This window comes from Eupeodes corollae, chromosome 1, assembly GCF_945859685.1.
Source record: "Eupeodes corollae chromosome 1, idEupCoro1.1, whole genome shotgun sequence".
Lineage (NCBI taxonomy): Eukaryota > Metazoa > Arthropoda > Insecta > Diptera > Syrphidae > Eupeodes > Eupeodes corollae.
The window spans coordinates 258,805,727-258,877,815 of record NC_079147.1 but is presented as its reverse complement, the minus strand read 5'-3'; the positions used below and the strand labels follow the sequence as shown (position 1 = coordinate 258,877,815).

The 72,089-nt window shown below is 31.3% G+C and overlaps 6 protein-coding genes and 2 long non-coding RNA genes across 8 annotated transcripts; 3 read left to right on the top strand and 5 right to left on the bottom strand.

The window, feature by feature from the left end:
• Positions 1-20,879: 20,879 nt before the first annotated feature.
• On the bottom strand, positions 20,880-21,553 carry LOC129938798 (uncharacterized). The gene is made up of 2 exons (XM_056046563.1): positions 21,395-21,553; positions 20,880-21,245 (listed from the first exon to the last, which is right to left on the bottom strand). Exons 1-2 carry the CDS (start codon positions 21,470-21,472, stop codon positions 20,895-20,897), a joined length of 429 nt encoding a protein of 142 aa, XP_055902538.1. The 5' UTR covers positions 21,473-21,553; the 3' UTR covers positions 20,880-20,894.
• A 4,468-nt stretch (positions 21,554-26,021) lies between these two features.
• Positions 26,022-26,986, bottom strand: LOC129939790 (general odorant-binding protein 56d-like). The gene is made up of 2 exons (XM_056047932.1): positions 26,603-26,986; positions 26,022-26,536 (listed from the first exon to the last, which is right to left on the bottom strand). Exons 1-2 carry the CDS (start codon positions 26,654-26,656, stop codon positions 26,186-26,188), a joined length of 405 nt encoding a protein of 134 aa, XP_055903907.1. The 5' UTR covers positions 26,657-26,986; the 3' UTR covers positions 26,022-26,185.
• Positions 26,987-27,571: 585 nt separating this feature from the next.
• Positions 27,572-28,271, top strand: LOC129940488 (uncharacterized). The gene is made up of 2 exons (XM_056048842.1): positions 27,572-27,729; positions 27,815-28,271. The coding sequence occupies exons 1-2, from the start codon at positions 27,679-27,681 to the stop codon at positions 28,202-28,204; spliced, it is 441 nt and encodes a 146-aa protein (XP_055904817.1). The 5' UTR covers positions 27,572-27,678; the 3' UTR covers positions 28,205-28,271.
• Positions 28,272-33,189: 4,918 nt separating this feature from the next.
• Positions 33,190-34,235, top strand: LOC129940880 (uncharacterized). The gene is made up of 2 exons (XR_008780780.1): positions 33,190-33,347; positions 33,417-34,235. It is a non-coding gene; the product is annotated as an uncharacterized LOC129940880 (long non-coding RNA).
• Positions 34,236-41,388: 7,153 nt separating this feature from the next.
• On the top strand, positions 41,389-42,002 carry LOC129939091 (uncharacterized). Its single transcript, XR_008780506.1, has 2 exons — positions 41,389-41,540; positions 41,604-42,002. It is a non-coding gene; the product is annotated as an uncharacterized LOC129939091 (long non-coding RNA).
• An 896-nt stretch (positions 42,003-42,898) lies between these two features.
• On the bottom strand, positions 42,899-43,765 carry LOC129939090 (general odorant-binding protein 56h-like). Its single transcript, XM_056046962.1, has 2 exons — positions 43,660-43,765; positions 42,899-43,591 (listed from the first exon to the last, which is right to left on the bottom strand). Exons 1-2 carry the CDS (start codon positions 43,720-43,722, stop codon positions 43,112-43,114), a joined length of 543 nt encoding a protein of 180 aa, XP_055902937.1. The 5' UTR covers positions 43,723-43,765; the 3' UTR covers positions 42,899-43,111.
• An 8,484-nt stretch (positions 43,766-52,249) lies between these two features.
• Positions 52,250-52,944, bottom strand: LOC129939419 (uncharacterized). Its single transcript, XM_056047421.1, has 2 exons — positions 52,788-52,944; positions 52,250-52,722 (listed from the first exon to the last, which is right to left on the bottom strand). Exons 1-2 carry the CDS (start codon positions 52,836-52,838, stop codon positions 52,366-52,368), a joined length of 408 nt encoding a protein of 135 aa, XP_055903396.1. The 5' UTR covers positions 52,839-52,944; the 3' UTR covers positions 52,250-52,365.
• An 11,958-nt stretch (positions 52,945-64,902) lies between these two features.
• On the bottom strand, positions 64,903-65,582 carry LOC129943267 (general odorant-binding protein 56h-like). The gene is made up of 2 exons (XM_056052574.1): positions 65,425-65,582; positions 64,903-65,353 (listed from the first exon to the last, which is right to left on the bottom strand). Exons 1-2 carry the CDS (start codon positions 65,473-65,475, stop codon positions 65,000-65,002), a joined length of 405 nt encoding a protein of 134 aa, XP_055908549.1. The 5' UTR covers positions 65,476-65,582; the 3' UTR covers positions 64,903-64,999.
• Positions 65,583-72,089: the final 6,507 nt, after the last annotated feature.

Here is a 72,089-nt window from a genome sequence, read left to right as displayed (position 1 = left end):
TGAAATTTAATTGAAGGTGATGTTTTGACTTGTGGATAGGATACAAAATAGTTTTCAAATTTTGGGAAGCAACCCAAATCTAACATAAAAAAAGAGGCTGGGATGCTACCCACACTGATAACTTCCCATCCCCGTCTTGCTTAAAAGTTTGTCTATATGTACTCGTATAAATTTTTACCAAATTTGCGTACTATTTTTTGTAGATTTTATATTATATGAAAAAATATACTGTTGGATTTTTATATAAAAATTACTGAATATCGAAAACAATATTTTCTGCAAAATAATATAAGTTTGAAGCCAATATTTTTAATTTTTGAAATATTCAATTTTTACCAACTTTGAGTAATGTTTTCTGCTATTTTTTATAAAAAAAACTGTTAATTTGATTTTGCTCAAAATTTTATCAGATGTCAAAAACATTATTTTTCGTTGCACAAAAGTTGTTTTTGAGATGAAATCATATTTTAGTAGTAAAATTTTGGAGGTGACAAATTTAGTTTTCAGTTTTTTTGATTAATAAAAGAAACCGTGAAATAGATTTTTTCAAAAAATATACTTCTTTGATATCACGTAACAATATATTATATTAAATTTAATTCAAGTCTCTAGCATTTTTGGTTCGTAAGATATTTAGGGTTAACCAAAATTTTCACCTTTTTTTCAAACTGCTATGGTAAAAAAAACGCAATTTTCTTGAGAGCCCTTTCTGCATCATTCTGCCTTTTTATCTGTATAACAAAATTTATTTAAAGTCGATATCTCTTCTGGTTCTTGAGCTATGGAAGACGAAAAAAATGTCGCGAACGTACGGACGTACGAACGTACGTACACACGCACGCACAGACATCTTTCTAAAAATCTTTTATTTTGACTCTAGGGACCTTGAAACGTCGAGAAATGCCAATATTTTCAATTTGACAAATCGGACCCATTACAATAACTTCCTATGGGAAGTTAATAAAATGAATAGAATGTGCAGACTGGTTGCTTCAACGTTGCCTAGCTCTTAAATTACGGAATAATTTTCGCAGCTTTCTCTCAAGTTTCAACACTAGAAAAAATATTCTAACTCTATTGAACATGAGTTGAGAAAAAGATTATTGGAATTTCAAATTGAAATCAAAACCATAAAGTAGAAAGTGATGCCTCAAAAATGAAGTTCCTATTTTTACACCTTTTTGTTATTTTTATAGTTTTTTAATAAAGTTTAAAATTAAGTACTTTATATTGTTTCCTTTTCAGTTGCAACATTTCCTAAGATTTCAAAGCTTACCAAAATATTTATTTATATTTCGAGTTTTGGAATTGCACTGTCTGATGAAGTTCGGTTTTGAAAATTATGAGCGGATGTCATTTGGCCTAAGTTAATTGCATTATGAAGGCCTGGATCAAAATCTACGCTTTCGGGAGGTTCTAACGACGATCAAATTTTTCTCAATATGCAAAAGGCATGTGGGGGTAATATTAATAAAAGTTGTTTTCAATTGAAAGCGACAATCGTACGCCAGTACATTACCCATCCGGGATACGGGGGCTGAGTAATGCTGACTTTAAAAAGGTTTTTCGCAGGTATGCGGAATCACCTGCGATTAATTAAAGTAAAAACTAAATAGTCAAATCATATAAAGTACATAACTAAAATAACGAAATTTTTAGAATCTCGACTTTTTATCTTCGCTCATATTCTGCTAGCATTAAAAATTGTTTCACCATAAGCTGAACCAGGCCACCTTGCAACCACGTTGATAAACAACATTTTTGCAGTAAATTGCACATTTATCGCAAAATTACTTTTTCTATGCCACCCGTCTAGTCGAGTCCTCTTAAGAAAAAGATGCTATTTAAAAAAAAAAAATTTTTAACTTGCAACAGTTTTAACTGTGAACTAGGAAACTGAATACATATATATTTTCTGTTAAGCTTTTCAATTTCTGTTGCAATAATATAATATTAAAAAAAGGCCAGTTGATCGAAGCTAAAAAAAATGTTCATTCCTATCGTAAAGTTAAGAAGACGCTTTAACTTCAATCCATTCGATAATTTGAACGTCTATCAACATCAAATTCATATTTTTTAGTTTTACTTTAATGTCAATAAAAAAATAAGTTTCAAATCAAAGGACATAAGCTTACAAATTCCATTATTCTTTGCTCTACCATTTCTTCCCCATAAAATAAGTTTTGATTAGTGTCATTAATGACGAACTTTAAGTTCCGTGCAAATCATTAAGTAGGACGTAGTTAATTATGTAGAACTTAAATAGTTATGCCTAGTATTAGCAAACGGGCCTAAGTCATCTTATAAAATATGAGATTATCCGAAAACTATAACAGACATATCGATTATGTCCGAAAACTATAACAGACATATAAAAATGATATACAATGTAATTATCTTAAAATATGGATTTGTGTTGAAGAAAAATAAATTTCTAGTAAAAATTATGTTTTATTTAACTCTAGGCTCACGCACATCGTATGGTTTTTTTAAACATTTTTAAAGAGGCATATTTCAATAATCCGAACTTTTTTTGTTTTTTATTTTAAGGTTTTATTTAAATTCAGGATAAAAAGAAGCATCATTTATTGGGCATTGAAATTTCAAATCTACACAGCAGTTCAATTGATTTATTGGCTTAAGATTTAAGCAATACAAACCTTTTAAGCAAAAATAATGCCAAATAACGTTTCTAGTGGAGCATAACAATTTTCAAATCAATTGACAACTTGTATTATTTAGATAACGATTTAATCATTTAAGCTAACCTGTAGACAAAATATTGTTACGAACATTTCTCAAAAATTTAAAAACTTGGCTTCATCACCTTAACCGGTACCATATTTGGTAGAGTTAAACTGATGATGTAAATATTTCATCAAAAATTATTAAAACCGCCATAAAAACAAATATTCAGAATTTCTGAGACGAATCAAAAAATCTATTTGATTGAAATGTTTTGTGTGTATTTCATTTACAACAATCTCTTTGCGGTTACTTTCGATATAAGGTTATCTGTGATAAAATGCAAACTTTTTAATAGTTTAAAAACAAATAAAATTTTCTGAATAACAAGCAATTATTTTTAGATACAAAAATTTTAATGAATTGAAGTGCAAAATGTTTTTCAAAAAAGTGTACTACTGGATCAAAAGAACTTGTTTATGTATTGTCTGTTTAAAAATATTGTATGTTTTTTTCTTTTTTTAATTCACAAGCACTCAAGGGGTTATTAGTACCCTTAATATGTTTATATTTAAACACAGTGCGAGCATTAGGAAAATAGGGAAGGATTTAAAACGAGATACCGGTGCACATTGGTCTTGAAGTTCTAAACATCAAAATGGGAGGGAAAAATAGAGATGGCCAAAGCATTCCACAATCTCGATGTGCGATTTAAGAAAGAATCTCTATACTTGACAATACGCCCGAAATTGAGATCAAGGGTAAACTGATGAGCATTCTAAGAAGTGCGAGTATTACGTCTGAATTGTTTAAGGGATGGAATGCAACTGGCTAATTCGACAGAACATTGTTTATAAAAATATCTATAAAACAACGAAAGGCATGAAACATTGCGGCGGGGTTCTAGCGATGTAAATGTTTCGATTATAGTTCAGTCGCCTATCATTTTTAAAGCCCTTTTTTTGAATTCTATCCATGAGATTTAAACTTGTTTTGGGGGCACCTAATTTCGTTTCCGATTCTTTATTTGAATAAAAAAAGTGTATTTTTGTGATCGCAGAAGATGACAATCAACAATTAAATAAAACGCATTCATGTATTTTGAACTTAATATTATTTATTAAATCAAAGCTTCAGATCCCTTACCACTGGTGGGGGGAAATCTTAGGCTATACGTAGAATGACAAACTGTGAACTCCAAATGAATTGATCGATGAAACCCTTTTTATACTTATAAAATGTTTACTAAGCAAATCTATCTTCGACTGAAGATCGTTTGCTTTCCTTTGTCTTTTAAAATTGCTGACACAAGAATTCTTTTAGAATTATTTAAGATGCTTTGGGCACACAAGTTACTGACGGCCAAATGTGCTGATATGATATTTATTATATCGGATATCATCATCCGCTATGAGATGAAATTATGAATCAATGTGTGAGCATTACATTTTGTTTATATAAAGATACTTTGTATCTTTCTTCATTATTATAGGGTGTTTAATAATTTTACAAAGTGATGTGAGGGTGTTCTGATAATATATCCACCTGCCCAGATGGGCAGCTTTGGACGGATGAAGGCTTTGTAAATTACAGCCAGATCAGAAGTTGTGAAAAATTTCTTGCACCGTCGGAGAAATCCTAAGCACCTGGCAGCATTTTTGGCGATATCGAATATATGATTATTCCATAAAAGGTGATCTGTGATACACATACCAAGTAGGTACTGACAGTTGAAGCATTAAATTCTACACGGTTTTTGATTCCCCATTGGACAATGCTGTCAAGATCAGAATTTAATGAGCTTATCATACGCTGCCGTTGAAGTTCCACATCCGAGGGTTAAGGATGTGAATCTAAAAACGAATATGAAAAGCTGAGGGTACTGTCGTCGGCGAAACAGTTTAATGGATTAGAATCGTTTATGAATATAAGGAAGAGAGTCGAAGACAAAACGCAGCCCTGGGGGACACCAGCATTTATTTTATGAATATCAGACTTGAAACCATCTAATACAACTTGTATTGAACGGTTAGAAAGGTAGTTTCTAATCAAACGAAGAAGGGATTCATCAATACCAAATATACGCATTTTAGATAAGAGAGCTTGATGCAAAACTCTATCAAATGCTTTTCAAATATCAAGTGCAATAATATTACTTTCTATAAAACGATGTTAAGATTTGTTCCACTGTTTGGTGAGATGAAGCATGAGATCACCAGTGGACCTATTGCTACGAAAGCCATACTGTCGGTCATTAAGGAGCTTCCTTTCTTCAAGATATATCTTTAGCTGACAATTGTTCAGCGTTTCCATTACCTTCGAAAGAAGGGATGTAAGTGCAATTGGATGATAGTTTGAGGGGGAGGAGGAGGAGTTGTCCATCCACTCGGGAAAAGACCTGTAGAATAGGACAGATGGAAAAGCTTACGTAGTGGTTTTGCCAGCGTTGAAGAACACCTCTTCAGAAAAATAGGGGAATACTATCCGGGACAGCCGATTTGTTTACGAGTATGTCAAGGTCTTGCAGTAATCTTGCGACTCAACGAGTGCGAATGAAGATTCTTCCCATAGAATCATTTACGCTCTCAAGAACAGGAGGACTCATGACACTATCCGGGAGCGTAGAATTTACAGCAAAATGTGCTCCAAGAAAATTGGCTTTATCAATCGAGCTTACATATGGAGTGTCATTTTGGACGAGCGTTGAAACCGAGGATGACGTGGTGTTTCGTACGTATTTTACAAATGACCAGAAATGATTACTGCCTTTGGGACATTGTAGTAATTTTTGCCTTAATTTCAAAGCATGCACAAATTTGGTTCGTCGAATATGACCATTACAGGTCCTTTAAAATTTAAAACGTCTTTTAAATTACATATATGCAGTTATGTAGAACTTATTAATGCATTTCACTATCGTACAAAAATAACAACCTGTTTCCGATAAATCGAAAATTGAAAAAAAAGAATATTGGACAGTTTTGCTCATCAAATATTACTGTGACATTATAAAAGCTTCTACCACCAAAATTTATTGAAATCGGTTGATTAATTCTTGAGAAAACTTTAAATCTAAATAACGTTTTTTTTTTAGTTCGAGAATTTTTGCGAAGGCAATACGTGCCATTCTCTTTTTCAAATCTCTTTAAGCTAGAGACTAGAATTAAATTTTATATAATGTTTGGTACAAAACATATATATTTTTGGAAAAAAATCCAAGTAAGGGTTTTTGTTTATAAATGCAAAAATGAAAGAAACATTTCTTACCTCGAAAATTGTACGAACAAAAAATGATTTTATGTCCAAAACAATTTTGTACAATGAAGAATAACGTTTTCAACTGACTGTCTCTTTTATAAAAAATAAAAACCTAACAAAAATATTGCTCAATGTTGGTAAAAATTGATTTTCGACTCAAACATTTTAGAGTATGGCTTGAAACTAATTTTATTCATTAAAAAATATTGTTCTTAACATTCATTAAAATTGAAATTGACATTGACAAACAAAAATAAAAAACAAAAAAAAAAAAAAACAATACTAAAACTTGGAAATAAATTACTTTTTTAAAAATGTTAAATATTGGCTCCAACTAATTTCTCCCAAAAAATATTGTCTTAGATATTTTTGTTGATATATATTTATGTGTATTTGTTTATATAAGAAATAAAAACTTTTAAGAAATTCTACTATTATTGGTAAAAATTATGTTTCGACTAAAAATCTCGTTTAAAAAAAATAAATTTTGAAATCAAACATTTTTATTATATGCAAAATATTGTTGGTAATTTTTGACAACTATTTTTTACAAAAAACAAAAACCTACAAACCTTTTAAGCTAGACAAATCGACAGACGGGATGAATGTTATTATTGTGGGTGGCATCCTAGCCTCTTTTTATTTGTAGTAACCAAGATACCAAAATTAGTAAGTTCATGAATTGGTATACCACTATGTTCAGTTAGGACCATCTTTTATGGGATAACGCGTTTATTTCAGTTGAATTAATAGAATATTTATAAACATGCCTACAAATTTAATTTAGAACACCTTAACCTTTCAAAGGAAAGGCTTTTTTGCCTTCGTGAATTGCATCTGCTGTTTGAGGTATAGGGAATATTTTATCAGAATCTTTAATCGTACCAATGTTTTGCCAGTTTATATGATTTCTGATGATTTTTGTGTATTTCTGATGGGAAAGAACAAATTATTTAATTTTTTTTTTCATTTCCTGGCTAGCAGCTAATTAAAAAAAAAAAATCGGTGTCAAATATTGGACACTGGCGAATAAACAATAAAAGATAAATGAACAAAAAAAAATACTGAAACTCAGGATCAGAAATCAAACTCTTTTTAACGGTTCTTTTGTTTTGCCCAATGATTTTGTTTTCAGTTTTGTTATACATAATACTTTGTTTTCACTTTTAATCACTTGCATTTTTGTCAAATTTGCTTGTAATTTTAAACCTTTTCTCAAACATGTATACCTATGGATGTTGTGTACAAACATATTAATAAACAACTTAGAAAAAAAATTAAAATGCAAATTTTAATTCATCATATTTTTTTAAAATAAAATAAGATACAATTGTAACGTACATACCTATGGGAACCAAAATTACAGCCACTGGCTTATTCCCTGGTATTGAATGCTGTATTTTTAATTTTATAAAATCCAATCTTGAAAATATCCCTGTATCAGGTAACTTAAATAAAGGAAATTTGACGACATTCCAGGGTCGCTAGAATCAAAATCCATGGTTTTTGGGTAGATTAAGTTCAAAGTTAGGACTTAAGTTTGAAGCGGATTCGCGTTAGAAGCTTATTTCGTATTTGTCTAAAGACTAATAACCACAGCAGAATATGGAAATGTTGTCAGTCGCTGAAATGGCAAACCAACTTAAAACAATTCACTTGACAGTTGACAAAATGGGCGCCAGATATAGTATTGCCAACTTAAAGATCTTAATTATCTGGAATTAAAGCTTATACAACTACATACAAAATACGTTTTTGGGACCACATCATCATAAATTTTATATCTTAGTATTTTACAAACTTACCATTTTAACAGATAACATCGAAAATATCTACCGCATCAAAACAAAAAAAATATTCAAAGTAAGTTTTCAACTTCACTTACATTTTTGTCTCTTCAACCTTGACCTAATAAAATATCGGCTACCGAAATTGTTATTATTACGCTTATAAAAATGTACCCAAAATCAACAGTGTATACTTTACGTTTAATAAAGAATTGTTATTGGTAAAACCGAAGCTAATATAGGTACTCGACTATTAAAAGTTCGAAGAATTTTATCTGTAAAGCCATCGATTTAAAGTTAACATCGTGCCTTCCATAACAAATGAGCTCCAGAGACAATACTCTACTCCCTCTGTCTTCGAGCTATGTATATACCTTTTTACCAAAATATATACAATTTTAACCCTTTATCCCTGTGAGAGAAAAGAAAAATCGATGTATCTTCTTATTCGTACTGATGATGGTCAAATCAATTCACGATTTCACTTTATATATTTCCTTAAATTTTGTCGACGAAATAAATTCTTACGCAGAAATGCTTTTAATACCGAAAAATCCAAATTCGCAGAAAATTACAGATAATTGCGGGAGAGATTAAACTAACCCCTCTTACCATCCCCCAACAGCCATATTATCATCACAAGGATCCTTTATCCTCCGCCCCCAAAAAAGTTATTGCTAAATGATTCGAATGATGAGAACACCATGGATGGAGTTGGAGATTTGGGTATGGTATGGAGGCACATGGACTTTAAGGGGTCAGCTGTCGGGATGTAAGTTAGTACTTTATCCTTATCTGTAAGTCCAGGCACGTTTCAAACAAATAAATTGTTTTAAATTCAACACACCCAGCATCATCAACGCTTTACCTTTTAAATCGTTTTTTGTTTGTTTGTTTTTTTTTTTTTTTTTTTATTGTATCTTGTGTGTGTTCGCTTTTCAATTTGGTGGGAAGAAGAATCGGTAGCGGTACGGAGGAAGACTTCGTCGGTGGCGGGCACACGGTGGTAAGCCAAAACGTGATCCCGCGAAGGGGTTGGACATAGGTAGGTATATGCACCATAACCAACTCCATACGTGGAGTGAGCTTTAAATTGAAAAATTCACGTCTGCAAATTAATTTCAAATTCAGTTGCAGAATGAATCACAATCCCAAAGCGAGCATCCAGATCCCGGGTCCAGAGATCCCTATTTTTGATTCCCATATCACAACGATGAGGCGTTCGCCGTTCTCCAGGACGGTTGGGAGAGGTGGAGAGCGGAAGTACGCCGGAGCTGAGTTGTTTGGCAATTTGTTTGCTTTTCGATTTGCAACAATTAACATCAAACAAATTCATGTGTGGTATGAGAAGTAGGAGCTGAGGATGTAGGTTTACCTTTTTTAAGCACCTCATATGAATACGTTTGGGTAAATATGTGTTTCTTTTTTTTAAGTGGACGGATGAAAAATGAAGCGCATATATTTTTGAAACTCTCTGATGCCAACTCGTCGTATAGTTATGTATTTATTTTATAATAAGCAATGTTCACCCTTTAGAGACCAAAAATGTTGTTGTTATTTAAGGAGTTAAGCTTAAATACACAAGCGACATGCATTGCATATGCCATCAGGAAAGAATTAAAAAGTTATTAAGTCCAACGGGAACGACTCCTTGTTGATGAGCTTTATTTATTTCTATCGTTTTGAGACATTAGTTTTCCATTTAGGTTGTGAACAAATATGATAATTTATCATACAGTTTGATACCAAGAATATATAACAACAATATTGTCTGCTGATTAAGATAAACAATTGTCTGGTCATTGTATTTTAAGGGTTATTGCTCGTCGAAAGATCTATGGAGTTCGATTTAAGTTTTCATATCAAGAAAAATAGGTATTTAGTAGTTTTAATGGTTCTATGTTTAAATACAGGAAGGAAAACATAACACATTTTCTTAAAAGGGTATTTTTTTTGTTTTTCAAAGAAACGACTTTTACCGAAAACTTACACAATGTAAAAACATATAGTATTTTCTTGAGTGTTGAAATTTGTTGATAATATTGTTTTGACTGAATTTTTCAAAATTAATATCTTTGGATTCAAATAGAATTTATTAACTTTCCATAGGAAGTTATTGTAAAGCGTTCAATTTGTTTAATTGAAAATTTTGACATTTCCCGACGTTTCAATACGGAAAGAAGTGTAGAGGATTTATGACAATGCTAGTATTTTTTTTAAATATTTATAAACATTTTTTGTCAATGTTTGTCAATGAGAACTAAGGCCTAGCCAATCTACGACATTTTGTATTGCCTTGATGTTCAGAATGGATGAAACCAATTACCTCTTTCTGTAGATAAGGAGGAATAACAATTTGACTAACTTTTAATACTAGACCTTCCGTAAAGGAGATGTCAAAACGGTATTGATATAGGATAGCACCATAAAATCAGGTAATTTTTCCCGAGAAGGCCTACCATCCGATGCATACTGTGCCAATAGTTGACTCACTGGATCTTGTTTTTGTACTTTTATTATTTTGTCTATGTAATAATCTTTCACTGGAAGATTCTTTACTACAAAGCGTACAAAAGCTTCCGTTTCCATTTCTAATTCCTGTGGTTCATTTACATTACAAGGAAGTAGACTACGAGACAAAGCGTCAACTATTTTTAAATCCTTTCCTGGTACATATGTATACAATGCAGTGGTCACAGCGCATGAGGCGCATTCTAAACCGCTGAAGTCTCGTTGTTAACGTATCTAAATTTTTTGATTGTAAGATTTGATCCTGTTATATATTCAGCCAACTTTTCAGCTGCCCAATTTATGCTTAAGGCCTTACGCTTAATTTGAGCATAATGTTTTTCTGTAATAGTCATAGTTCTAGAAATATATGAAACTACCTGTCTGTTTCCTTTTTCGTCAAATTGAAAAAGACATGCTTCAATGCAATAGCATGATGCATCAGAGCAAATGATTATTTGTTTTGATGGGTCATAGTAAGCAATAGTTGGAGTTTTTGTTAAACTGTCTTTAATCTCCAAAAACGCTTTTTCTTATATTTTGTCCCAAACAAAATCAACTTTCACTGTTAAAACTTTAATAGGTCCTAATATTTTCGAGAGATCTTGGACTAACTTTGCTACAAAATTCACCATACCAAGAAATCGCTGGACTTCTGTTTTGTTTTCTGGTCTCGGATAGTTAATAATTGCTACAATTTGTTCTGAATCAATGGAAATACCCTCTGCTGATAGAACATAACAAAAATATGTTACAAAACAATTTTGTGCAACAAAAAATAACGTTTTTAACATTTGGTAAAATTTAGAGAAAAATCGAAGGGGCAGTTTTTTTTACAAAAAATTAATAAAAGTTAGCAAAAATTGATTTTCGATTCATATAACTTTTCAAAAGTTTGAGACATTCACATTAGCCTTAAACTTATTTAAATTAAAACAAAAAAAAATTGTGGTCAAAATTGAGTACCATTTTGAAAAAAACCGAACTGCCATTTTTTTTACAAAAAATAAAAACCTAAAAAATAATTTTTTCAAAACTTTGAGATTATGGCTTAAATATAATTATATCTTATGAGAAATATTGTTTTGAACATTCGGTATATAAGGTTGGAAGTTTTTAAACAAAAATTAAAATCCTAAAAAAAACATTTCTAAAAGGTCGTAAGAGTTGAATTTCCATGCAAATGTCTTTTCAAAAACTAAAAATATTGGTTTCAAACTTGTTTATCTCACATAAATTGTTTTCGACATTCAGTGTAGTTTCGATAAAAATCCAACAGTCCGTTTTTTCATAAAATCTATAAAAAATAGTACGCAGAATAGGTACAAATGAAAGTTCGACTCCCGGTATCGTGAACAATTGGAGATATTGGCTTAATCATCCAACAACCATACGTTCAAGGAGCGCAAGATCTGCCGATAACATTGCCACGGCAGTTTATTCCCCGCCATGCACATGAACTCGGCCATTTGCAGACTTCAACTTTTCGAATTTTGCGTCGTGACTCGTACAGGTTCCAACTGACCCAGGAGCTCAAAGTTCATGAACATCGACAACGACGTTTGTTCGCTAACTAGGCATCGAATTGTTTGGAAGACAACACCAATTTTGGCAGAAAAATAATTTTTGGATGAATGGCTGTTTTAATAAGCGAAATTGCAGTATATGGGACGACACCAACCCGTCCGAGGTTCAGCAGGTGATAATGCAACCTCGAAAAGCTAACGCTGGGTGTGACTCCATTGTTTTTTAAAATTGTACCAGATGACAAAAAAGTTATTCTACGTTCCATAGAATTATTTGGGAAATAAAATTATTCTTTGTTTGTAAAATATGCGAGGTGACAATTAAAAAAACAGTAAATTTTGTTTTAAATTATATTAGTTCATAATCACATCACGCACAGACATACATTCTACAGATCTTAAATCCTCGAGAAATGTCAAAACCTTTAACTCTACAAATCCTACCTATGAAAGTTTAAATAAAGCTTGGCCCAAGACAAAGCGGACATTTTGTAGAACAATCTTAAATTGCTTTATAATTCCAAAAAAGCGTTTCTTACGAAAGTCGATGTAGCCGTTGCTTGTACGGACAAGCCAAGAAAGTTCTTAAAACCACTCTATTTCCAAAACACGAAATTCGAATACCATAGATTACAGTGAAGTGTTATTCAAATTTTAAAGTGTTTAAGCAGATTGATCAAGAGAGGTGTAAACTGAGTTATAATGGTCACCAAAATATTAGTCCTTAAAATTAAATTCAGCAATAGTTTTATATAAAAATACACTTTAAAGGCTTCATGCGTTCTAATTTAAAGGCACAACATTTTGTTTACAAATATTTTAACGACCAGGACGAAGTTCCTTTAATTTTGTTTTTTTTTTTTCGGAACCCACTTTAGGCTGAAATAAAACGAAACAATTCTGTCTGCGGTTCTATAACCAATAAAATAAAACTACTCTATCCTATTTAACAGGTCTCTACATTATTATCTGTATGACTATTCATAGTTTGTCATAAGAACTCCTGAAGCCATAAGAAAATGAAAACTTTATGCAATAAAAATGTTTTTGGGGTCGAAGGCGACGACAACGATGACTACGACGTTCGACAGCAGAACCGGAAATTGTAGTTTTCAAGGCTCATTGACTTTATTTGATATTTACGATATTATGTATATGAACCCTTAGCACCATAATGCAGATAAACGAATAGACACAGCACTATCTTAAAATACCTCTTTCTCTCTCTTTTCCTCTTTACTATAAAGACTAAAAAGCGAATGAAAAACAATAACCGCTACAGTAACAATAATGATCGCGCACATATCCTATGTCCTATCCTCCCCCACCCACAGCTATAGTCTACACGTCGTACACATATATCTGAACAAGTTATCATCCTTAGTAGACGACTATAACGTCCAATATAAGAAACTAAGGGAAGAAAGTAACATTCTCATAACGGTGAAAAGTTTAAATAATAAAATATAACGACCATCATACCAAACATACACCCTGTACCAGTAGAACTCACACGTACATAGACTATCATAGTGAAAAAAAGGTCGAAGACGAACCAACATTGAAGACTAAGAAAAGTTTCGACAAAGTTTTGATAAAATATGCGGCTAACAGGAAAGCTCGAATTTCCAACTCAAAATTCAGGAGGAAAGTGCGGTGTTCCATGGTGGCCAGCCTAGTAGAAATAGGTGCCCTAAAGTAGAAAAAAAAAACAAAAGTAGTATTACAAAAAAAAAAAAACTCAAAATAATTTGATTTTTTTAAAAATCTTGCAAAATTTATTTGAAAACATTTTCAACACAAAATTCAAAGAGCAATGTGTCGCGGTTTATTGTTTAACGAGCTTTCAATTCGGTTTGCTTTTATTGTGTTGCGCTGTAAAGACGCTTGGACATCTGGTAAAGTTTTGAGAAAAATCGAGTTATTTTTTTTACAAAAATAAGAACCTAAGAATAACACTGCTAAAAGTTTTTAAAAACTGATGTTCGATTTGAATACTTCAAGAACTGATAAAGGTATTGACTTTAAAATAATTTAATTATTTGATTAAGTTTGGTGTTACGGTAAGATATTGGTCTTAAAAAATCCAATCTTTATTTTTGTAAACAAGAAATAAAAGAATTCAAAAAATGTTATTAAAATTTCTAAAAACTTTAATTTGACTGAAAATTTCTTTAAAAAAAAAAACAGATTTAGAAATCAAACCTATTTTATGATATGCAACAGATTGTTGAACGTTTCGAAGCAAGTTTGTATCTATTAATGCAGTTTCCATTTTAATTGTACTCTTGAGATCGTCTAATGTAGGTGGTTTTGGCTCGTATGTATGTATGTATGTGTGTTTATTTAGCTTTTCAACTATTTGATTACAAATGATATAAATTAACATTAATTTTATATTATATGGAGTGGAATAAGAGAGCTTAACATCAAAGAAATAAATAATTTAACAATTTTTTAAATAAACTTAATATGTATGTATATGAATGTTTCTAGTAATATAAATTACATTTATAATGATACATTGCGCTGAGTTTTTATATGCGCTATAATTTTTCGTTTGAAAACGTTTACATTTAATTCAGTCTTTAATTCACTTGGTAAATCATTGAAAGCTTGAAGTCCTTTGTAAAAAATACTGTTCTGACTCGCAGTTGTTCTTGCCATAGGTAGTCTAAAATCTTGATTGTTTCTTAAATTAAAGGGTTGCACATTACCAACTTAGTTTAACAAACGTGACAAATAAATCGGCATGAGATTGTTTTTTATTTTGAAAATAAATAGCAAACATACTTTGATTCGACAAAAAAAGGACAGATGAACAATATTCAAAATGGGGTTTTATAATTACGTTAAATATTTGTATTGCACTTAATGTTGATATGTTTTTACGAATTCGTTTAAATAGATTTATTTTTTTAACAATTTTCTTTTCAATATACTCAATATGTTTATTAAATGTCAACTTATTATCTATGACAACACCAAGATATTTTATATCTGTTACCATTTCAAGATTTTGACCATCAACTTTTATATTTACAGCAGAATCTCCTCTTAAATTATTAATTAAAATCATAATTTTGGTTTTAGCAACATTAATCTTTAATCTATTTGCTCTGAGCCAAAAACTAAGACTATCTAAATCGAATTGCATTTTCATTACACCATCTTTTAAGTCGTTACATTTTAAAAACAATAAACCATCATCTGCAAATAATGCACATTCACTATTTCTTAAAACTTTTGTAATATCATTTATATAGATGTTAAATAAAAATGTTCCTAAAATAAAACCTTGGGAAACGCTAATATTGATTGCAGCTTCTTCTGATATTAAATTGTTCACTTTAGTTTGATGTTTACGATTTGACAGATACGAGGTCATCCAATTTAATGATTCAGCACGAACTCCATACTGTTCCAATTTTTGGAATAAAATTGCTCTATCAACTGTCTCAAATGCTCGTTTTAAATCAAGAAAAACACATATTATTTTCGTTTTTGTATCGAGTTGTTGTTTCCAATTTGCGATTACCATATTTAGTGCACTTTCACATGAATGTTGTTTTCTGAACCCGGACTGGTTTTCAATTATCAACTTATTATTTTCGAAAAATGATTCCAGTTAAATATATGCAACTTTTTCGAGCACTTTTTCTTAGAGAGGGAGGGCATAAATTGGTCTAAAGTCTTCGCATTTTTTGAGTTCTTAACTTTCGGGATTGGAGTTATTTGAGACACTTTCCAAGAGTTCGGAAACTGACCATCACTAAAAGACTGGTTTATTATTTTCACCAATGGAGGACCAATCCAATTGATCATGTCTTTAAAAATCTTAATATTTATATAATTAGGATCTCGTTTGTTTTTAATTTTATCAAATACTTTTTTCAAATCAGCCAATTGTATTTCAGAAAAAGTGAACTCTATCGGGTTTCTTGTAATATAATTTACGAATGGGGCATAAGGGATGGAGTCATTGATTTCCGTTATACTTTCAATAAAATACTTATTAAACTTGTTTGCTATAATTGAATTGACACTACACATTACATCTTCAAACACAATTTCAGAGATTAGCGATTGTTTTTTTTTAAGAACAAATTGTTTAAAATTTCTCCACATTGATTTTTGATCAGTTGAACTGATTATTTTATTTTTAATAAAGTTACTTTTTGCTTTGTTTATCTCGTATTTGTAATTATTTCTCAAATTTGTATAACTATACCAATCTTTCGAATTATTTGTAAAACGGACCTTATTATAAGCGGCAATTTTTTGATGTTTCAATATTCGAAGTTGGTTACTAAACCACTCAAATCCATCTTCACACACGTTTATAGTTTTCATAAATGAATTTGCAGTTTGTTCGATAATATTTTTAAATATCAAACTCATTTCATTCGTTTCATTTAGATAACAAAGGTTATAGATGCTACTTGAATTTAAATGATATTCAAAATTTGCTCGATTATATTTCAGCACCGTCAACTTTTCCTTTTTAATCTCTTTTTTTTATTTTTATATTAATATTGATTAAAACAGATTCATGATCGGTAATTTTGAAATCAGGGGCAGTTTTAACCGTAATTTTTTTTGAATTCGTAATAGCAAAGTCAATTAGCGTTTTTGAAGATTTAGTTATTCTAGTGGGAGAATTCACAAGTTGTTTTAAACCGTTTGTTTTTAAATATCTTTCAATATTTTTCTTGTAAACGTCATTTGACTGGAACCAGTCGATATTAAAGTCACCAACGATAAGTATTTCTTCCGAACGCTCATTAAGTTCATCAACCCATTCAATAAATTTTTCACAAAAAAACACTTTTTGAGCAACTTGGTGACCTATATAATGCCACTAGTATAAATGAGTATGTTTCACAAAAAACTCCTAATGACAACCACCAGATATCCTTGTTTATTGATAAAACTTGTAGAGTTTCAGTTTGCCACCTTTCTTTCACAAAAATTATTACCCCACCGGTATGTCTTGATTCACTGTCACATCTGTTAATATTATAGTTCTTTAAAAATAATTCATTGTCATCGATTTCAGAGGTTACGCAAGTTTCAGATAATATTATAAATTCAAATCGGTTATTTTGTACTACTGTTTCAAGTTCAGTGAAGTTGCTCAAAATACTTTGGATGTTTAAATACAACGCTTGAACATGCTCTGGTTGCTAAAATTCTACTTTGTTTTTTTCTAATTGATATTTATTTTTAAAAACTGAACAATTTTTATCTCTAGCGTCATGATTAACATCTAATGAAACCCCGAATTTTTTATTTGCATCGACACAATTATTACATTTAAGGTCATTACATGTACAATCTCGAGTGTCATGAGCATCACCACATTTAGCACAAACTATTTTTTTGGAACACTTCCCAGCAATATGGTTAAATCCCCAGCAATTGAGTCACAAAAACATATTCATAAACTGGATATCTATACCATCCAGCATTGATTTTGCCGATCTCCATGATTTTATGAAACGCTTTCCCATCAACTTCAATAATTGCTCTAAACATGTTGTTTTTCTTTTGAGACACACTGTAGAATTTAACACATCTGACTTCACATTCAATATTATTTTGTTTTTTTATTGCTTCAGCAAAACTATCACTATCCCACTTTTCTGAAATATTATTGACAAGAATAGTTGGACTCTTCATTTTTGGCACCGTAATTACATAGTTATCACCAAGCTTTTCTTTCGCCTCTCTTTCAACAGTTTTCCTTGATATTTCATCAGCACAATTAACTGCTATCGCACCGTTTTGTCTATTTGAAACACTATTTACTTTGATCGAGAGAAGAGATGGGTCTATTGTTTGTTTCACTACTTCTTTTGTTTTTTCACTTTCTTCCTCTTTTCGTGATTTGATTAGTACCGGTGGTTCTTTGGTTACAATGTCAGTGTTCGATTTCTTTGTTAAAACTTCCGAATATTTTTCTTGTTTGGATTGTATTTCTTTAATTTTTTCAACATGACCTAATATTTTTTCTATTTTTTCTTCTTGCTTTTCGATAAGATTTTTTTGCTCATTAAGTTTGTTGTTTATATCAGGAAATTGTCTCGACATTAAATTAATAAAATTTTGACAATCATCACAAACAAATATTATTCCGTTCTTTTTCTTTATAAGTTCGAAGTAGTACACAGATAATTCTGCACATTTAAAATCAAAAACACAACCTCAAACTCCATTGCATACAACAAATTTATCATTTCTGATTTCTTTGGTGCAATTTTTACAAATTCTGGCACTCATGGCCCAATTAATTACCAAAAAGTTGTTCAAAAAAATAAAATAATTCGGGCTCTCTTAAAACACGTCCTTCTCAAAGCGAGATGTTAGCACGATGACTAAAGAAAAAAGTCGCACACCATCTCCAAAGACGAATAAATTTTATGGCATCTTTTCAACTTTCAACTCCCAAAGTTAAAAACCCAAAATATTCTACAAAAAAAAAACTAATACCAAATGAATTTTGGAATGAATTTTCTTTCAACCATAAATACTTTTTTTACGAAAATCCCACAGTTGATTTTTTAACATTTCTTCTCGACACTAATATCTGACATGGGCTCAAATTTTCAAAAAAACAGAGGCTGGGATGCGACTCACACTGATAACTTGCCATCCCGTCTGTTGCTTTGTCTTGTTTAAAAGGTTTCTAGGTTTTTGTGTTTTGTTAAAAAAGTTGTCAGTTCAATTATTCTAAAAGATTTAAAAATTACCAACAACTGTTTGAATTTGATAAATAAGTTTTTGTAAACGAGATTTTTAGTCGTAAAACTACTTTTACCAATTTTAGTAGGATTTCGTAAAAGATTTGATTTTGTACATAACAAATACAAATAGGATGTATAAAACTAATTTAAAATCAATATCTTCTATTTTTAACGTGATTTAGAGAACCGGAATCAATTTTTAAAAACTGTACGTACATTTTTTTGTAGATTTTAATTTTGTATGCAAAAATTGACCGATGGAGTTTTATAAAAATTATTGAATGTCAAGAACAATATTTTCTGTAAGATACAATTAGTTTGCAGCTACTACATTTGTATTAAGTTTAAGTGCTGTTTTTTTTTATTTGTGTGTTTTGTTAAAAACTATATTTTTTATAAGATAATATTAGTTTCAAGTCATAATCTGAAATTTCTGAAAAGATTCTGAAGTTTTTTAAATAGGAACTTTGTTTTTTACAAAAAGTATTATTTTAAAATTCTAAAAGGCACCAATTGGAAATTATCAGTGTGGGTCACCCCATTTCTTTTTAATAAAAAATATTTGAGAAAAGTATATATCAAAAAACTATAAACAAAATGTATTTAATTCCTAATGGTGCCAAATTTTTAAGCGTACAATTCTAATACTTAAACATTAAAACTTTGAGAGGATTAATTAATAAAAAAAGAAATAAAGAAAACAAATAATAAATAATAATAATTTGATAAAATTTATAATAATCACAGTTGGCAACCGTTAAATTAAAAGTTAAAATAAAATAGAATAAGTAAACGAACTAAATAACTTTACCTCATTTTATTACATGCTTCGCGAAATTGTTTATCTGTTTATAACAAGTATAGGTTGGTTGTATAGTTGTTGGTGAAGGTACCTAAACTAGTATAAGTATGCGAAACTTTTCTGAGCACCGGAAGTCCCACTTTCCTTCATGTTTGAAGTTTTATACTCACGAAAGACAACATCCAGACAATGAGTCCTTTCTCTCTATAGTGTGTTTTTCTATATTAACCTGTATACCGTAAGAAGAATGTTCATATAAAAGAATTACTTCATCCTGGTACTTCGATGTACCTTTATTTTACTCTATTTTTTTCCGTTTCTTATGACAGGACAAACCTAGAAACAACAACTACTGTCATTTGGTAGATTTATTGTCTTGAAAGAAGTTTTCGGATACAATTTATTACAACGACAAAATTGTTTGCATCAGCTATACGAGTACGTAACGTTGTAAAGGTTGGGACGATCACGTGACTTAAACAAAGACTCTAAAATGCAGTTATTTTAAAAATGCATAGGTTTGAACAAAAATTATTCATTCAAGAGTATACACTGTTTTAAGTTGTTGAACATTCTTTTGATAAATTAATAATATACAATGCAGATAGGTTGGTTTTGTTGTTTTACTATTGCAGGATATGAAATGAGAATGTTGCTAAGAACTTATTTATATTCCTCATAACGTAAATCCTTACATATCCTACTGTAATTGGTGATTCCAAAGAAACACTAAAGTTGTTTTTAAGAACATTTAATTGCAAAAAAAAACTGGTTAGGTGCGATAAAACTAAACATGGAATATTATTAGGGAGACATAATGCAATAAATAAAAAAGAATACTTCTAGGTGCTTTAACTCTGAAATCATGGATACGATCTAGAAGAAGAAATTGGGAAAGTTTAATTTTTCGGTTGGAGAAAAAAAGACAATATTTTTAATTTTTGAAAAGCTATTTCAGTCAAAAGTAAATTTTTACAAAATTTTAGTATAGTTTTTTTGTAAGAAGACTGTGAATTCGATTTTTCTCAAAATTTTATTGAATATTGACAATAATATTTTTTTAAAGATCAAAGTATTTTAAAGCCAATATCACAAAATTTTGATAAGATATTTGAGTCGAAATTCAATTTTTACCAACTTTGTGTAATGGTTTTTAAGGTTTTTATTTTTTATAAAAAAAAGTGTCAATTCAATTTTTCTCAAAATCTTACCAGATGTTAAAAACGTAATTTTTCGTTGCACAAAATTGTTTTGGAGATAAAATCATTGTTTATTCGTATTCGTATTTCATTTTCATTATCATTTTTCAGTTTTTTGATATATAAAAAAACGCCGTAAATTTATTTTTTTTTCAAAAAATATACTTGTTTGGTATCACGTCACAATATATATAATATAAAATTTTTTTTTTGAAACTGCTATGTTGAAAAAACCAATTACGCAATATTCTTTTCTTTTTATTTCAATTCAAGGGACCTTAAAACGTCCAGAGATGTCAAAATTTTCAATTTGATAGATTGGACCCATTGAAATAACTTCCTTTGGGAAGTTAATAAAACACATTAAATATTTTTTTTTAATTTTATACATTTTCAGTAAATAATAAATCTAACAACATAAATCCACATTCACAACGATCTGTTTTATTTTTAAGAATTTCCTTAATTTTATTAAATTGTATAAATTCTTCACTTTTTTTAACCGATTCTTTTTCTAGATCAAAAAAATTATCCACTAGCACCTCACATCCGTTCATCAACTGCCCATGTTCTAACACACAAACTATGTAACATTTTTCTTTTGGATTCTTCTCAACAGATTTTCGAATTATATTAATATCAAAATCGAAGTTCGAAAATTCAACTGTTGTAACGTTTTCTTTTTCACGACAATTTTGTTTTACACCATCATCACTTAACGACCGAAGTCCATCCTGAAATAAGAATGAAATTATTGAAGCTTAATTTTTAAAATGCTTTTTTGGTTTGAGTTTACTTTTTGATTCTGAACTACATACATGCTTATACATTCGAATCAACATGATTTAATATAACTACCACTATTATTAATAGACTAACTTACTTGTAATTTTAAGGACTCTATAAAATAAACTTGGATAGATATAAAAACTAAGAGTAAGATGAACACTTTATTATCCATTGTGATTTGTGACTAAGATACGTTTCTAGTCTTTGTATTTTCCAACATTGACTTAAGTATTTGATTCATTTTCTTTAACTAAAACTTGCCTGAATAACATTTATGTTATTAAACAACTTTATGTATTTATTAATTAATATTAAATGATGATCAGAATGAAGGTATAGGTTGTTCTAAAGTTAAGGTATTGGTTTAATACACAAATAAAGTATCTATTGTAAAAAAAAATTGTGTTGCATTTTTAGAAAAAAATTAACAATTATCAAAACTTAACAGTAATTTTTCTTCAGAATTGAATTATGTTTGAAGTCCTTGTACAAATTGTTTCATTCGAATCAAAAATGAGTCGAAAACAACGTTTTAGCCATTTTGAATAATATTTAGTTTATATTTTTTTAAGTATTACTTGGTTTTATTTTTAATTAAAATTGCGTTTAGAATGAAGTAAGTTTTCAATCTTTATCTAATAACGGTTATAATTAAAAATAGTTTGCTCGAATTGTTAGTATAAATGTATGTACTTACAGTTTTAATGTTTGCAAAAAAAGTCTAAACATTTTACTTTTAGTAGTAATTTTATCGAAGTATACAATAATTCCACAAGTAGAACTTTTTTAATGGGTTTGATCTAAGATTAAATATTTGTATAGGATTCAATATTTATTTAGGATATAGTAGAATACAAATCATTTGAAGTTGATAAATACAAATTCAAGAAAAATTACTTCTTTCTAAGCTGGTTTAGCTTCTTAAATATCACTTCAGAATATAATAAACTTCAATTATTGTTTTTAGAAACCCTTTAAATGAATGTAGAAGTTGTCCATTAAAATATCTTTATTTTTATTGCAAATTCAAAACTTGACCTTTATTGTTACAGCCAATTAACGTACGGCCGGCCGTGTCGGCGGACAATCTTGATAAGTTGGGGTTGCTTTTAATGGAAAACTTGTTTAATTAATAAATATTTATTAACAATAATTATTAAAAGTTAATATGTATACTTTGTTTATTATTCATTTTGCAACTGACACAAACATAACCGTATAAAAGTGATTAGTTTAAGATGTTACAAGTTATATTTAACATGAGTCTGTATCTAATAACTATAAACTTATGTTTTTTAAAAGTAGTAAAATGTATTGAAAATGGAGCAGGTTTTAAAGGTGAACTAAATCATACACTACCTTAAAAAATTGCGTAATTTATGTATAAATAAGTGTTGCCCCTGAAAATATTCAATGTTCCCGCTGAATATTAATTTCACTAAGTCAATAGTGAATTTGTTTGTAAATATTTATTAAATCTGTTAACTTTGAAGAAAGTTTAATGCTTAATTTAAATAATTTTCACTAGACAAAAATAAATTAGACTAAATTTAAGAATTGTTGTATCAGTTTCCATTTGGAAGTTACTGTAATCAGTCCGATTCGTCGAGTTGAAAATGTGGACATTTCTCTTTAGAATTTAAATTTAAAATTTAAATTTGGAATGGTTTATGTTGAACTAAGCTAAGCTAGTTGCTTTGCATTTAATTTTTTAATCCGAATAATTTTATTTTGATTAATTTTTTTTACTTGCGACGTAAAGGAACTGTATGGCAAATTTACTTACTTACGTACTTAAGGTGGCGCTACAGTCCTGAGTGAACTAGGGCCTCACCCAATAAACTTCTTCATCTAGCTCCGTCCCTAGCTCCAAGTTGGGTGAGGTAACTTTCCACTTGTGCGCGTCACCTGATCCACAGTCTTCCTCTACTGCGCTGTCCTTTGGGTGTAGATTCGAAAACTTTCCGGCCGGAGCATTGGTTTCCATGCGCTCCACTCCCCTTGGATACATACGGGACCGTAGATCACAAGAAGAACTTTTCTCTTTAACCGATCCAAGTTGCTTTCATCCGCTTTTGTCATAGTCCATGATGCTTCTGCACCGTGTAGCAAGACAGAGATGATAAGGGTCTTACCTATATAGCAACACTTTGGTCCCTCGAAAGAGGACTTTAACATTCAATTGCTTTCTTAGTCCAAAGAAACAGTGGTTAGCAAGAGTTATTCTGCGTTTGATCTCAGCGTTGGTGTTGTTTTCTGCGTTTGCAGCGGAGCCTAAGTTTACGAAGTATTTGACAACCTCAAAGTTACGTCTGTCGATGGTGACGTTTTGACCAAGACGTCGGTGTTGTAGGTCCCCTCTTGACGACAGCATGTACTTTGCTTTGCCCTCATTAACCGTTAAACCCATTTTTGCCGCCTCTACCGCAATACTCACAGCAGCCAAATTGACATCACGCTGAGTTCTTCCGATTATGTCAATGTCATCAGCATATGCCAGTAATTGGACAGACTTTTGAAAGAGAGTGCATTTAGTGTTGACGTGTGAGCTCTGCACACTTCTTTCAAGCACGATGTTAAAAAAAAATAACATGACAGCGCATCACCTTGTCTAAAACCTTTTTTGACATCGAATGGTTCTGTTAAGTTGTTTTCAACCTTTATGGAGCAGCGTGAATTCTCCATGGTCACTTTGCACAAACGGACCATATTATCAGGGATGCCAAAACGAGACATGACTCTTTACAGCTCGTCCCTGTAGATGCTGTCATTTGCGGCCTAGAAATCGATGAAAAGATGGTGGGTGTCGATTTGGTGTTCTTGGGTTTTTTCCAGGATCTGCCATAATGTGAATATTTGATTGACTGTGGACTTTACTGGTAAAAAACTACACTGATAACGACCTATCAGGTTGTTGACGATGGGCTTTAGACGTTCACATATTACGGCAGATAAGATTGTATTGGCAATGTTAAGTAGACTGATTCCTCTATAGCTGGCGCAGTTAATAGGGTCTCCTTTTTTCAGGATCAACAATACTGAGGTTCCATTGATAGGGCATGCGTTCTTCCGACCAAATCTTACAGATAAGTTGATGTATGGTCCTAACCAACTTATTTCCAGCTTTTTTAAAGAGCTCGGCATTCAAGCCATCCGTGCTAGGTTTATGTACCTGTGAATTTCGTTTCACCTGTTCATAAACTTTCGAACTTCATTCCTGCTTTTAAACCTCTCAACATCTTCGACCGCACGCTTCTCATGCCCTCTCTCGGCGTTCCTCTCTCCTTTTCTGCTCATAGACCTCATGAGCAGCTCTCGTCCTTTTATGCAGCGCCGCTTTGCGTGCCTCTTGTTTGGCTGCATTTGCCTGCCGACATTCCTCATCAAACCATAAGGGGTTCCTTGTGGGTGACTGTTTGAAAACCAGCACATCATAGGCTGCTTCTCTGAATGCATCTTGGCAATGTTGCCACTGGTTTTCGATACATTGTGTTGGCGGCAGAGAACTTCGAGAGAGGTCACTTGTAAATCGGTCGGAAAACAATTTGGCGAGTCCTGGTGATTGTAGCCGTTCGACGTTGTACCTTCTCCCTGGACCTCTTTGTTTTGCCTTGGGTCTGGAAACCCGAAGTGCTACCTTGGCTACAACGAAGGTAGTGGTCCGAGTCTATGAGCCTGCATCCGTTGTCAGAAGAGTTGTTGTGCAGGATATTTTTCCCAATTATTCCACCAAAGATGTCTTCCCTTTCTAGCTTGTCATTAAAATCGCCCATATGGTTTGTCTAAGAGCTCGAAGAACATATCTTTGGTATTGTCGTCTTTCTCTTCTGTTGGGGCGTGTGCACATATCAAGCTAATGTTGCCGAATTTAGCCTTGATGCGTATGGTCATGAGGCGCTCATTGATGCACCTATAGTTCAAGACTTCTTGCCTAATTTGACTCCAATGAAAAAGACGTATCCAAATAAGCACTGTTGGTTTTTCTGGTAGCAGTCACCATAGTAAATATCGCAGTTTTTCATCCTCTTTTTGCAAGTTTGCATTCGTAAAAATTTTGAACTCGAGATTATGATCAAACATGACATTAAGGTGGTAGAGTATTTTAAAAAAGTGGGTCCCCCGAATCCGTTCGCCTGTCTGTCTGTCTTCTCCTTTTCAGACCAAAATATTGGTTGGATTGACTTCAAATTTGTTTCCAGACTTAAAATAACAGTAGTCCCAATATAAAGTTTGTGCTAAAAAATTAAAAACTCTTATTTTCTTGGATTATTTGGATTCTTTGAATTGCAAAACAAAAATATTTTTATATTGCTATAGTTTTTCAAGAATTAAACGACAATTTTTTTTTTTATTTGAACAAATTTTTATCAGAGCTGTTTTTCAATATTTTCTTTTTTAACATATCAGCTGTTAAATCAGGAGAATCTTTATTATTGGGAAGTGTCATGTATAATTTTCTGCCCAAATATGAGTTTTCTGACTGTGATAAAATATTACTTTAAATTTCTGCAACTAAGCTATGTATGTTTTCATCATCAAAGTAACAGATAAGCCTCTATAAATGACAATTGCTTCGCTTTCATTCCATTAAAGAAGGATTTAAAATTTCTATGATAACTTAGGGTGTAACATACACTATTCACTTCAGAATTTATTGAATTATTTGGCACCAAATATGAATTAAAAATGTTTCTTCACTCAAATTTTTTAAAACAGTAAAATGAAATTTAATTAAAATAAAATATTTATTTTAAAACTGCCAAAATAAACAAATGTCGAAAAAAAACAATTTAACGAAAATTAGAACCGTAAAATACATAAACCAAAATAAGTACAAATTATAATAATTAAAAAGTAAATCAATAATAATATTAAAAAAGCAAGCCTACTTCTCTTTTCCTTTCTCTGTTATACACTTGATCAATTGAAATCCACATTCACAACGATCACTTCCCTTAACAACATCCTTACAACTATCTACTAATTTGACGAACTTCTCCATTTGTTTGTCCTTAACTGTGTCTGAGTTTTTACTTAGAATCGTACAACCATCTATAAGTTTTCCATATTCCAACAAACACGAAGCGAAACATTTTAACTTTGGATTTTTTTCAGCTAATTCCAATTTGTCTTCTAGAGCGAATTCCAAAACGTCAGCAAATATAAGATTTTCCTTTTTCAAACAATTACTGGCCTCAATAAATTTTGTGTGGTCTAATGCTTCTGGAGGATCAGCCTTAAATATATTAAAATTGAAATATAGAAATTTTATAGATTTAGATAGAGATATTTATGAATTTACCCGAGCTTGGACGCCCAAAGCTATTATCACAAGGAACATCAATACTCTTGTCATGATGATTTCTTGTTACTGTTTCTATAGAATTTTGTTGGTGATTTATATACTTAATCAAAATGCAATAATTCAACCAGTTTTTGGTAAATTAACCATTCAAAAATTGCTTGTGATTGCTTTTTCGTTTTACGCTTGAGGTACTTTTATGTTTTTGCTCTATTGTTAATTTTAACAATTTATCACTTTAAACGATGAAACTGCCAAACTAGGTTTAGCCATAAATTGCAATTTAAGTAAGGTGGCGTATCACACAATTACCTATTACTTCAAAATGTACCGAATTGGACTTTATTTTATTCGTTTACAAGAAACGTAATAAACTTTTATTTAAAAGAAATATTTTTTTTTTGTTCGGTATGAAATGAAGAACCATAGGTAATGAGATATTACGAAAACTAAGTAAAATATTTAAACAATTATTTATAAAGAAGAAAAAGATTTGTTCTTTGCAAAACTTCATATAATTTATTTTTACGGTGATAAAAATGTTTATAGCGAGAATCGAATTTAGGAAATCTTGATCTATTAAGAAAGTATTGTCATTTTAGTGCCCCAGAAAGAAACGTAATTTTGTCAAATAATGTTTATTCAATAAAAATACAACAGCATAGTCTAAAAAAAAAGTTTTTTCTTTAGAGACCTCATTTGTTAAAATTGATTGAGTATGAGAGTCGGAAGAGGTAGACTATTTTATAAACCCATCACGGGCCCCTTGTTTGATCTGACCTACGCCAAGTAAATCCAGCAATGTTATTAAATTTTTACCACTTTTTATTTAAAAAAAAAAAACGAAACCCTGAGCGAAGTAGTTCTTTTCAAAACAATTGTGTGTAATTGGTTTTTAATAATTAATAGAAAAAGTCACCTTTTAAAAATCTGATTTATATTGAAATAGCCATTCTTTTCATTATTAATACACAATTACGTAATTAGTGTATGCATAGAGTAAGGGGTATTATTTCAATTAAATGGACTGCTACAATTTCAGTAGTTATTGTATTGTTGTTATTTAAAGTTGAGCAATGTCAATTCTTAACTTATTATTACTTTCTCTGTTAACTTTTACACACACAGTAAGAATTAGCTAGTATATAATTATTTACTGGTACATTTGCATTATTTGTCAACATATTCAAAAAAAAATATTTTTCTTAATAGTTTGCTTCTAGTGACAAGGACGAGGATAGCGATGAGCATAGATATGTGAATGGTGATCCGTTTTATGAGTGTATGTTAAAAACTAACACCTCACCTCAACAAGTAGAAGAATTTGCAAGGGATGAGGAAAAGAGCATCAATTTAGCTGCAAACAATCGCAGTATAAAATGTTACATTCTGTGTATATTAGAACAATATGGATTGCTTAATGGATGTTCATTTTTACAGGGTATATTACCCATGTCAGTTAATGGGCTTATAAGAGTTAATATTAATAGCAACTGTTTCAATGTAATTAAGAACCTTAACATAGACGATAAGTGTGAATGTGCATTTGAGGCTTTAAAATGTATGAAAAATGTAGTTGATGGTTTTGAGAACAATTCATAAATATAACCTCGATTTAATTGGAAGTATAAAAAAAAAAAAACAAAATAAAGTTTTTATAATTATTAAACTACTTTTTGTACCAATTCTTGTTCGAAATTTTGCCAATGTTCTATTGAAGTTTCGCTGACGAATTAATTATATTTTTTTATATTATAAAACAAATCTTTTAATAAAAAAATTAAATAAATTAGTTGTCTCAACAGTCCATGAGTAACCAGGACCTAGTGCCTTACAATTCTCAACCATTTCTGTGTGCGAGTAATTTTGTCAGAGATGGAAGGGACCTACAGTTTATATGCCGAATCCGAACGGCTAATTTGAGAAAGCATTTTTTCATGACAAGAATTACTTTTGGAGAATTTGTCAATTCCTGGCAAGAGGCAGTACCCGTAGAAAAAGTAAGGTGTCACAGGCAGGGATTGAGCCCAAGACCCCTTGCATGACAGTCCAATGCACTAACCATCATGCTACGGGTACTACATTATTTTAATGCTGAAATAATAAAGAGGCTGACATATTTATAACTTTTCATTACGTCAGTCGATTTGTTTTGCTTAAGACTTCAACAAAATATTCGTTACAATATTTTGTGTATGATTAAAAATTTTAAATAAATATCTTTCTTTGCTCCACAATACTTGAGTCGAAAACCATTTGTTATCAGTTTTTTGTTGTTTTTGTTGTTTTTCTTGTTTTTTTTTTAAAGTTGTCAGTAAGATTTTTCTAAAAAAATTGCTTAAAGTTATCAACAATATTTTGCATAATGTGTTGGAATAGTTTGATTTCAAAGTCAATACAAACATATATTTATTCTGTTAACTAAAATCAACAAGATCTTCAGAGAAAAGAACGAAAGTGAACTTCCGTGTCTGAAACTCCAAAGAACTGAAGAGAGCAGGGACGTTCTCAGGACAGAGCAAACAGATCCAGAAGAAGTCATCTTTGACGATGACTTTGAAGGAAAAAGTTAAGGTGGTGGGAGCTGCCTTCCAGCAATTGTATAAGGTGAATGTTAGCATTCGCCCCAGCCACGACCTGGAAAACAGAGCCCTACTTAATCACTTTTACCTTCGAAATGATATGACACAATGGCGATCTGAGTACCACGATTATGGCAAATGCCGTAATCGCCGAGCAAACGGGTCCAAGTCCCTTGATAGTGACGAAGGTTGAACTTCAGCTCATCTTCAATTCAATAAAAAATTTAAAGTCAGCAGGTGTCGATGGTATATCCAACATTGTACTAAGACATATACCGATGGAGGCAAATGTCAATTGCCACCACACCACACCGCTGTGGTTCATCCTCTCCCGAAAAAGGGAAAGGACAACTCCAACCCGTCAGATCTCCGGTCGGTAAATCTTCTTCCGAGTATCAGCAAAGTTTTCGAAAAGATCATCAATAGGGCTCTGACTAAGTGGGCTGCGGACAACAAAATAATTCCGGATAAGCAGTTCGGGTTCAAGGGCGGTCATGACACAATTCATGCTGCGTCTAAACTCGTTTCTGAAATCCAATGGAATAAATTAAAACAACAATGCACAGGTGATGTCCTGGTTGATTTAGAAAAGGCCTTTGACACCATATGGTTAGAGGGTCTTTACCTAAAACTGAGCAGGCTTGGCATAAGCAAGCCATTGTTTTATATACTTTATGATACGCTTAACGGTAGAAAGTGTGTTGTTAAGAGTGGCAATTTAACTTCTACCACAACATTATTAATTAAAAATGGTCTTCAATAGGGAGCGGTGAATTCGCCGATTCTCTTTAGCATTTACACCAGCGATCTGATAGGTAGTCTTACAAAGGCAATTGCGTACGCCGACGATCTAATTGCGTAAAGAACGGCCCGAAAGGTTGAGGTTATTAGAGTTTTCTTGCAGTGTGATTTCGACAAGATTAAGCGATATTGCGACGACTAGAAACTGAAAATAAATGTCCAAAAGTCGGAGACAATACTGTTCCGGACTCCGTTGGCTAGGGCCACGAGGGATACGTGCAAGAATTGGCGCAAGATGGTCATCGTTGATCTTCACGGGCAGCCATTGGCGAGCAAAAGTGTAGTGAAGTACCTCGGTATCTGGTTAGATCAGTATTTATATTTCGACAGACATATAAATGCTGCTCTGACCAGGGCCAGAGGAGCCTTCGCTCTGACGAAACGGCTGTTTTTTAGCAGTCGCCTTGACCCCAGAGTGAAGGTAATTTGCTACATGGCCCTCATATGGCCAATGATCGTCTATGGTTGTCCTGTGTGGTACAACGTTGCCCCTTCCCAGATTTAGAAGTTTCGGGTGTTCGAGCGGCAGTGTTTACGACGCTGTACCGGCTTATATCGAACTGCCGAATCTTCTTATGAGCATTACTATTCCAACGAGGTCCTATACAACGGGGCTCGAATCAATAGAATTGACAATTTCGTGATAAAACTCGTTCGAGGTCACATTGCAAAAGCTATGTCTTCGACCAACAATTTAATTTTCGGGGCGTTCTATCCGAACGACGAGTATTTTGAAAGTGCACGCTTGAGCGGGTTCATTCCACCAGAGGCATTCCTCTTTTTAGACAAATGCGGTCTGATACAGGATAGATTGGCAGTTCCGTTAATCTACCACGTCAGACGAAGAACCGTGGATAGGCGACTCCTGTACAATCGGGACGTCATGGCCCAAGGCGGAGCAGAGCTCCTTCGGTTCAGTAGGGCTGTGTCCGAACGGGACCGAACTGATAGGGTGAAACAGGAGTACCAATTTTGGTGGTTGTTCTAGATTTAAGTAGTTTATAGGTAGACTAGGTAGTTTTAGTTAGCTTTAAGAATTATATTAAGGACCTAATTTTAAGTAGTTTTTAAGTAAAAAAAAAGGATATTAAAGATGAAATTTTTGGAAATATTTATTTAAATTAAATAATTTTTTACCAACTCTTAGTATTGTTTTTATCAGGTTTCTTATTTTTTTTGTAAGAAAACTGACCATTAAACCAGATGTCATAAAAGTTATTATTTATTGTTTAATAAAATTATTTAGGAAATAAATAGTTTTTTTTTCCTAAAATGTAAGAGGTGCCAATTATTTTTTTCAGCTTTTTTATTTATAAAAAAATTAAGTTGTTTTTTTTTTAAGTTTTATTTTGGTATTTCACAATATAAAGGGTGATTTTTTGGCAACACTGGTTTGAACAGCTAACGTACGTTTCGTGTTTTGTTTCACTATTAAACATCTTCAGTTTGGTCTATAATTTTAAAATGAATTGTTTTACAAACGAACAACGTTTGAAGTTTATTATAAAAATGCGAGCTCTGTTAAGAAAATTCATCGCGCGTTTCTTCTATTTTATAGTATAGAAGTACTCCTTCTAAGATGATGTGAATAGTAACGTTACTGTGAATGATGAGCGCTACCGTGAGATGATATCCAAATTTGATTTGACCAAAATGCAAGAGCTTGGCTTGCATGACATGTTGTTTGAATAAGACGGTGCCACATGGCACACAGCACGCCCAACAATGGACTTATTGAGAGGCGAGTTCGATGAACATTTTATTTCACGTTCGGAACCGGACAATTGGCTGCCTTGATCGTACGATTTAACGTCTTTAGACATTGGAAGACAACTTTGAAGTATATATCTATTCGTGAGGTACCGGCCGAAATTTTGGAAAGAGTATGCTAAAATCGCACTAAGCGGATGGACCATTTGAGGCGCAGTCAAGGTCAACATTTGCATGAAATTATATAATAAATAATAAAAAAAATTCAAAGATTAAATTATATGGATCGTACACCGATTCAGATAAAGATTTCATTCCAAATTTAATGTGTTTTTTTTTGAAAAACTTTCCTACAGCTTTTGAAAAATCACCCTTTATAATACAATTTGTATTCAAGTTGCTAGCGTTATTACTGGCACATGATATACATACATATTTGGGTCAACTAAATTGTTTACTTTTTTAAGTTGATATGGTAAAAAAAACACTTACTTTTTTAAGAGTCTTTTCTGCATTATTATCTGCACAACAAAATTTATTTGGAGTCAATATCTTTACTGGTTCATCTATGGATCATAGACATCTCTCTAAAAATCCTTTATTTCGACTTTAGGGACCTTGAAACGTCGAGAAATGTCAACATTTGCAATTTGACAAATCGGACTAATTACAATAAATTTCTATGGTAAGTTGTTTAAAAAGTATGTTTTAAGAATAATTTATGCATTAACAAGCATGTGAATTAAAAACAGAAAAAAAATAGTAAACTACAAACAACAGCTACTTCGATTTTTCTTAGAATTTCAGCACATGTCAAAAACTTTGTTATTTTAAAGAAAGAATTAAGTTTGAAAACATTTTTGTTCAGTTATAAAAACTGTAAGTTGTTTTTTTTTCGAGTTTAAAGTAATTTGGTATAACGATCAATATTATACAATTTAATTGAAGTCACTACCGTTATTGGTTCTAAAGATATTTGTGGTAAACCAAAATTCTTCTTTTTTTTTGTTTAAAGTCTATCTTTTTGTTCTGATTCTTGATATATTACCGACAAATAAGAGTTATGCCAAAGGTACGGACATCTGAACGTAAGTACACGTAAGCTTGCACACATATATGCCTCTTTAAATCCTTATTTATAGTCATTAAGTTCCTAAGCTATATTTTTATTTTTAGTTTAAAATTTGAAATACCTCCATTCTTTCCCCACAACAAAAACTAAACATAGTACTAACTTCGTTTAACGCCTATTTGTAACTTATTATATTTTTGTAAATGCGAAGCACGTGCACATTTTCATTAAAGATGGCAACCCTACATTTCTTCCCAATAAAAATCAACTCAATAAGTTTAATTTGCAAATTAAAATCATTTTTTTAAAGTAAAATAATTTGTTTATAATAAAAACAAATGGTAATTGTATTCAGTAGAAGTGTTGATATCAAAATCTGTTTTATACTGTAATAGTTTTTATCATTCTTCATCAGTATATCATTTAATAAAGTATTGTTTTCTTTTGTATAATAATTAAATAAACATTCATTTTAGTCGGGTTGAACATTTTCAGTAGCTATTGTGTTGCTGGTATCAAAAGTTAAGCAATGCCAATTTGCATTTTAATATTATTTGCTCTATTAATTTTTGCATACACAGTAAGGACTTCCTAGCTAAGCTATAGTTTAAGCAATTAAAAAATATAAATTTATGTTTTTTTAATACAGTTTGCATCTAATAATAAGGACGATGATGATAATGAGGGAGGTGATCCGTTTTATTTGTGTATGTTAAGAACAAACGCCACATACCAGCAAGTAGATGAATTCGCAAGAGACGAAGTAAAGAGCATTAATTTAGCAGAAAACAATCACAATCTAAAATGTTATATCCAATGTGTGTTACAAAAATTTAATTTAGTTAAAGGATGTACTTTTATTAAAGGTACAATACCGTTGTCAGTTGATGCGAATGTAAGAGTTCGAATTAATAGGGGTTGTTTTGAATTACTGAATAACCTTAACGGAAACGATACTTGTGAATGTGGATTCCAGGCTTTGAAATGTATTCAAAATACATTATCTAATAATTTTAATTTATAAAATTTTACCAATTAGTAGATGATAGTAAATGGTATTATAAAATTATTGTTATTTTATTGTTTGTGTGTACATTTCTTTTCTTTTCAAAGATATTATTTCTTTTGAAGAGTTGGTAAATTTTGAAATGTATATTATAAATATGGAACTAGATATTTTTGAATCAAAAACTTCGAAAGCAACATAAAGAAGAGCAATAACATTAAAATTGTGAGACTTAAGTAATTTAAAGTAGCTGTAAAATTGGTAATTCAATTTGCAGGAGTCTTACTTAAAGCCAAAAATTTTAAAAAGGCAAGAGTTTTGGAGTACTTTTATGTAACTGTAACCATAAACCTATATTTTTTTTCAGTAAGGTACAAATTCTAATGCTACAAGAAACATTTGTGTGTGTCTATTAGGATTGATATTAATGCAAATATTAATGAAATATAAGGTTTAAATGAATTAAGTCCTTATTACATGGTAATTTTAAAAACAAAAACTTTTAAGTTACTCCAAAATTGTAGCAATTGTGCATTATATTAAAATTAAATAATTAAAATTTAAACTAATTTTTTTACTAGGCTCATATTTCGTACATTTTGTTGAGACGTCAGGGTTAAAATACAAATTAATGTTTAAAATAAAATATTGTAGGGTTTCCATTTGCAGTCCGGGAAAATAATATTTTATTATAAATGAGATTCATTCATATGTGCTTGACACTTCCTAAGAAATCTCCTAAATTGGCACTTCCCTTCTATCTTACAATAGTGGGTCCAGTTCAGTCTAGTCAATAGTGCTGTAGCATTTTTGTATATTTTCTATGAAGTATGCCTTAAACTTCAAGTGGTGACATGCCGGACATTCAATGAAATTTAACAGTGTTTTGGCAAAAAAGTCAGAATTTTACATAAAAATGGTTATAACAATTTTGTTCGTATAATAGAAGGATTTGGAGAATATAATGGAGGCTTCAAAAAATCTCTATCTGATATAAATTACGAATTCAAGGTGGAAGATGAAGTCAATATATTAGAAATTAAAACGGGGACAACAAAGTTATAAAAATATATATGATAAAATTATGATGATCGGGGACCTTAAAGCGAGGATAGAAATTAGTGATTTAAAACAAAACAGATTTGCGGGAAAAATAAGAAATCGAAAGACACTACTGTTAATGCACGAGGAACTAAGTTGTTAAATGTTTGTGATGCTTTTGGGTTTCGAATATTAAATGGCATTTCTGAGTCTGATAAGTGGTGGAGAGTATACATTCGTAGGCCAGCAGGGAAGTTCAGTGCTGGATTACTGTCTAATAAAGGGAAATCGGATTCCTATAATTTCAGATTTCATGGTTTTCTGATCACTTGCCATTAGTAGTTGAACTCCGAACTAACTTAATTGAGCAAGACAATATAACGGTTTTAAAGCTGCCACCAAAATTTAATTGAAAAGAAGACAGAGCGCACAAGTATCGATCCAACCACGAAATCTTCCAACGGCGACCCCAATTTCAAAAGGCAACATTTAAAAAATTATATAACTCTCATGCCCGGAATGGAGAAAATATCAGGGAACATTTTTTAAGCGTAAAGAAAAATGGTTTGACGTACTTTGCGAAAAAGCACGCAAGAAATCATTCGGATAGTTAAAAGCTTTTAGAAAATTTAGCTGGCATTCCTTCAAAAAAATGTATTTAGTAGCGAATGCAGAATTCAACGAAATATGCAAGGAAAAACAACAAAGTTTTATGAAACCGATGCTCTTAATCTTACAAACTGCAAGGATTCCAAAGAATTCTGGATGGCGATTAACCAATTAAATGGAGCAAAACCAAAAATCAGTTTAAAACTAAATATCGATGTATTGCATAATCACTTCCTGTTACTTTTGAACCCAGAGAGTCTTACGCTTCCTATCCAATACGCTAAACCTTCGTACTCTAATGATATTTTGGATAGTATCATAACTCATGATGAAGTTCAAACCGTATTTGTAAAATTGAAGGACGGAATAGCTTCAGGACCTGATGGTATACCACTGGAATTCTTTAAATGTAAAACAGATAGGGTAACTTTAAATTTACCATCTTTTCAATTTTATATATTGTATTGTATTTTCAATACAGTATTGGATACTAAAAGTATTCCAGAACAGTTTAAGAATTCCTTAATTTTTCCCATACATAAGAAAGTCAACATTCATGATCCATCCAACTACCGTGGGATATCTTTTCTCAACGCCACCTACAAGATATTCGCAACATTACTAAATGACCGATTGACCCGTTGGATTCATAATAAGAAGTTGCTTGGAAAATTTCAGGCAGGTTTTAGAAATGGCTACTCGACTATCGACAATATTTTTGTACTGCATAGCATAGCGGCAACCTCTATTAAACAAAAAAAGAAGCTCTACGTATTTTTTGTCGATTTCAAGACAGCTTTTGATACCGTTGAACGCCGATCACTTTTTTTCAAGTTTTACAATTATGGGATGTGTAATGCCGGTTATGAGATCTGACAGTTAATTTGAGCAAATCCAAGGTGATGATATTCCGGAATAATTCTGGTAGAACAGACAGGAATGAGAAGTGGCAATAGGACAGCGAACCAATCGAGATTGTTAAGGCCTACAAATATCTTGGACTTACAATAACCAGCAATCTTAATATGGAAACACATCTTAAATAAAAGCTGATTAAATCTTAAAGTGCAATATCTGCAACATGGAAGAAATGCTTCTCAAACCAGTCAATATCTCATAGTGTTAAATATAAGGTTTTTGTTGCAGTGGCAGATGATGTATGCAGGACAGGTATGGGGAGGGGAGACGTTTGATACTGTAGAAAAACTTCAGAGGTTCTTCATCAAAAGATGCTTTCGTTTACCGAAAAACACCCCAAACTATATGATATCAATTGAAACAGGATTACCACCGCTCTTCAACAATACTATTATATTTCATATTGATTATATCAAAAAAGTTTTAAATATGATAGATGAAAGACTCCCAAAAATTCTGGCATTAAAAACAATTGAGAAGAAAAATCTGCGGTATAAGAAGCTAGAAGACCTTGCTGCGAACGTAACTACTTTCGAAACGAGAACAACCAGGAGCTCATAACAGCATTTTTCAAAATGAGAGGTGAATTGATCATCGAGAGGATCTAACTATCTACTGCAGCCTTTTGTAACTTAAGAATAAGGGATGATGTAATCCATTTTATGCGAAAGTGTCCAATTTTATGTGAAATACGCAGAAATTTGCTCGGCAGCATAGCCAAGCCTTAACGATTTACTAAATTATTTTTGTAACCAATGTATATATGTATATAAACGAATATTAATAAATCGAATGATCTATATATCTATCTATCTAATGGCGTAAAAAATTTAATAAATATTTCCAACAAGCGACTTAAATTAAACGGTGCATAATAGAATTTGACATGATAACAAACTGCTATAATTTTGAACAAAATTAAATTATCGCTTTTTTATAAAAGAGAAAACTAAAAAAAAACATTTGTCAACTTAAATATTTAAAAAAAAAATGATTTTATATGTTAAATAATTGCATGGAACGAAGAATCACATTTTTGACACCTGATCAAATTTTAAGAAAAATCGAAATGACGTTCTTTTGACAAAAACATAAAAACCTAGAAAACCTCATTTAAAAGTTTATAAAAATGGATTTTTGACTCGAATATCTTGGATTATTGCCTTCAAATTAGTTTTATGTTATAAAATATTTATTTTGAACAATTAGTAGATATTGTATAGAAATCAAAAATCAGTTTTTTTATAAAAATTAAATTAAAATATACTACTTAAATTGGCAAACATTTTCTTTCAACTAAAAATCTAAAGAATAAGCACCTGTAAGCAAAGAGTATGTTTTTAAAAGTACCTACATACGAGTAAGATAAGCTGGTCAACGAGCCCACTCGAATATCGGACGTGGTAGGTCGAGCAGAAAACACTCTTGACTTGTTTCTTACCTGTGACCCTGGTAAGTACACTATAAGTGTTTTATCTCCTCTAGGCACATCTGACCATTGTGTCATATCAGCAAATTTCTTGTGTTCTATGAGAACCGTTTGGCAATACGAGAAAAACAACTGGGACGGTCTCAACAATTACTTCAGGATCTTTAACTGGTCACTATGCTTCCTCGATAGTGACGTTGACGCCAGCGCTGATATGATCACAAGTTTGATTCTCCTGGGAATGAGAACTTTTATCCCGAATTGGGTTAAAAGCATCAGATCTAAGGAAAACGCATGGGTCCATGCGAGCTGTAAAGAGTTTATTAGGGTTAAGAAGGTAAGTTTCCGTTGTTTTAAAGCCAATCCAACTGAGGAAAACCGGAATAAGTTCAAGCAAGCCAGGAAGGCCTGCGACGCCCATATTCGACGGACCAAATTTTTACATGACCAAAAATTACGACAAAAAATACTGCAATGTCCCAAAGTCAGTAAAAATTTTTGGTCGTTTGTAAAAAATATGAGGAATTATTCCTCTTCCTCGGTTCCTACGTTCGTTGTGAATGACACTCCATTTGTTAGCTCTTTAGAGAAAGCAAATATCTTTGCTAGGCAGTTCGCCGCCAATTCAACTCTGCCAGTGAGTGTTATGACACCGCCTGTACTTGAGCGAGTTTATGATTCTATGTGGCAAATCTTTTTTCGCACTCGTACTGTAGCGAAAGTCCTAAAAGATCTTAACATACACAAATCTGCTGGTCTGAATGGTATCCCCGCTATTGTTCTGAAGATGTGTTCTTCAAAACTACTGCGTAAGCTTTTTCATTTGTCCTACTCCTCAGGTCTCGTTCCGAGCGGATGGAAAACGGCATTTGTCCAGCCTATTCCCAAAAAAGGCGAATCTTCCTCACCCTCTAACTACCGACCGATTGCACTTACGTCCCTTCTTTCCAAGGTCATGGAAACGCTGATTAATTATCAGCTCAAGAAATATCTTGAAGATCGAAAGCTTCTTAATGACCGGCAATACGGCTTTCGTAGCAATAGGTCCACTGGTGATCTCATGGTTCATCTCACCGAACAGTGGAACAAATATTTACATAGTTTTGGAAAAAGTAAGATTATTGCACTTGATATTTCAAAAGCATTTGATAGGGTTTGGCATCAGGCTCTCTTATCGAAAATGCGTGTTTTCGGTTTGAATGAATCCCTCCTTCATTGGATTAGTAATTACCTTTCGAATTGTTCAATACAAGTTGTATTGGATGGATTCAAGTCTGAAAACCACAAAATAAATGCTGGTGTGCACCAGGGCTCTGTTCTATCTCCAACACTCTTTCTCATTTTTATTAATGATCTTCTGTCTGAAACATCTAATCCAATACATTGTTTCGCTGACGATAGTACTCTTAGCTTTTCATATTCGTTTTCAGATTCACTCCCCTCTTCTTCGGATGTGGAACTGTAACGACAAAATATGATAAGCTCATTAAATTCCGACCTAAACAGCATTGTACAATGGGGAATAAGAAACCGCGTGGAATTTAATGCTTCGAAAACGCAATGCTGTATTGTATCGTTAAAGCGAATTATACCCCCATTGCCATTACCCATGGATGGCACTTGTATCAATGAGACTGAACACCTCGATATTCTCGGTATGTGTGTCACCAACCACCTCTTATGGAATGATCACATACGCGATGTCGCCAAAAATGCCGCAAGATGTTTGGGTTTTCTAAGGCGATGCAAGAAGTTTTTCTCCCCCTTTGATCTGGCTGTTATTTAAAAGTCTTATATACGTCCAAAGCTTGAGTATAACTCCCATATCTAGGCTGGTGCTCCTGCAACTTACTTAAGCCTCTTGGATAGTATTGAACGTAGAGCATTTAGATTGATTGGTGATATTACCATCATAAGATCATTTACGTCACTTGAACATCGTCGAAATGTTTCTTGTATCACCCTGTTTTACCGTTATTTTAATGGTTTATGCTCTAGAGAAATAGCCAGCTGCATTCCTCCCCTTAAACAGTTCAACCGTAATAGTTGCGCTTCTAGGTATGGTCATCAATATACCCTCGAGCCCATCTTCGGTCGTACTGTCAAGTACAGAGATTCGTTCCTTAGCCGTACTATGCGAATGTGGAATGCCTTACCACACTCTGTCTTTCCCAGCTATTGCAATATTCAGGAATTCAAAACCAATGTGCACCGACATCTCCTTTAACCCCTCTCTCCCTTTCCTAGTGCTCACACTGTGTCTACATAATAAGGGTAATATATCCCCTTGAGTGTGAGATTATTATAAAAAAAAAAAGATATAAATGCCATTTAATCTGTCAAGGTACCGTCATGAAGAAGCGCTTTCTCAAATTAGCCGTTCGGATTCTGCCTAAAATTTTAGGTACCTTCCATTCCTGACAACAGAACTCGCACACATAAATGGTTTGCGAGTTGTAAGTCACTGGGCCTTGGTTCACTACTGACTGTTGCGCCACCCAATTTATTTATTTATTTTATGATCTAAGACCGGTTTTATTTAAAATAATTTTTGTGTGTATACAAATTTTCCATTTTTTCTTTAAAATATTTTAATTATGCAGTTGTTTAGTTATTGTAAATATACGTTTTAGATTTGAATTTCACAATAAAATGTGGACCATTTTTCAAAAAATCGGATTTTAAAAAGAAATCCAAAAAAATATATGTACCTACACACTAATGATCATCAAATATTAAAATCGGTTCCTAAGTTCCTGAAAAAATTAAAAAAAAAAAAACGATTTTATGAGCGGTACCTTTCCGGAGCAATACAAAATCAAAAATTTTGTTTACTTAAAGAAGCCCAGTTAAAAAATAAAAATTTAGGAAAAATTAAAAAAAAATCGGTTTGTTTTTAATAGTTTTTGAAATTTCGTTTTTTTTTTACAAAAAAATGTTATGGGGCCACTGTTAGTTTTGATCTTAAACAAAAAGTGAAAAAATTCCTAACGCGAATCTGCTCAAAACCTTAATTTCCAAGTTTGAACTCAATCGACCCAATGGCTTAGGCTCTAGGAGCGTGGACAGACAGGCAGGACGACTGGACGGAATCGCAGGACCCACTTTTTTCGACTTCTCTACCATCGTTATATCGCGTGTTTGAATGAAATCTCGAGTTCGACATTTTGCACGAATGCAAAACTTGCCATACATAGTTCCCGTTATGTCGCAAGTAAAAATTAACTAACAACTTTAAAAAAAAATTTCCTATTTCACACAAGATATTGTTATTAAAATTTTGTTAAAGAGTTAGACAAATCGACGGACGGGATAAAAAGTCGCATCCCTGTTTTTTTTTCAAATGTACATGTTACCTTTTTGGTGAAATCATGAGACCCAATTACAACGTCAGCCTGGGCCTGTCCAAGTGTCCAACATTCCAATATGAATTTGGATATTTTAATGAAGTTTAATTTGTAAATTGTGTTTTTTTGCAAACTTAATTGCTCTCTTAAAAGTTCTTTTCATACAATTAGTTATAATTGGTATTAAATATTCAGTAGAAAATTTCATAAACTAAAAAAACATTCTGATTTCAATTTTAATAGCCATTATTCTTTTGTCAGTATTACTAAATAATGTATTGTTTTCTTTTGTTTATTAATTAAACAAAAATCATTTTAATGGAGTTAAACATTTTCAGTAGCTATTGTATTGTCGGTATTAAAAGTTTAGCAATGCCAATTGGCTTTTTGATATTATTTTCTATTTTAATTTTTGCATACACGGTACGTACATTATGTTCATTTTAGCTCAGGTTCTATATATTTGCATTTTGTGATATCAAATAGTGTATTTCAAGTGAAGACGATGATTTCGAGTATATAGATGGGGATCCGTTTTATGAGTGTATGTTAAAAACAAACGCCACATATCAGCAAGTAGATGAATTTGTAAAAGATGAAGAAAAAGGCATGAATTTGGCTGAGAATAGTCCAACCCTGAAGTGTTATATTCATTGTACATTGCAAAAACTCAATTTCCTTAAGGGATGTAGTTTTAAACGTGGCGGAATGAAAGTTTCAATTGAATGGAAAATTAGAAATCGAATTTTTAGAAATTGTTCTTATACATTGAATGCACTCGATTTATATGATAATTGTGAATGTGGTTATCATGCTTTGAAATGTATTAAAGATGTACTACAAATGTATAATTGGTATCAATAATAAAATGAAACTAAATTATTATTTTTTTTTTTGGAAATTTTTTATTTTATTTAAGAATTTAAATAGAAGAGAGTAATTGGGAAATATGTTGGAAAAAATACAATATTACAAAAGTAAATAAGTATACGCCCAGTTTAACCTTTAGAGCATGCTTAATACTTGTTTTAATTAGCTTAAAAATAATGTAAGAATTTTTCGTAAATATTTCGTTTCTTTTATTCTACGACAGGGTTGCCACATTGCTATTGCAGCTTTTCGAGGTGATCCATACTACTACTGCATGCTTAAGGCAAATATTACACGTGATGAGGTTGAACATTTTTTGATAGAAAAACTTGAATATGCTGAAAACAAACATGAACTTCATTGCTATATACAATGTGTTTTAGAAATGAATGGAATAATGGATAAGAATTTTCTCAAAAGTATGGCTACGGCTAGAAAAAATGGTGTCGATTCGGAGGATATTGAAGATGTTTATGTATTTTGTCATGATGTTGGTGACTTAGAGGGGGATTCGTGTACAAATGGATTTTTACTATATAAGTGTTTAAAAAAAGTTTTAGATTATGATAATTATGAATTGTAAATAGTTTAATATATGCTAAAAAAAGCCCTACAAATAGCCTGATTTATTTAAGTTCAAGATATCATGCTTTGTATTGGAAAATCCATTGTCAATTATTTTGAAAATAATCAACATGAAGATTTCAGGGAAATTTAAAAAAGTTTAATGTATTTTATTACGTTCACGTTTCTTACCCCGCACCTAAAAAAAATATTACATGGTGTCTCTAAATGTTTCCATTAATTTGAGCTTAGCTAACATCCGAATAATTTTTACTCAACACTTAATATAATAAGTCTATTTAAGTGCTATTTATATTCCATGTGAGAATTAAATAACAAAACGCAGACACGCTTCAATCATTCCAATGAATGTTTTATTCATAATGGCTATCAACTGCATCACATATTCATGAAAAAAAAAACATAATAAAAAGATTACAAAAATCAAGTATACAAACAAATTTAATTGCTTTCGCTTGTTATTGAACAAACTGTGATTTTTTTTTAAACATTTTTCAGAATTCTTTTATTGATCTAAATTGTTTTTTTTTTTTTAATTGTCAATTTTGACTGTCACTGGAATCGTCTTCGTCATTGGTTTCATCATTTGGACTGCTGCTTGTTTCTGAGATCATTGTTAGTGTTGGATCACGCAGAGCTCCACTGAACTTGACCTTCTGAATGCATTGATGAATTTTATATGCCGTATCACACTTATTCTGGCCTCGAATTGCCTTACACACTACAAAATCTCCCCCTCCAGTGGCACTGTTTAAATCCGACTTTTGAGAATCATCATTGTCTACGAATAGACCATTCTTTATAAAGCCCATCTGTTCGTAAATGCAATGGGCAAAACATTGCGTAGATTCACTGATGTCTGTTTCTTGGATTTCATTGGCCTTGAAACGGTACAAATCAGCCATGGAGAGTTGAGTTTCTTTCATGCAAATTCGGATAAGTTCTTGGGTGAGTTGATTGTTTTCGTCGGAAAAGTGTGCCGAAATGTTGAGGCCAATATTGAGCGAAGCATATCGAGTCTGTCAATGGTATGAGGATGAAAATTACATCTTAGCAATTAACAATAATTTCAAACTAAAAAACTCACAAATGCTGTCTGATGGGAACACAAGAATACAAAAACGAAAATCAAGTTACTTTGGAAATTCATTATGTTTTTTGATGGATTTTCGAGAGTGTGGATCAGACGTCTAAATGTGGAAATTCAAATATGTGGTGGTTTTATATTTTCGGAATGCTCTGATTGATAACAATGATAAGTTCTAAATTATTAAAATAAAGCCAATCAGTTTATTACCATCAGTGGTTTGGATAAATGTTGGGACCTATCAAGGTAAACAAATAAATTATTCGGTTGGATAGTTTCAGAGTTCAGTGTCAATGTCAATTAAAAAATATAATGTTGTGTTGTTTGAATTTGTTTTCTGGAACTATAATGTTATTATTGATGTTGACAGTTCAAATGGAAGGCCATGCAGTTAAAGTCACTAAGTTCTCTTTGACTAAACATATTTGTTGTCCTTGTTAGAAAGGTTTCTTAATATTCATTTTTAAATTCCAGTTTTTGGTTGTTCTATGGTCTTAATTTAAAAAATAAAAATATTTTTCAAACTCATGTAAAAGGCAGTGAAAAAAATCTACAAATTCGAGTTTTAACTTAACTTTATAAGTTCATTTTAACCACGAATTGCCATGATCTCATTTAAAAAAGTTTTGACGTCAGCTCTTTTGTTTCTTAGTCAGTCCTATTTATGTAATTGATTTTTTTTTAAATAACCTGAAATGTATGAATGTTAAGTACACTTGTACAAACGTAAATTCATCAACTCTCAAGGACGAACAGTGATATTGGTTTTTAAAATTTTGTTTTGACTAATCAACAACATCAAGAATTAATTAATTCAACAAGTATAAACTGAAAACAAAAAAAAGTCGAATAAATTATGATATTTGCTTTTGGATAATTTTTAAACAAAAATAATTTCTTAAATTGTCTTCAAAAAAGTAATGATATTTACTTTGATCCTGTTTAGCACACTGATAACTTTTGATTGGTGATTTTACGCAAATGATACCTACGAGTATTTGTTTGAAAGCAAAACTGTCAATTAAGAAACTTCAAAAAGTATATCATATTTCGGGAAGATACATTAATGAATTAAGGTGTGAGTATTTTTTCTGAAAATTGTTTATTAAATTTTCATAAAAATCTTGCCAAATATTATAAACAATATTATATGAATATGAAATTAAATTAGATTGATTTGGATTCTTATTTTTTATAAAAAAGAAAAAATATTTTTTTATAAAAAATAAAATTTCGCTGGACGTAATTTAAGTACTTGTAAAAAAATCGTTCTGACAATTTCTTTTTTTACTTTTCCAGGACATTCTAACCTTAAGGCTAGGTTAGGAAACGGACACACCTAGGCCAGTTTAACTGGCTTAACCTTAAGGAATGCCAGCATTTTAATTTAACATTACTGCCCTATTTAGATAACATCTAATTGAACATGTTGAATCATTCAAGTTTTTAAATGGTACCCATTAAAATCGCAACACAATTTTTTGATATAGACCCAAATAATGGTCTTTATATTTTTGAAAATAACCCAATAAATAAATGAAGTTTAAGCTGTTGTCTGTATATTTTGCGTGCTCATTTTTTGTTTGTCTTGTAAAAAACCTGTCAATTAGAATTTTTATATTAGCAACCCACAAATTCGAATTTATTTAAAATATAAACCAAGTCTATTTGATTATATTGAGTGAAATTAAATTTTATTTTACATAGGTTCTTGTTATCTAAAGTTAACAAGTTTATTTTTTTTTTAAATTGCCAATATAAAATACTACCTCGAAGATCTTTCTTTATTATTATGTAATTATTATGTAAAACAAATTTTATCTGAAGTTGATATCCTTAATCATTAACTATGGCTGATGGACAAATTTATCCCAATTAAAGTCTTCGAATAATTATTTTTTGTTGTTGATGGTGGTCAGTGACGTATTAAAAGTCTTAACTTCTTCTTAGCTTTCTTTTAGTGACAACATCTTTACCGCTAATTGGACTTTACTTACAAAAGTTTGGATATCAGCTCTTATGTTTTTTTTTTCAAGATAAGATCGTAGGAGCTTAAAATATTACTTTTTTTAAATTGATCCTCTTATTCAAGTTAGAATTCTTTCAAATTTTTAACATTAAGATTATTTTTATACTGTCCACATAAAGTCCACTATAGCTAAATATTCCTTTCTTGTTTGCGAAATCTTTATTAGAAAACTTCTCCAACCGCAAATATCACATTATTTGACAAAACTTCATCTGTACACCACAAAACTTTTGTTTATTTTCCCTTGACACTCAATCACTTACCAAAATCTATCCAATATCAAATCCACATGAAGTTGATGTGTACATACATATAAGTGCATAAGAGTAAATATATATCTTTCAAACATCATCATCAGAGATAAGATATACTTGTGTACCAACAATTTACTTAACCAAATTGCATCTCAATATTGAAAATAAGTTGTCACACCAAAAACGAAAACTTAAACTCAAGTGAGAGAGACACACGGAGGAATATATAGATATCCCTTTGAGAGCTGACTATGACGACCGGAAACACAACTCCCAGCATCCGGTTTTTCTTCTTTATCTTTACTTTCCGGCTTTCCCATCGTCATCATCGACACCGCTGTCGTTCTCTTCGTCTTTATAATATAAACTCAACTCAATTAATTTCAAATCAAATAAATTTAAATCTCATATAAGAGTTTATTTTCTGACGTTTGTTTGTCCTTTAAAAGTTTTTCTCCCCATGTACCGTATATAAAGTAAACAACCAACAAACACACACATCACACAAGAACATTCGAAAATAACATAAACGAGTCCTTTTCTAAAACTCAACCGCATGCACAGCACAGAGGGACTCTGCGACACGACATCTATAGGGGCCACACATTCATACATTTTACAGTATATGGAACCATATCTATCCCAAAAGATTAGCAAATGGACTTTTTGCGACTGTTCAACGCATACGTAGGTATAGGTATATGGTATATACCCTATACCTACTACACACGCTCACACTTTCGTGATGACAGATTTTCAATTTAACCCGCGTGTTATATTTTCGCTCCAGGACTAAACTTTTAATGGATTTCACATTAGCCGTATAGTTTCATGTTAGCAGTTAGCACCCGTCGCACCTCGCGCCGCACTGCTCCTCCGCTGCCACCAACCACCATAGTTATTTTCGTCGTACTTCACTGTCAAAGGATACAACCAGGGGATATGATTTCGGCGATGCGATGCGATGGGAACTTTCTTTAGGGACACTTTTTTTCAGTTTTCTCTCTTTCACTATCAAAGTTACACTTTGAACTGTCGAACTCTGGAGCGACTTAAAGTTCCTCCACACACATCTATATACCACTCGTATAGCAAACGAAAGGACAATTCTTCCATATCCAAATCCTGAATTTGAGCTTCGAGGTCTTATCTTATGGCATGATGGCACTCCGGTGTTGGTGCTCGCTGCTAGATGCTGCTATACTGGGATTTTTCACATTTTATCATTTATTTTTCTGTACTCGTCCTCGTGTAGTTCGAGGTTCCTAAAAGTCATCACTTTGTGAGGCATGTTCCTCTCTGATGCGAATGCAAGTTCTTATCTAGGGCGATAGTCCTTGAATGTGTACAAGTACATATAGCAAGTAAAGTAGAAAAGTTGTTGCAGCATCACCATCTCTCCCAGTGTTGTAACAACGCCAGTAGGACCCTAAAATTGTGAACTGCTGCTCGCAAAAACTTCGCTATATGATGAAACTATTTTTCTCACTGACAAAAAAACGTACTCATTCTTCTTGTCGTCTTCGTCGTCTTCGTCGTCGAAGCCGTTCTTGTCAACTTCGGTATAGTTTCCTTTCACTTTACAACTGGTACTGGGCTTGAGCTTGAGCTAGGACTGATGGTTTGGTGTGTTTGCAAAAACTGTTTAAGGAAATTAGATAAACTGTTTGCTGAGATGTCATTTGAACGAAGAAAGGACATCGAGATGGCGCGCATTGAGGATTCAACAGAAAACTTTTCCCTCAAACAAAACTTTTACAACTCAACTTAACTACACACATACATACATTTCTATACTACGATCTACTATTATAAAAAAAAAATACAACATACATTCACATTGTGGGTGGAATATAGTGTATTATGTATGATTGGAGTGTTGAGTTTTTCGGGTATGTTTTTCTACTTTATTTTTTAAGTGCTACGTGGTGTAGTAGATACATATAAAAAAGGCGAACGTAGGTATATGGGAGGGTTTTTGTTTTAACTTTTTATTTTAATATGTACATACATATAACCATAGTCCTGAGACCATATGACCAATGGGATAAGTTATTTAAAAGTGAGAAGTTTTTCTCTTTTGTGACTTTTATGACGATGACGACCAAAAGTTTCTTACCCAAAAGGGAAAAACTTCTAAAAATATTTATTTTAAGTTGTTTTTTGTTTTGTTTTTTTACCTATTCGTTATATGTATATTTATTTTATTATTAAATTAAATTTTTCATAGTAGAATTTTGTCATTATTTGTGTGTGTTTCCTTATTTTTTGAGTATGAGAAGGTAATAGGAGAGAAAATCGGTTTATCGTCCCAAAGAGAATTATAGTTTTGGCATAACAGTTTAGTTATAATTCGCATGTTATGTTTATATAGTAGATTTGGTTGTCATTTGAAGACACATTTAAACTGATTCTTAAAAAGACTGAAATTCTATATTTGCCGTTATGATTTTTAACTTGTGATACCGAGGTGCTTAGGTAGATTTAAAAGAAAACATACACTTCGTGTCACGTAAATATAGACAAGCATTTTTTGATTTTATTTGCCAATATTTCTAAGTTTGCGATGCGACCCACACTGATAACTTCCCATCCCGTCGGTCGATTTTTCTTACTTAAAAGTTTGTGGTTTTCGAGTTGGGTTAAAAAAGTTCTTAAAAAATTTAAAATTACCATCAATATTTTTCATATAAAGAAATATGAAGTTAAATTTGAAAATCTAATTTTGTTAAATAGATTTTTAGTCGAAAACAAATTTTACTAATTTTCGTCCCATTTCTTAAATTTTTACAAATTGGATGAATGAAATTAATTTAAAAGATACCAAGAACCGAACATACATTTTACCAAATGTTCGTACTATTTTTTGAAGATTTTATTAACTTCCCATAAGAAGTTATTGTGATGGGTCCGATTTGTCAAATTGAAAATTTTGACATTTATCGATGTTTCAAGGTCCCTAGAGTCGAAATAAAAGATTTTTAGAAAGATGTGTGTGCGTGCGTGTGTACGTACGTTCGCGACGTTTTTTTCGTCGTCCATAGCTCAAGGACCAGAAGAGATATCGATTTCAAATAAATTCTGTTATACAAATAATAAGGCAGAAAGATGCAGAAAGGGCGCTGAAGAAAATTGCGTTTTCACCATAGCAGTTTGAAAAAAAGGTGAAAATTTTGGTTAACCCTAAATATCTTACGAACCAAAAACGCTAGAGACTTGAATTAAATTTTATATAATATATTGTAACGTGATGTAAAAGAAGTATATTTTTTGAAAAAAATCCATTTAATGTTTTTTTTTTAAATCAAAAAAAAACTGAAAAAAAAATTTTTCACCTCCAAAATTTTACGACCAAAATATGATTTCATCTCCAAAACAATTTTGTGCAACGAAGAATAATGTTTTTGACATCTGACAAAATTTTGATACATATCGAATTGACATTTTTTTTTAATAAAAAAAAATCTAAAAAAAAACATTACTCAAAGTTGGTAAAAATTGAATATCGATTCAAATATCTTTGCAAAAACTTATCTGTCAAAAAAAATTGTTATTATCATTCAGTAAAATTTTGAAAAAAATCGAATTGACAGTTTTTGTACAAAAAATTAAAAACCTAAACAGAATTTAACAAAAGTTGGTAAAAATTTACTTTCGACTCAAATAGCTTTTCAAAAATTAAAAATATTGGCTTCAAACTTATTTTATTTCACAGAAAATATTGCTTTTGATATTCATTAATTTTTATATAAAAATCCAACAGTCCGTTTTTTCATAAAAAATAAAAGCTTCAAAAAATAGTACGCAAATTTGGTAAAAATTGATACGAGTACATATAGACAAACTTAGCAAGACAACTCGACAGGCGGGATGGGAAGTTATCAGTGTGGGTTGGATCCCAGCCTCTTTTTTTTATGAATAAACCGACTGTGGGATTTTTATTAAAAAAAACTACTGAATAACAAAAACAATATTTTCTGTGAAATACAAAAAGTTAGAAGACAATATTTTTAAATTTTGAAAAGCAATTTGAGTCGAAGAAAATTTTTAACAAATTAAGGTATTGTTTTTTTTTAGGTTTTTATTAAAAAAAACTGTCAATTCGATTTTTCTCAAAATTTTACCGAATGTTGAAAACAACATTGCTTATAAGATAAATTTAGTTTTAAGCCATATTCTCAAGTTTTTGAATAGATATTTGAGTCAAAATTCAATGTTTAAAAACTTAGATTAATGTTTTTTTTAGTTTTTTTTTTAACTGTCTATTTTATTTTTCTCAAAATTTTACCTGCTGTAAAGCACGTTATTTTTCGCTGCACAAAATTGTTTTGGGTATGAAACCATTTTTATTCGTTAAATTTTGGAGATGCCAAATTTTGTTTTTAGTTATTTTGATTTATAAAAAACTGTTAGTTGAATTTTTTGTCCACTGTTTTGGTATCACGATACAATATATTATATTTAATGTATTTTAAGTTTTTATTGTCATTGGTGAGATATTTATTGTTAACCAAATATATCATCCACTAAATTTTCTTGAGAGTCCTTTCTGCACTTCTTTGCATTATTGTCTGTATAACAGAACTTATTTGAAGTCGGTATTTCTTCTGGTTCCAGAGCTATGGACGACGAAAAAACGTCGCGAACGTACAAACGTAAATAAACACGCATGCACAGATATCTTTTTAAAAATCTTTTATTTCGACCCTAGGGACCTTCAATAATTTCAAAATTTTCAATTCGACCAATCAGACGATTACAATAACATCTTATGGGAAGTTAAATAAATTTTTATGACGGTTTATCCAAAAACGGTCATACAAAGTTTCTGTTTTTTTTGTCACTTGAATAGGTATAATTTCTTAATTTACCTCTAAGAACCCTTAAAGTAAATAAAACAACAAACAATCTTAAATTTTTAGTACATTCTTTTTTATTGAATAGATTATAATGATTTTTGGTAATGTCTGCAACCTTCTAATTTATGAACCTGTGGTGTATGGATTCTTAGAGTGCTGTCAGATAATTGAGCAAAATTTGTGGGCAGGAACGCTTCATGGCTTCAATAATGCCTACGATTTTTTGGTAATGCCGTCCTCCTTCTAAGACTTTTCTCGAAAGCCATCCCCACACGTTTTTCATGATGTTCAGGCCAGGAGAATATGGGTTCAATGTGAATAGGTGCACATTCTTCTCCTGAGTCCAGACTTTTGTTGTTCGTGTGCCTTCTTTGCTGTGCCTTTTTAAGATAGAATTCTTCCCTTCCAAAACCATGGAAATAGCAGCTATCATTGGAAAAGATGACGGTATACCCTACCAAGCTCTTTTGCACCTGATGTGATTTCTTGCAAAATTAAAATAGACTCTTGTGTGCAGTATTCAATGGTGTTTATTTTTCTTAATTTTGTTGGTGTCGTATATGGTCTACATTCTTTATCACCCGAACAACAGTCGATTTACCTTAACTTCTGACTTGATTTTACTTATGGAAAGCCTTAAATTTGAAGCAGCTTTTACTGTGGGCCGCCTTTCCTGAAATAATATAATGTAAACATTTTAAATTCTAATTTGCTGGCTATTAAATGGATGGTTTTGCCGAGATCACGGTATTATTTAATTTAACCTATTTCCTCCTTGGTAAGAACTTTACATATAACCATTCTTCTTGATTCCATTAAATTGATACTTTCACAAAGCTCTCAAAACAATCCTTTTATCTGTTTTAAAACACGCTAATAGGTAAAAACCTAAGTTTTTAAGAAATATCAGCAAATAAAAACGAAAACGATTGTGGATCCTAAAGAAAAATGTCAACATTTCATATCCTTTCATTATACAATTTCATACACATGAAATAATTGAGATCTAAAATATAAGGAACTACAGCGTCAGACATTCGGATATAAAAATGTCACTTTCATTATTTAATACGAATCTGAATCTGACAATATCCAATAGAATCGGATCTTTTAATTTTAAGTATGTGTACATAAAAGCTTTCCGGTTAGTTACTATGTCATACATTTATGTACATTTATATTGAGTATTAAAAAATACACAAATGATGTTGGAAATATATTCATTAATAAAATTGTTTATGGGGCTCACTAGACATCTTTATATTCGGATATCATTTTGTGCTGCAATCACAACCTAATAGAAAAATATAAATTTTTCGAGTAACTTAACCCTTCTTGATTTCATTGCTCTAAAAATCCAATGTGTTTGAGTTGTGTTTTGGAACATGGGCTACTAATATCCACATTTTATGATTGTTAGTCAATTTCATTGACATTGAAAATCATCATTTTTTTTTGCTCAAACAAAAATAAATTTATTAACTGTAGATATGTAGTTATTGGTATAGTAGATTAAATTAATAGGATAACAATTTAACACTTTTCATATCATTCAATAATAATTTTAAAATTTAAAAATATCATCACGCTTTCTCAAGCACGTAACAATCTTGAATGGTATCTCGCACTCCCCATCGCCAGCTTCATCTTTGCATTCATCATACAATTGCTCAGTCTTTTCCGAACCCAAAAGTGGTTCGAAATAATCATTGAAAACATCGGGCTTCAATACATCACCATCCAGTGCATCAAACTCATCCAACACACACTTGACAAAGCACATAACATTCTCATCTGCCTGCCCATCATCAAACGCACCATCTTTAAGTTGGCCCAGCTGCTCTTCAGATATATTTTGTTCATCTTTGCATTTTTCTACAGCCGCATGCGTAAGGCAAGCATCATCGCTACATGCCCAAACCTTAATTAAGATTAAAAAAAAATTGAATTTTGTTAATTTAATTAATTTCGAACATTGAATTTTACCTGACCGCCAATACAAGCAACAATAATAGCAAATAATAGTACAAACTTCATATTTTAGCTTTTAACGTCTTACTACTTAGACGTTTTGTTTTCCAGCGTCTTTTTATACTTTAAATTGAGATGTTTAATTGAAGTTTGTACAGCAGAAGAACAGATTTAACATGCAATAAGTCAATTGTTTAAACGATAAGATAAAAAATATTATTTCCCAAATTAGACTAAAAATTCAAGCTATTTATTTCTCTAATTAGTTCTCATTACTTTATGTATTCTGTTTGTGTGACCAACCATTTGTATTGGCTTTGTGCGGAGACATGACTTTTAATTGACAATTTCAAATCTAAATATGTCATTTGGCACTTATTTATGTCATAAAGATATTTATTGTGTTTTTCTTTTCATTACTTATTTATGTCATAAAGATATTTATTGTGTTTTTCTTTTCATTACAGGGGATGACTACATTTACTACAGTATGCATTTGCACGTTTGTTTAAAGGTGTCAAAACAACTCCTACAAAGCCGATTGCGATGTTATACGGTTGTTTAACGTGTCTTTTTGATGGAGTGAAATAGTCAAATGATTTTTTGTTTCTAATCAATTAAGGTAATGCATATTAATTATAAACGGTTTTTTGAAAAATACTGCAGTTGTTCTTAATAATTTATGGAATATAACACACTTTAAATATCGCAGTTTTCTTCCTGAACAATAACCAAAATGTCCATTTCTCTTAAGCAAAAACCAGGCTGAATTTGACCAATGCCGTGTATCTATTTGCTTTGAAGGCCAATGTGGTTTGTGATTTAGCAGCATAAACTTTCCTATTAGGACTACTAATAAGTCAACTTAATAATTTATTCAAATCTTATTTTTGTTTTTTAAATATGTACCAAGTCTAAAGTTTATTTTTAGAAATATTTGTTGAATTCAGTTATTTCGTGCTTGCTTACTTAAGTTTTGCTTTTGAATTTCGTTCGTTTTTTTTGCTAAAAACAACAAAAATTATTAATTTTGTATTAACTTTTATTATTTAAAATGCAGAGTTAAAGAAAACAATTATTAAAATCAGATAGAGGGAACTCTTTGCTAGCAACACAAAAAAGTGTTCGTTTAGAGGTAGTGGAAGATATTGGTATAGATATCACTCTCCAAGACTCAACAGATTTAAGCATTTTTGTTCTTTATTTCCCTGGTGGAGAAAAAAGCTAAATTCAAAAGAGATATACAGAAGATTATAAGGACAAGGCATAATTTCATTATAGGAGGTGATTTTAATTGTAGGCACCAATTATGGGGCTGCTTGAGAGCTAACTCCTTTGGAAATATACTTCACAATATTATTGCATATGACAGGTCGCTTTCAATTATGTACCCCCTTACACCTACAATCTACATATATACCGAGCTATTCGTCAAAAAAATCATGTATCGCTTGACATATTTATCACAAATAACCCTGCGTGCTTCACTCAACCCTTAACTATTAATGCTCTGAGCTCAAACCATTTGCCTTTTTGCACAAAGCTATTAGCGAACTGTTTATTAAACAATATTTATTTATTTCATCTGTCGACTTTCATCTATCACACTAACATTAACAATAAATATTATAATAATGATAAATTAAAATGTATAATGTAATGATATGTACAACTTAAATTAAAACTTATTTTCCAAGATGCAAAGCATCAATATATATAACGGAAAGAACATTTTGTTTAAAAATTGATCTCACTTGAATAAAGTCGATTACATTGGAATTAGAGTTGAACGCAGTACAAGATTTGACTATAGTTTCATTACGGGCATAGTTTGTTCTATGATACTCAATATAAAAAAAATCTCTAGATCTTTCAGGTGCATAAATATTAAAAAGAGAAAGAATAGGAGGACATACAATATGGTTCATAAGAACAACTCTAGCAAACATTATTAAAAAATATTTTCTTCTAGATTGAAAATTCATTAGCCCGAGTAGATTACATTTGTCTTTATAAGAAGGAGCAAAATCCCAATCAAGCTTTCCGATAAATATTTTCTGAATGTTTTCAATTCTATTAATATGACAAACATTATATGGATCCCAAATAACAGAACAATACTCCAAAACAGATATAATTAACGATGTATAAATAGATTTCAAAGCGTGAGGATCGGAAAAATCCTGAGAGTTTTTTCTTAGGAATCCCAACATGGCATTGGCTTTCGAGATTAAATAATCAAAATGGGGTACAAAGCTAAGTTTTTGATCAAAAATTACGCCTAACTCCATTTTAAAATTGACTCAGATCTGAGTTTGAGAAAGAATATTTAAATAAAGAAGAATGACGAAGCATGAAAAACGAGAGAACATTACATTTAGAAATATTAAACATTACATTTAGAAGTATTAATAGCACACCAATTAACAACATTATTAAGATCCTCTTGAAGAAGACTGCAGTCATCTATACTTTTTAAAGACTTACAAATCTTGAGGTCATAATGCAGACATTTTGAATTCATAATATACAAAGGCAAATCATTTATGAAAAGCAGAAAAAGTATAGGTCCCAAATAACTTCCCTAAGGAACTCCAGATCGATTAAAGATAAGCTTTGACATTTTGTTGTCAATACGTACAAATTGCTTTCGTCCAGTCAAATAACTGGACAACCATATGAGCAAAGAAGAGTGAAACCCCATTAACTGTAATTTTCTTATAAGTATTTGATGGGTCTACCACGATATCTAGAAATTAATTATCTAGAAAGTAAAAATCTCGAATAGAAAATCTCGAATGGAAAAAATCTCGAAAACAAAAAACTAGAAAATATAATCCCGAAATGCCAAAATCTAGAAAAAAAAATCTCGAATGCAAAAATCCAGAATGCATTCGCGCGAATTTTAAACATTGCCTCAAAAATTCAAACATACATTCTGGATAATTTACTTCTCCTTAACAAACTTAAAGTTGACAAGTAAAGTTTGTTATCAATCATACAATTTCACATTGCTACACATGCACCTTTCTTATTGTTTGCAAAAATTTTTGGTCTTGGTCAGAAAATAAAATATTGGGTAAACTGATGTATTTGTGTTTTATTGAATTTTAACTGTTATAAATAAAAACAAAAAATCTCGAATTTATATTTTTTTTTGAGTTTTTTTTCTAGATAGAGTCTTTCGAGATTTTTGTTAATTTTTGATTTTTGTGGATTCGAGATTTTTGCGTTCTAGATAATTTTGTTTTATTTTCGAGATTTTCGGCATTCGAGATTTTTGACATTCTAGATTTCGTCATGATCCCGCATTTGATGTTGAACCCTGTCAAAGGCCTTTGCAAAGTCAGTAAATATAACATCCACCTGACAACCATCCTCTAATTCAGTTCTTAAGAAATTAGAAAATAAAGTTAAATTGGTAGTGGTAGATCCACCGGTAAAAAACCCATGTTGGTGTTTGCAAATGTAGTTCTTCACTTTATTATAAATTATTCGTTTTACAATTGCCTAGAAAATTTTCGGGATCAATAAAAAGACAATAAAAAGAAAGAACTGAACATATCAAAAATATCGTCCTCACTTTTCGATACAGCTCCTTCATAAAACATATTTTTTGGATAATCAATCGTTTTTCTTTTACTATAAGGGAACAACCAGAATTCTTTGGGATTGGATCTTATATTTGACTCAACAGAGAAGAGATACTCTTTTTTAAGAATTCATATTCTTTTTTTGTTCGCAAATATTCCGAACGAATAGATGGAAGATTTACTCTTCTTAAACTTTTTAATCATAGCATTCTTTAAGTTAAGTAGGCGTCTATTGAACTAAATCGGTCTATTGTTGCTATTAAAAACAATATTCCATTCTATTTGAGAAAAAAATGTATTAATCGCAATGTAATCAGCTTTAGCAAAATCAAACCTATATTCATCATTCTCAAATTTAGAAATTTTACATGACAGTAAATCAAGAGTGAAATGAAGAGATTTATGGTGAATACTATTTTCTAATATAGTATTATCAATTTCGCCGAGCTCTGCATTAACTATATGATCTACAAAAACTAAGTCGAGCGTTCTTGCAATTGCATTTTTAACATTTTTGATTTGCACAACGCCAAGAGACATAATAGAATCCAAAAGATTTGAATCAATCGTATTGTTTAAATTAAGAGGAACCACACATTTTTCTTCTGGAGAATAAACCCGTTTAAAATTGCCAAGATTAAAATCACCTAAGATAACAACATGATCTTTATCTTTAATATTTTCTAAAATTTTAAGTATGTTTAAAAAATGCAAGGTATAAATTACATCAGTAGATCTAGGTGGAATATAAGATTAAAATATATAAATACTTAAAAACCTGTTACCAAAGTGATTATCAGGAAGATCAACTAGAATACACATCTGTTCAACCGAAGCATGTTCCAGCGAAATTTCTTGGCTGAGGTAACCAGAAAGAATAGCCATCATCAAGCCTCCACCAACGATATTTGTGCCTGGCAAATGCTGATCCTTACGAAACACATTGAATTGAGCGTCAAAATATTCGGTCGTTAGAATTCCATCACAAAGCCAAGTCTCAGTAAGAGATATCAAATCGTAAGAGAAATCAGAAGAAGCGAGCCAAAAATTGTCTGATTTGGTGTGCATGCCACCAACGCAACGTTTTGATAGTAGCATGAGAATTTTGTATCAACCACAATCCGATGACTTTCAGAGCGGTTAAGTTAAATTAGAAATGGAGAATTAACTTCATCAGCAATAACAGCATCAACGGCAAGATCAGCAACTACAGCTTCAACAGGAATTATAGCATTATCAGCAAGTTCAACCACATCGGCAACATCAGCAACAACATTAATATCAACATCAGCAAAACCATTCATATCATTTGAAGAGTATGAAGCGTAGTTCTCAGACCTCTGAGAACTAACGATTAATGTTTTTTTGGAATATATACAAATGGTCGTATTGTTACTCCCGATGGCCAAAAATTAGCATCATAGATTGAATTGGTATATTCAATTGGGGCAATTAGTATAAAGTTTATAAAATTATGCTTAGTTTCCTTATTTTTATTAAGCATAAAGCAAGATATTCCTGAAGGATTCGGGAATGCAGATAGATTCGAAACAATGTAGTCAATTATTGCAACTGAGGTAGTGTCAGGATGAAAACCAGAGATATGGAAACATTTTACTCTGCGTACTACCTTTATATTTTGACATTGCACTCTGTTTCCTACAAGTCCTTGAGGTCAAGGAATGGAACTTTTGGCAGCAACAATTGTACTCTTATTTCCATTGATAACAGCAATGCGAGTAATAGAGACTTTACTAGCATCATCGATAGCAACACCATTAAGACAAGCGACATCATCATCATCCTCCAATACAACATCGTTCGCAGCATCAGCAACAACAATAGCATCATCAACGACAACAACATTTGCATCACCAGCAACAACAACAACTTTACAAGCATCGGCTTTACCTTCATAAGCAACCTCTTTTTTATGGACGTCATCGGTTATTCGCAATTCATCACTGTCTAAGATTAATTATTTATTATTATTATTATTATTTTCATTTCATCAGTTCTATCTGGGCCAGCAGACAAAGCAGATGGAGGAACCTCAGCAGCACACGAGACACCAGCAGCAATCATATCCATTACCTTTCATCAGAGCTTTCACACTGCATGAAGCTTTAGCAAAATCGTCACTCTGCGTAGAAGAGTTTGAATTGCGTGTTGTTTTTGCGTTCAGCTTAGATGAGGAAACTGTTTTTTTTTCCTTTGTTGATATGCGGCTTTTTGCTAACCAATTTCAAGGCAGGAGATGAAGAGAGGGTTATTTTAGATAAAGGTGATGAAAGATACAATGACCGAGGAGAATAAGATGATAAGCTATTCTCTTTACACAATTTATGGTCAACAAAGAATCGATAGAGGTCTTTTATTTTTGGTATGTAACTTAAAAAAGAAATGCTCTTGCATGTACCACACTTATAAAATATTTAATCGTTTGATTCAAGCGTAGCGCGAATCGGATTCACTGATTTTAGTGCATTTTAAATGAAAACATGATTGGCAAACTCCACAAGAAATCAATTCATATCTATGCCAAAAACCATAAATCCTAGTTGCATTTCAAACCTTCAACCTTTCTTTTAGTGTTTCGTAATCAAAAGTGGAAAAACTTCCTATCGAGTTTTGATAAAGCTTAAAAACCTTTTTGAAATGCAACAAAAATATCTAAGAAGAAAGGTTCAGCTATTCCTCCTCTTAGGGAACAAAAAAAATAAAACAGGAAGAAAAGGCAAATTTCTTCGCTCAAACTTTCAACCGCAATCATTCAGTGTCCGCTTATTTATTTATTCATTTAGCTTAATACAAGCTATCATAACTTAACTTAACTTAACACCAGCTTAACATTTTTTTTTTGTAGTTCTTGTTATCAGTTTTTAACATTAATTCATGTGGGCCCTAAGACCCACATAAAAGCTCTTTAATGTACAAGAACTAACAATTTTTATTGTATTTGACTTAACTAAATACAAGGTACGGGGAAATCGGACTCAATCGGGCTAAAAAAGTAAAGGGTATCTTTCAGATGGGATTTGGAAATGTTGAAATCGAAAAAAGTGCCCGTAATTAGTGCGGTGATGAGGGATATAGGAAAGGGAAACAGAGCGCAGAATTCGAGGGTTGGTGTTAAGATGAATATCCGGGGAATCTAAATTGCCCTTTAACAATTGGTGAGCAAAAAATATATCAGCGTTTTTGCGTCTAATATATAAGGGCTGCAAACCACGGCCATGTAAGGCAAATCGAACGAAACGTCTTTGAACATTTTCAATTCTGAGTGAATGGTTTTCATAAAAGGGAGACCATACTTGGCATGCATATTCAAGATGAGGACGGACAAGCGAAATGTAAAGCGCTTTGGTAACATAGGGGTTAGAAAATTCTTTTGACCATCTCTTAATAAAACCGAGAGATCTTTTAACTTTATTAATAATTTGGTCAAAATGGGAATGGAAATTCAGGTGCTTGTCACACATAATACCAAAATCTCTAATAGTATCGACTACGTTGACGGCGTCATTAAGGAAGTAGCATACTCTATGAGATAGGATTTGTTTGCGCGAAAAGGTCATTTGTTTACATTTGCCTACATTTAACTCTAGGAAATTATGCACGCACCAAACAAAAAAGATATTAAGATCGTTTTGTAAAAGTAAGGTCTCAGATGGAGTAGAGATAATCTTAAAAAATTTCTTATCATCCGCAAACATTAGGATATCTGAGTTTTTTAATTTAAGACAAACATCGTTAACAGATAAGACGAAGAGAAGGGGGCCAAGGTGACTACCTTGTGGAACTCCAGAAGTTGCATGTATAGGACTGGAGACTGAGTTACGGAAAATGACTCTATAAGTTCTATTCGCAAAATAGGAGCTTATGTAGTTTAAAAATATAGATGGAAAGCCTAGAGCTCTTAGTTTGAGATAAATTATGTTATGGGATATTTTATCAAAGGCTTTGCTGTAATCAGTGTATACAACATCAACTTCTTTGCCATTCTCAAGGGCTGACAAAACTTTGGATATAAATTCAATTAAGTTAGTCGTAGTGGATCTACCTTTAAGAAAACCATGTTGAGCGAGGGAGAATAACGGCTTGCAATGGAAATAAACGGAATCATAAACTAAGCTTTTAAAAAGTTTTGGAATGCATGAAAGTTTAGCAATAGGTCTATAATTGTTAATTTCAGTTTTATTGCCTTGTTTATGAATGGGAAATATAGAGTTCAAAGAGTGCAGTTAGAGGCTTTGAAAGAGAATGCATACTTTTTTTTAGAGCAACTGATGGAACGCCATCAGGACCAGGGCTAAAGTTTTCTTTGAGGCTTACGATTTTGGCAAGTACCATTTCTTCAGTTATTGTAAACGATGAAAGGGAGGTTTGAGTGCAACCATCTAAATAACTAAAGCAGTGTGGATCAGGATCATGCAGATGTTTAGTATATGATTTGCTAAAGTTATTAGCAAATAGATTTGATATGGTTGTTGGTTCAGAGGAGATTATGTTGGAGAAACTCATTGAAGGTGAAAACCCATCAGATTTTCGTTTAACATTTATAAATTTGAAAAATGTCCTTACATAAAAAAGAAGGTTACTTTTCATTAGGTTAAGGTATTGGTTATAAAGAGATTCCCTTAATTCAGAGAGATAATTATAGGCGAGAAGATAGTTGTTGTGATCAGTATCAGATTTGGACTGTAAAAAGATCTTCCAAAGCTTGTTACGTGTATTTCTTAGGCTACGGAGCTCTCTGTTGTACCAAGGGGGAGCAGAGGTACTGATTCTTCAATACAGTATGAAAGAATCAAATAAAACCAATTTGAAAGGGACTCAACTGTTAAGTGGAGGGAACTTTATTCAAAGTCGGCTGAGCTTAGAAGATTGTTAAGTTTGGAGAAATCAGCCCTACTTAAATCATAAATTCATAACAGTAATTTTCCATTTCAAAAAAGTTGTTTTCAAATTCAATAGAGAAGGAGAGATTAAGGGGAGGATGATAGCGATCCAAGGTTGAGAGCAGGTGAGGGCTCGGGGAGACAACACAGTTATCACAATCAGATGAGAATAAAGTTTGCTACTCCATTTAGTTGAAAAAGACCAAAATTAGACAGACGATCAATGAATAGCGATTCATATTCAGAAGAGATGTTATTAGGAAAGAAGGATGTCTGATCATCTGTGGACCAATTGAGATGGGGAAGATTAAAGTCTCCAAGAACGATGATTAATTCATTAGGTTGCATTAGTTTAAGCAGATAATCAATGGCATTAACAGCGGCTTGGTATGCTTTAATTTGTTGGGCTGGTCGAATATAACAACAAAGGACAAAATGACAAAACTAAGGGAGTGTAACCTTAGCTGATACACCTTCAAATTCGATTGAAGTGGGAATACGGAGTAATGAACTTTCAAAATTACTAGTGATAGCTAAAAGCACACCACGACCGTGTGTATTACTCGCGTATTCAACGACATCCATTCGATAGATGGAATAGTCGTTAGTTAAGAGTTCAGTACTAAGGATATCAGGTGTGAGGTTGGTTTCGGTAAGGGCAAAGATGTCATAAGGAAGGTTTTGGGAGTTATTAAAGACGGCAGAAGTTTTTGACCTTAACCCTCTTACATTTTGATAGTAAAGGCTAAGACATTTAGGTTTAGTGGTCTTTGGGTTAGAAGCGATAGTATTTCTTCATATCTGCACGGGATTTTGACAATTGAAGACATTCGCAGATATTGACACAGAATTCTCGTTTAAAATAGGAGCGAATCCATGTAGCATCAGCATATCCGGGACAATTATTAAGCACGAACCATGTATTATTAGCAGATTCAAGCCTGCTTAGTCTCAAATTCCAGTCCGATAACTTCCAGGAATGGCCACATTTGGTGATTATTTCGTCCTCCGCAATGGTATTTACTGGGGTATGGTTTGTTGCAGAGGGTCAGCAGCCAGGTTTGCCGCATGAATTTCATCACAAATAGATACGTTCGCGATATCATACGACGGTATGCCGGGTTGTTTAATGATGTCGTAGAGAAGCGATTCAATTTTTTGAGATTTTACATTTAGGCTTTCAAGCTCGCGGTACACACTCGTATATTTCTGTTCTTGATTGCTTATATCGTAAGCAATAGATATGAGTGGCGTTTAAGCCCGAGAAAGCCTTTTAAGTATACACTCGCCTTTCTGGCCAAGCCAGCACAAGAGGCGAGTAAGTATTTCCCACAGAGGCCACTGCACTTTAATAGTTCCGCGTTTGAGTCAACGATGACACACATTTTGTTGGCGCACGACATAATTAATCAAAAAAGAAAAAATATCTTTTTTTGTTAAAGTTTTTGTTTAGTTGTTTTTAATTTTTTCTATGCTTGTTAGTATACACAAGAAGAAAAAAAAATGCTGGTGTAATGGGAAACGGCGATGGGCAGTAAAGTAGGTCGATGCGAGTATATTGATAGTTTTTTTTTTTTGATTTGTAAATGATTATTTGGGGTCGGTAAAAAGGTGGCAAAGGGCATCTGAGGAGCGAAAAGAAAATCCGACTGCACTTGACGAAGGTATTATTATTTAAGTGATAACGTACCCGAAAATGTTATTCTTGATTCTGTAATTTTCCAACCCAGTACACTTATTTCAAAAACATTTTAGTAAAAGGATTGATTAAAAACCTGAAAATACAGAAATCCTCTGGAGATGATGAAATTAGCAACCATTTACTAAAAGCACTGCTTAAAAAAGGTATACCTTTTTTAACTTTTATCTTCACCTCCCACCAATTCCATAGAAGTCCTTGACACTGTTTGGCACGAAGGACAAATCTTCAAGCTAATTTTGTTGAATATTCCACGTAATCTTTAACAAATTAGCAGGAATTGTTTGAAAAACCGAATGTTTTTGTTAGTACTGGACTTGCGAAATCATCTTTATTTGATATTTCATTTGGCGTTCCTCAAGGGTCCCATTCTCTTTAACGTTTTCTTATCCGATCTTCTTAGGCTTGTAAATACTGAAATTGCCATGCTTGCTGATGACACTACCCTTATTGCATCAAGTTACTTAAATAAGTGGAAAATTAGTAACTAGGACGAAAAATGCCACGCGATTTGGTTCATACGACACGCAGAAAACAGTGTTTTCTCCCACAAACCACACTCAATATTAATGCAACCAATTTCGTATGGTCCGAAAATTGCAAATATCTTGGCATTATACTTGATAAAAAACTTACTTTTCATCCACTCTTTACAAATTACGAGACAACTTTTTCGATAGATGTTCTTTTTAAGATAATGATCTCATTCAAAACTTACAATAAAAAGTCATTTCCTAATATTTTGGGTTTTTGTGCAATACTAGTTCTTAAGTTAAATTTGAGGTTTTTTTTTCTTGTAGTGTTTTCCTTAAAAAAATATATTTATCATTTTTTTAAATTTATTTAAGTTGTAAAGAAATTTTGTATTTCTAAATCTCTTAAATTGTTTCTCAAATTTAAAATAATGTATAAAAAATACATATATAAAATAAAAACTGAAGAGAAAAGTGTCTGGGATATGATCCAAACTGATAACTTTCAACTCGTTGCCGTCTATGATATTTCGAAAAGCCTTTGAAAGTATTAATCACAACATTTCGTATAACTAAAAATAGTTTGAAGTTAATATTTGTCTTTATTCTCAAGATACTTGATTCCAAAACCATTAATTATTTGTTCTTATTTGTTTTTATTTTTGTAAAGAACACTAATAAATTGGATTTTTCTTACTTAAATAAATTCAATTTTAATATCCTTTTAATCCATACAATTTTTGAGAGTATTTTTGTTAAAAGAAAATTTTATAACAAAGTTATCTGAGGTTAAAAACAATATTTTGCATAGAATAAAATAATTTTCGAGAAATGGGAGTTCAAATCAGTACTTACTAAATGTTTCTACATTTCTAGGTCAAAAATAGCTCCAATTGGGTTTAATAGTTGCCAATATAGTTAAGTCGAAATTTCATCGTCATGTGTAAAAATTGAACCAGACATAAAAAATGTAGTTGGTCGAACCAAACAATTATTTTGGAGGATATTCAATATACTGTTCGAAGATATATGTATATTTGATTTTTATGGATTTATAAAAAAAAATGTTAGTTGCTTTCAAATTTATACCAATTTGGTATTAAAATACTAAACTTAATTGGAAAAGTAAGCATTATTGGTTCGAGAGATATTGTCGATCAACCAATTTCGTTTTACATTTTTTTTAAATTGCTTCAGACATCTGCATATTCGGATATCATTTTGTGCTGCAATCACAACTTAAAAGAAAAATATACATTTTTCGAGTAATTTGAATAAAAAAAACACTTAACCCCCCATTCAACCCTTCTTGATTGAATTGCTCTAAAAATCCAATGTGTTTGAGTTGTGTTTTGGTACATGGCCTACTAATATCCACATTTTTTCACTGTTAGTGAAATTCATTGACATTGAAAATTATCATTTTTTTTGCTCAAACAAACATAAATGTATTAACTATAGATATGTTGTTAGATATGTTGTTATTGGTATAATAGATTAAATTAATAGGATAACAATTTAACACTGTTTTTGGTGTTTCAAATATCATTCAATAATAATTTTAAAATTGTAAACTATTTTCACTTTTCATCAAGCAGATAGCAGTCTTGAATGCTGTCTCGCACTCCTCATCGCCAGATTCATCTTTGCATTCATCATACAATTTCTCAGTCTTTTCCGGACCCAAAATAGGTTCGAAAAAATCATTGAAAGCACCTTTATTCAATTCATCACCATCCAGTGCATCAAAACCATCCATCACACACTTGACGAAGCACATAACATTCTCATCTGCCCCCCCATCATCAAAATCGCCTATTAAAAGATGCTCCATCTCCTCTTCAGTAATATTTTGTACCTCTTTGCATTTTTCTACAGCTGAAATCGTAGCGGTAATATTATCGCATGCCCAAACCTTAAATTAAGTTTAAAAAAAAAAATATTGAAATTTTGTTAATTTAATTAATTTCGAACTTTTAATTTTACCTGACCGCCAATACAAGCAACAATAATAGCAACTAATAGTATAAACTTCATATTTTAGCTTTTAACGTCTTACTACTTAGACTTCTTGTTTTCCAGCGACTTTTTATACTTTAAATTGAGATGTTTTATTAAAGTTTTTATAGCAGAAGAACAGATTTAACATGCAATAAGTCAATTGTTTAAACTATAAGATAAAAAATATTACTACCCAAATTAGAATAAAAATGTAAGTTATTTATTTTAATAATTAGTTCTCATTACGTTATGTATTCTGTTTGTGTGACCAACCATTTGTATTGGCTTTGTGCGGAGACATGACTTTTAATTGACAATTTCAAATCTAAATATGTCATTTGGCACTTATTTATGTCATAAAGATATTTATTGTGTTTTTCTTTTCATTACAGGGGATGACTACATTTACTACAGTATGCATTTGCACGTTTGTTTAAAGGTGTCAAAACAACTCCTACAAAGCCGATTGCGATGTTATACGGTTGTTTTTTAAAAAAACGTGTCTTTTTGATGGAGTGAAATAGTCAAATGATTTTTTGTTTTTAATCAATTAAGGTAATGCATATCAATTATAAACGGTCGTTTATTAAGAGCTTTTATTTTTTTGAAAAATACTGCAGTTGTCCTTAATAATTTATGGAATATAACACACTTTAAATATCGCAGTTTTCTTCCTGAACAATAACCAAAATGTCCATGGCTCTTAAGCAAAAACGAGGCTGAATTTGACCAATGCCGTGTATCTATTTGCTTTGAAGGCCAATGTGGTTGTGATTTAGCAGCATAAACTTTCCTATTAAGACTACTAATAAGTCAACTTAATAATTTATTCAAATCTTATTTTTGTTTTTTAAATATGTACCAAGCCTAAAGTTTATTTTTAGAAATATTCGTTGAATTCAGTTATTTCGTGCTTGCTTACTTAAGTTTTACTTTTGAAATTCGTTCGTTTTTGAGATATCGAATTTTGATACAAAAACTAAATTTCTTGCTAAAAACAACAAAACTTATTAATTTTGTATTAAATTTTATTATTTAAAATGCAGAGTTAAAGAAAACAATTATTAAAATCAGATAGAGGAAACTCTTTTTTAGCAACACAAAAAAGTGATATCACTCTCCAAGACTCAACAGATTTAAGTATTTTTGTTCTTTATTTGCCTGGTGGAAATGCTAGTAACGAGAAAAAAACTAAATTCAAAAGAGATATACAGAAGATTATAAGGACAAGGCATAATTTCATAATAGGAAGTGATTTGAATTGTAGGCACCAATTATGGGGCTGCTTAACCAAATTATAAGGATTTTTTTGAAAAACCGAAATTTTTTGTTACTACTGGACTTGCGAAATCGTCTTTATTTGATATTTCTTATCCGATCTTCCTAGGCTTGTAAATTCTGAAATTGCTATGTTCGCGGATGACACTGCCCTTTTTGCATCAAATGCTTTTGCTCAGGATGCACTTAACTAATTACAGTGTTCCCTTGATAAACTTCTTAGTTACTTAAATAAGTGGAAAATTTAAGTTAATTCCGAAGGCCATTTGATTCACAATACAATCACAAAACAGTGTTTTCTCCCACAAACCACACTCAATATTAATGCAAACAATATCGCATGGTCCGAAAATTGAAAATATCTTGGCATTATACTTGATAAAACACTCACTTTTCAAGGTCACATATCAAACTCAATCCATAAAACGAATTTATTAATACAAATAAATACAAAATACAAAATACAGTCCTCACTTATGGAGCACTAGTGTGGTTAGATTGTGTTAAGAGTCACATTTAAAAAATTACAGATCTTTTAAAATAAAGTCTTTAAAGTAATACTTAATTTGCCTCGTTGCCATTGTACTATAAGACTACACAAAAAAATTAATGTTAAATTTATTAAATCCACTCTTTATAAATTACAAGACTTATATACGTCCAAAGCTTGAGTATAACTCCCATATCTGGGCTGGTGCTCGCAGAGCATTTAGATTGATTGGTGATATTACCATCATAAGATTATTTACGTCACTTGAACATCGTCGAAATGTTTCTTGTCTCACCCTCTTTTAACGTTATTTCAATGGTTTGTGCTCTAGAGAAATAGCCAGCTGCATTCTTCCCTTAAACAGTTCAACCGTAATAGTCGCGCTTCTAGGAATGGTCATTAATATACCCTCGAGCATAACTTCGGTCGTACTGTAAAGTACAGAGATTCGTTCTTTAGCCGTACTATGTGAATGTGGGATGCCTTGTCGCACTCTGTCTTTCCCAGCTATTGCAATTTCAGGAATTCAAAACCAATGTGCACCGACATCTCCTCTCAACCCCTCCCTCCTTTTCCTAGTGCTCACACTGTGTCTCCACAATAAGTGAAGTATATCCCTTAGAGTGTGCGCTTATTGTAAGAAAAAACTTTTTCTTGTAGTGTTTTCCTCAAATAAATTTATTTATCATTTTTTAGTTGTAAGGAAATTTTGTTTTTCTAAATCTCTTAAATTGTTTCTCAAACTTAAAATAATGTAAAAATTGTGCTACAAATAAAACGAAACTTAAAAACTGAAACGAAAAAAGTCTGGTATATGATCAATGCTGATAATTTATTAATTATTTCGAAAAGCCTTTAAAAGTATTAATCACAACATTTTGTATAAATAAAAATAGTTTGAAGTTAAAATTTGTCTTTGTTCTCAAGATACTTGATTCCAAAACCATTAATTATTTGTTCTTATTTGTTTTTTGTTTTTCTTACTTAACTAAGTTTGATTTTAATATCCTTTTTATCCATACAATTTTTTGACAGTATTTTTGTTAAAAGAAAATTTTATAAGAAAATTATCTTAGAATAAAAACAATTTTCGAGAAATGGGAATTCAAAATTAGTTCTTACTAAATGTTTGTAGATTTCTATGTAAAAAATAGCGCCAATTGGGTTTTTCTAGAAAAATGTTCTAAATGCTAGAAATCAATATCTTGAATAGTTGCCAATATAGTTAAGTCGAAATTTCATCGATTTGTGTAAAAATTGAACCAGACATCAAAAATTTAGTTTTTCGAGCCAAAAAATTATTTTGGAGATATTCAATAGGCATATTGTTGGAAGATATATATTTGAGGTTTATGGATACCAAATTTGGTATTAAAATATTAAACTTAGTTGAAGTAGTTAGTATTATTGGTTCGAGAGATATTATCGGTCAACTAATTTTGTTTAACTTATTTTTTTACATTGCTTTAGAGTTTTTACTACTTCCTCAATTATTAAAAGTCATTTCTATTTTTGATGTTATATACTGTAAAACAAAATGGATTTTGAGCCTACATCTCTAACGGTTCTTGCAATATAGCCGACGAAAAAAGGTACCCCGAACAACATACAAAGACATTTCTGTAAATAAATTTTACATTCTAGTTAAGATTCCTAGTCGAGGTGAACGTCGAGTAACTTCAAAACTTTCATTTGGAAAAATTAGACGGATCGCAATATAATTTTCATGGAAAGTTAAATACAGTTTTGTATATTGTATTTTTTGTAATAAAAAAAATGTGTCGCTTCGTTTTTGAGAAATCTTGAATTTTCGTTTTTGACCAAAAACTTTGTGTATATTACTGTTATTTTATATCTTAAAAAATAAAAACAACTCCTGACGCGATTCTACTTTAAACTTTATTTTCCAAGATGAAGTCAATCGACCCAATAGTTAAAATTGTAGGCGCGAGGATAGGGAAAACATTCTTTGTAAGATTGCTCAGTTAAAATTTTGTACGAATGCAACACCTGCCATAGAGTTCCTATATTGCAAGTAAAAAAAAATTGAGCTGACAGTTTAAAAACTTTCAAAGCTCAAAAGTAAGTAATTATTTAAGATCCTTTATTATTAAAACTCTACTTTTAGATATGGGTAGTAGTTGAGAATCTTATATAAGGCTTTAATAAAGCAGAATGGTTTTAATAAATTGAATTACTCTATTCATCTTCACTTTACCAACACTAATTTGTATGTGAATGAATTAATATTTAATTGTTAAAATCAAAATATAATAAAAGAAATCCACAAATTCTAAAAATTACTTTTGAGTAATTTTACCATCGAAAGTCTTCTTTTAAAACATAGAGTTTTCGAAAAGTTATAATAGTACAAAAAATTGTATTTATTAGAAAAAAAATATTTAAGTTATTTACATTGAAACCGAATTATTCATAAGAATTGAGCAATTAATCAAATAATGATTGTTTTTAACAAAGCTCTATTCATGCAAGAATTCCGTTTTGTTGCACCAACAGTTATGTTATTGCTGTTTTATAAAAAAAGAATTGTTTTATCTTGATATATTATTGTTTCTACAAACATAATAAATGTACCTACATTTAATGCTTTCTTATAATGTTAAAGAAAGATCTTACAGATAAAAAGATTCATATAAAGATAATAATGGACGTAAAGCTTAAAAGCATTCATAAAATCTCCCTTTTATTATTTTGTTTAACATTTATATTCTTAAAACAAACATAGAAAATTATAAATCAATTACACCAGCTCGGTTGTCTGACAACAGTTTACACAGCAACAAGGACCTGTCATATCAGTTTATATCTCATAAATTACAAAAGTAGGTACCTTACCTACCTACCACGACTCTCTTTCCATCAGGGCATCACGCAAACACACACCAACGACAACAAACACACATGCTTATACCTACTGTGCATACATACATACATACATACATACATATACTCAACATAAATGGCAAATAATGAGCATCGTTCGCGTACTGCGTGTACTAAATACAAACATCATGACATAACATCCTCGGGGGAATCATGTTAAAGTCGAGAAAATAAAAAGGATTTCGACGTCTTACAAAATATTGAAAACCCCCAGCTCCACGCTAACAAACTCGTAACTCGTGTGTATTGAAAACGAATGGGTGTTGTCCCCGCCTCCAAACAATATGATTATTGTGCATCAAAAGCATTCTGCTGTCACTCTCCTCCACCCTCTCTCACCCAACCACCGAGACATCATTGTATGTCCTTACATACATACAACTTAAGCTCTGTTCTTAGTGAAATTTATCCTGACTTTATACTTTCTTTTGCATATTATGTAAAAACATTAAACATACCTACCTACAAGTACCTACCCTATGTATGCATGTATGTTTATGTGAATGTTGAAATGGTTGTAATTTAGTTGTTAGATAATTTTCATTTGCAAAGAACTTGTACTCCTTCGCACTTTGCCAATAAGAAGGATAATTAAATTGTCGTTAATTTTCATTTTGTCTTTTGTTTTGTTTGAGTTTTGATTTTTTTTCTGTTCTTCGTTTTGTTTTTGTTTTCGCAATCGAAAGAGTTACAAGGGGAAGAGTTTTGATATGATGAGGCTGGGAGAGAGGTTTAAGATAATATTCTTGTTCAAAGAGACAAAACGACTTCTTAGAGAAAGTAATAAATAATATTTTTCACAGAGTAAAATGAGTAAGGAGGCATATAATGTGTGTAATACTTTGATAAAAAGGTTTATAAATGTATGTGTGTAAAAGGGGAATTATTATTATTATAACATCTCGTAAGAATTGTTATAAAACAAACCTAAACACTTGTATGTGTAAGGAATTTCTTAGAAATGATATTTATTTGAATTTAATTATCCAAATAAAATCAAATGTAGATGTGTACATGGTTGGATATACTTTTGATATAAATGTAAGTATTCTTTTGAAAAGAATTTTGTATTTTATGATTTTGGAGATTATTCATCGTTATTTTTTTCGAACTTCATTTATGACGGTATTACGAATTCTCTTCCTGTTAAAAATAGGTACACAATATGATTAGTTAGTTTCTTTATTACGTAAAAAAAATATTTTCAAAAAAGTCTAGGACCGCTCATTTTACAATTCAGAGATTTGATAATAATATCTTACAACTGAAAAATTATTTTGGGGAAAAAAAATATAATAAATAGTTAAGAAGAAAATCGAAGGAAAATACGAAAAAAACCTTCATTCAAAATATTACAAAAAAAGTATTACAATAAGCAAAACCAGAAAAAGTAAATTTAATTTACATAAAACAATTAGAGAATAATAATGAATAATTAAAATGTAAAAGCATAATGAATAAGCTAAATAAATAAATAGATACAAGAAAATGGGAAATAAATAAATGAAAAATTAAATAATTTAACAAGCAAATTATTGAACATAAGCATAATCAAGAATTGATAAATAAATTAACACATAATAAATTCAAAAAAAATAAACAAATAAATAAATAAAAAATAGAAATAAAAATAATAATACTAATAATAATAATAATAATAAAAATAATAATAATAATAGAAATTAATACATACATAAATAAATAAATAAATAAAAGAATATTAAATAAATTAACACATAAATAAATTAACAATAAATAATTTAACAAATAAGCAAATTAACAATACATTATCAAACAAACAAAAATAAATTAACACCTAAATAAATAAGCAATAAATTAATTCTAAAATAAATTAATCAAGAAATAAATAAATAAACATTCAAATAATTAAACAAATAAATAAATTAACAAAACAGATAAAAAACCATTAACATAAACCAAAAAGAAAAAACGCAATAGTTTTACTTAAAATATATCA

Coding starts and splice junctions, on each gene's coding strand:
- LOC129938798 (XM_056046563.1), bottom strand. CDS start 21,472: ATGGATAATAAAGTGTTCATCTTACTCTTAGTTTTTATATCTATCCAA. Junction 21,246..21,394: donor TAGAGTCCTTAAAATTACAA/GTAAGTTAGTCT, acceptor TTCTTATTTCAG/GATGGACTTCGGTCGTTAAG.
- LOC129939790 (XM_056047932.1), bottom strand. CDS start 26,656: ATGACAAGAGTATTGATGTTCCTTGTGATAATAGCTTTGGGCGTCCAA. Junction 26,537..26,602: donor CTTTGGGCGTCCAAGCTCGG/GTAAATTCATAA, acceptor AATATATTTAAG/GCTGATCCTCCAGAAGCATT.
- LOC129940488 (XM_056048842.1), top strand. CDS start 27,679: ATGTCAATTCTTAACTTATTATTACTTTCTCTGTTAACTTTTACACAC. Junction 27,730..27,814: donor TGTTAACTTTTACACACACA/GTAAGAATTAGC, acceptor TTTTCTTAATAG/TTTGCTTCTAGTGACAAGGA.
- LOC129939090 (XM_056046962.1), bottom strand. CDS start 43,722: ATGAATTTCCAAAGTAACTTGATTTTCGTTTTTGTATTCTTGTGTTCC. Junction 43,592..43,659: donor GTTCCCATCAGACAGCATTT/GTGAGTTTTTTA, acceptor TACCATTGACAG/ACTCGATATGCTTCGCTCAA.
- LOC129939419 (XM_056047421.1), bottom strand. CDS start 52,838: ATGAAGTTTGTACTATTATTTGCTATTATTGTTGCTTGTATTGGCGGT. Junction 52,723..52,787: donor TTGCTTGTATTGGCGGTCAG/GTAAAATTCAAT, acceptor ATCTTAATTAAG/GTTTGGGCATGTAGCGATGA.
- LOC129943267 (XM_056052574.1), bottom strand. CDS start 65,475: ATGAAGTTTATACTATTAGTTGCTATTATTGTTGCTTGTATTGGCGGT. Junction 65,354..65,424: donor TTGCTTGTATTGGCGGTCAG/GTAAAATTAAAA, acceptor ACTTAATTTAAG/GTTTGGGCATGCGATAATAT.